We start from the raw sequence: 59,692 nt of genomic DNA, 5'->3' as shown, positions 1-59,692 counted from the left end.
TAGCCGTACTGCTCACTCTCATTCCTTTAGCTGGATCAGTGCTGACACTCTACCTATCACAAAGTGTCATAAATGATAGTTTACTGTAGATATCAGGTTTGACTGTTATACTATCATAAATGACCATTGTTATATTCCGCCAAAAATGAAACAATGCTTTTTGCTTTTTATTTACTTTATTTCATTACGTTTTTAATTTTGTACGTGATAAAAGCATACGTGTTTCTTACTTGTTTAAAATAAATAGTTTTATAAGAATTCGAGTTCAAAATGTTCAATTTAAATTCAGAAAATAACAAAACAACAGAAGAGCGCTTTCCTCATGCGGAAACACATTTAAAAATGAATCACCACTAACCACTATTATTTTTTGCTTATCAATTTTTTGAGTGCGCCCCATACATTCCGACAGCTTTTGGTATTTTTTAATATTATTTTGGATTTTTTTTTCTTTTAGCATGGAGCTTTGAAATGCTCTCTTTTTCATTTTTTAGACTTATTTTTTATATGGTTTTCGTCGTTTGAAAATGGCGGAATTTAAAAAATAACAAAACAACCGTGATAATCATTTGATTGTCATATGACAGTCAGTAGTGACAACATGATTAAATCGGATAATCTGTTCTCGCATACATAAAATTCCGTTGAGAATTATGTATCTGTCTCACATGCATTATGGTATCTGCTGTATGTTCCTTTGTTTTGTACCAGGTGTCCGAAGCCTTCCCAGTTTGAGTCCTTTTTCATGATTATAGGCTGTCGTTGGGAATATGCGGACATGCGTGAGCGAACAAAGGAACATACATAAATTTGAGTATAAATGTTTACGTCATCGCAGGATCAGCATTGTCAATTACAAGTGTGAGTGTATTAGTAAAACTATCAGCGTTTCTTGTAGGGTGAGTTGCATTTGATAGTTTAAAGCTGGAGTCATTGGTGCCGTATGTCGTATCGCTGTATCCGTATCCCTAACGTAATCAGCTGTTTATCGTTACGACGGTAAACCAAAACCCAATTGGTTGGCTACGATACGGTTACGACCTCTGCGGCACCAATAATCGATTGCATTGATTCTCATAAGGTTGGTCGAATCAGCTGTTAAAAGGTTACCGATACGGTTACCGATAAAGCACCAATGTCTCCAGCTTAAAGCTGGAGTCATTGGTGCCGTATGTCGTATCGCTGTATCCGTATCCCTAACGTAATCAGCTGTTTATCGTTACGACGGTAAACCAAAACCCAATTGGTTGGCTACGATACGGTTACGACTTTAGCGGCACCAATAATCGATTGCATTGATTCTCATAAGGTTTGTCGAATCAGCTGTTAAAAGGTTACTGATACGGTTACCGATAAAGCACCAATGTCTCCAGCTTAATAAAACTTTGTAGTATTTACAGATGAAATACCCTACAAGAATACTGACTATCATATGACTATCATCTGATTGTCAGCAATGTCAACCTAACGATCAGCGCCTCATACAAACTTTCTATCACGAACTTAAGGGGACTTGCGCAAATGTGATGTAAATATATCAACATTCAAGTTGATATTTTAAAAAATCTTTTATTTTGGTTTGAAATATAAAATTTATTTTTGTTTATTTTTGAGTTTAAATATTTTCCAACTAATTAGAATTTTCTTTTTTTGAAGTTATTCAAAATTTTAAGTTAACACGAAAACTCAATTAAAATTATTTTAAAAATTAAAGTAAAGAGTACAAAGTAGTTAACACTATATTTACTAATATATCAACATTCAAGTTGATATTTTAAAAAATCTTTTATTTTGGTTTGAAATATAAAATTTATTTTTGTTTATTTTTGAGTTTAAATATTTTCCAACTACTTAGAATTTTCTTTTTTTGAAGTTATTCAAAATTTTAAGTTAACACGAAAACTCAATTAAAATTATTTTAAAAATTAAAGTAAAGAGTACAAAGTAGTTAACACTATAGTAAACAACTGTGTACGTGCGAGTTTTTGTCTCCTTCTTATACACCAACATGGCCTACTGATGAAGTATATAGCCGTACTGCTCACTATCATTCCTTTTCTTGATATGATAGTTTACTGTAGATATCCGGTTTGACTGTTATACTATCATAAATGACCATTGTTATATTCCGCCAAAAATGAAACAATGCTTTTTGCTTTTTATTTACTTTATTTCATTACGTTTTTAATTTTGTACGTGATAAAAGCCTACGTGTGGTTTTTTTTTTTAAACAAATAGTTTTATAAGAATTCGAGTTTAGAATGTTCAATTTAAATTCAGAAAAAACAAAACAACAGAAGAGCGCTTTCCTCATGCGGAAACACATTTAAAAATGAATCACCACTAACCACTATTATTTTTCGCGTATCAATTTTTTGAGTGCGCCCCATACATTCCGACAGCTTTTGGTATTTTTTAATATTATTTTCGATTTTTTTTCTTTTAGCATGGATCTTTGAAATGCTCTCTTTTTCATTTTTTAAACTTATTTTTTATATGGTTTTCGTCGGTTGAAAATGGCGGAATTTAAAAAATAACAAAACAACCGTGATAATCATTTGATTGTTATATGACAGTAAGTAGTGACAACATGACTAAATCGGATAAACTGTTCTCGCATGCATAAAATTCCGTTGAGAATTATGTATCTGTCTCACATGCATAATGGTATCTGCTGTATGTTCTTTTGTTCTGTACCAGGTGTCCGAAGCTTTCCCATTTTGAGTCCTTTTCATGATTATAGGCTGTCGTTGGGAACATGCGGACATGCGTGAGCGAACAAAGGAACATACATAAATTTGACTATCAATGTTTACGTCATCGCAGGATCAGCATTGTCAATTACAAGTGTGAATGTATTAGTAAAAATATCAGCGTTTCTTGTAGGGTAGTTGCATATATTTCCGGGGAAATAAGAATACTAGAAGATTTGTAGCCTGCAACAATGCGGAAACATACGGAAAGCAAAATTTATTTAAATTAGAGTCAAAATATAAAGCGCCACACGTATAACATGGAAAATTTTCACTTCTAAAGCTGGAGACATTGGTGCTTTATCGGTAACCGTATCGGTAACCTTTTAACAGCTGATTCGACCAACCTTATGAGAATCAATGCAATCGATTATTGGTGCCGCTAAGGTCGTAACCGTATCGTAGCCAACCAATTGGGTTTTGGTTTACCGTCGTAACGATAAACAGCTGATTACGTTGGGCATACGGATACAGCGATACGACATACGGCACCAATGACTCCGGCTTAAGGTCGTGATTACGTTAGGGATACGGATACAGCGATACGTCATACGGCACCAATGACTCCGGCTTAAACTTTTAATAATAATGAGAATCAATAACTCTGAACCATGGTACATGAGATAGCACGTGCGTTACTTTTTTCACGACATCAATGTAAAAGTGATTAAGACGATAATTGGAGATCAAGTTATCGGTGACGATTAAAGGGTCCATTACTGATACTTAGCATAGACTTGACTTGGCTTGCGAACTGTCACTTAGAGTTCTGTTAAATTAACATTGCATGTTACTGATTACTCAAAACTTAACTTGACTTAGAAGTCTGTTGAATTTTGATTTTCTATGTAAGTTCTAAGTGACGTTTACATTTTGAGATGCCACTTGTTTGTTTCCATTTCATTTTGACATTTTGTCATACAAATTGACATTTATTTAAAAATAAATTTCAACGCTGATTATGATGCCAGATTTTATGCGCCAAGTGGAGTATAATCGTGGCTAAGTTGCCAAGTTTACGCCAAGTCAAGTCTATGCTAAGTATCAGTAATGGGGGCTTAAGTAATCGATTAGGTAACGAGTACCTGTCTTGTAGGGTAGTTGGTCAACTTGGTCGTGTCGTGTCGGGTCGTGTCGTACAACTGTCGCGAAGTGTGTATGGTTCCATAAGACGGCCCATACATGACACAAAAACCATGCGCAAATATAAGGCAAGGTGCACGCGAGGCTACGCGTCATATACGCGTACAAGATATTTCATATAGCTACAATTTCTCTACGCCTCAAGATCTGCACACGAAGCTACTTTCGAACGACGCTACAAAAAGCAAACAATTATTGAAAACAATAAAAAATTAAATTTCTTCAGCTATATCCGTTCCCGAAACCAAAGGAAAATAGGTATTAAACGTTGTTTGCATCCCCTTGCCTTTGTAAATTATGAAAGGCAATTTTAAACCACCGCGGACTAGAGAAAAGGGTGATTTCTAGTTTCCAACACTTTTTAACCTTTTAAACGCTTCAAAAATGTCTAACCAAGCTGTTGTGGTGTTAAATACTCTTTTTCGCTTTGGAAATATACCTTTCACGCACTTTTGTTAACTAAAGTAACAATTTTTAACTAATTACACAAATTTGCATACAAAATATGTAAACAAACATCTTGTTCTTCCTTTTTTCCAAGCGTACGTACGCTCAGCGACCAACATTGCTGTACGCTTAGCTACACGAAAATCATGCCTAGTCGCTTTCATGCAGCTGACGCCTCGTATGCAGCTATCCATTCAAATACATGTGTTCGGCATCAAAGCGTACAAATTTCGCCTGCAGCGTCTAAGACGCGTAGCCTCGTGTGCACCTTGCCTGAAACGACGAAATTTGTGCAAATGAAAATTTTGACATACACGGCTCAAAAACACTGCGCAATATTCATTTTTAAAGTAGCGCAACAAATGAAACATGAGTTTTAATTGTATAAAAAATCACTATTTATTTTCCACAGTGCTGGTAATTCACGGTATAAGTCGAAAAACTCACACCAGAAGCGTTTATTTTCCATTGTACTTATAAAATATATATTTTAATTGCAAGACCAGCTCAACTCATTGCAGCACTGCGCAATATTAATTTTTCAACTAGCGCAACAAATGAAACATGTGTTCTAATTGTATAAAAAATTATTTTGTATTATTAAATTTTTTGTGAATTCCTGTTACAAGCTAGAGATGGTCCTTACGCCTTCGATATTAACATTTTTAAGCAATAATTACTGTTATATTATCAGGAACCACAGGTAAACTGTGTAAGATTCACCACACACGAAGAAAAAAGCATGTGCAACATTTGCAGACATGCGTAAATATCAAAATCGTTTTGATTTTAGCGCAGTTCTCTGCGCAAATAGCGCAACAAGTGAACACACCGGTCAAATCCTTGTGCAAATTGGTAATTGGCACAAGGATACTTGAGCCGTGTAATTGGCGTATAAGAATACATGTAAAGAATATTTTGTCGGAACGTGCCGTGCTGGTGTCGGTACATGTCGCGTCGTATAATGTGCATGCTTTATTTTAACGTTGTTTTATTTTAACTTTCTAAACTTATGTAAAACATAACAATCAATATTGTGCGTATACTGTTGAGTTTTACTTTGCGTTATTTTAACTTTGAAAATTTATGTAAAAACTAAGCAAGCGTTGTGTCGTATATATATTGTATATATATATTTCGTCAGAAAAATTTCAGTACGGTTCAAATAAATATTCTCGTTTGCTAATATTAATACAGTCCGTTTGCTGGAAAGTCTTTAAAAATATTACAAAAATGTCTTTGATCTGTGCAAGTACGTGTACAATTTCAATTTAGTCGCCTTCAAATTTTTAGGTTATGGCCGGTGGTGTTGGAGATGTTTGCGGCTAATGTGATTTATTTTCATTTTATTTCGGCTTAAGTGCAGAATACATACATTTGTCAAATTAAGAAAAGTGGTGTTTATGGTGAGTTCAACCGTATAATTTTTTTTTGGTAATAGTCTAGTTACATAGGTCGACTGCTAATACGCTACCAAAAAGGTAATAGTCTAGTTGAGGAGTCTACTGCTAATACGCTACCAAAAATATCGAGAGGTGTCACACGACGCGTCTTGACATCCGTATTAATAATCCTAAGGTGGAAAATAAAAATTATAACTCGGTCAAAAGATATTAACGAAACACCGAAAAAAGACCCGCGGGTACCTCCGAAACCGGGGGTGGGATCCATAGTATTTTTGCGCAGAACACCTTTCTGCGTTGGTGGCCTTCGGCCGCGCTTATAAAAAATAATCCTGGGCTACGCCATGCCAAGTCCGGGTGTATGGTATAACCGTGTGTCTACCGCCACGCAGAAGGGTGTACTACGCAGAAGGACAGCGACCGTTATACCACACACCCGGTCTTGGCATGGCGTAGCCCAGGGTTATTTTTTATAAGCGCGGCCGAAGGCCGCCTATGCTGAAATGTGTTCTACGCAGAATTACTGTGCATGGCGCAGCCGGTGTTGGATCGGCTAACATAACAATAAACATAAGAGTTATAAGGTAAATATCAGCTTGTTCACGAATGCAAAAAAGAGCTTTTAAAATGTTTGGTAAATAAAGACTAGAAAAGTTAAAAATATATATACATCAGATGAAAGGTATTTTTATAAGTTATTTTCGATTTTTTAATTTTTAAAATCCATCCACTAGTTTCGGAGATATTTTGATTTGAAAAATTCATAATTTCGCCTTTTGACATGGAATTAGCCCCAAACCTTTCATTTGCACCAAAAAAGAAATATACCGTTGGAATCAGCATAAAAATCTATAAAGTCGATTTTTTTTTTTTTGACAAATGTATGTATTCTGCACTTGTTCCTTTATTTCTTTCGATTTTTAATAAGTTTGGACTTTTTTCAGTTACAAATGAAGTGCCAGATACACCAGTTATATCGCCACACTCTGGTGCCATATTTGAGAAGCGTATCATTGAGAAATATATACTCGAGAATGGTTGCGACCCAATCAATGGCAAAGAGCTAAAGGTCGAGGAGCTGATTGAAATAAAAACACCACCAATTGTAAAACCTAAGCCGCCTAGTGCCACCAGTATACCAGCCACATTAAAAACATTGCAAGATGAATGGGATGCATTAATGTTGCACTCGTTCACACAACGACAACAACTACAAACAGCACGGCAAGAACTCTCGCACGCTTTGTATCAACACGACGCAGCATGCCGTGTTATATCACGTTTAAATAAGGAAGTGGCTGCTGCACGTGAAGCTTTGGCTACTCTCAAACCACAAGCTGGTATTGGTGCTTCTACAGCTCCAACATCAATACCACAACCAGCTATTGCTGCAGAAGCTGCCGGCAGCGCAACGCATCCTATCGAGCTAGCAGGCATGAGTGGTGAAGTGATCCAAAAACTGCAAGATAAAGCAACTGTGTTGACACAAGAGCGTAAAAAACGTGGACGTACTGTACCAGAAGATTTGTGTACACAGGATCAAATAAGAACTTTTATAACGGTGGCATCGCATCCTGGCTTACATTCCGCATCTATACCGGGAATTTTGGCATTAGATATTAATAGCGCTGATAATAGCAAAATATTAACGGGTGGTAATGATAAAAATGCCACAGTATTCAATAAGGATACGGAACAAGTTGTGGCTATACTTAAGGGGCATACCAAAAAAATTACCAAAGTCATATATCATCCCGATGAGGATACTGTAATAACAGGTTCACCTGACATGTCTATACGCATTTGGCACGTGCCAACATCACAGACGCAGGTTAAGTTACGTTGTCATGATGGACCTGTTACGGGTTTATCATTACATCCTACTGGCGATTATATACTCTCGACATCATCGGACAAACACTGGGCTTTTTCAGATATACGTACTGGGCGTTTATTGACAAAAGTAAGTGATTTATAAGTATCGTTTCAATATAATTGTTCTATTATTTATTTTCTTACTTTGTATAGGTAATTGACACAGCCGAAGTTGGTTTAACAACTGCACAATTTCATCCTGATGGTTTGATTTTCGGCACCGGTACTGACGATTCACAAGTTAAAATTTGGGATTTGAAAGAACAAAGTAATGTGGCAAATTTCCCTGGACATACTGGCCCTATATCAGCTATAAGTTTTTCGGAGAACGGTTATTATTTAGCTACGGCTGCAGATGATGCCTGTGTGAAATTGTGGGATTTGCGCAAATTGAAAAATTTTAAAACAATACAATTGGAAGATGGATATGAAGTACGGGATTTATGCTTTGATCAGAGTGGTACATATTTAGCCATCGCAGGGACGGATGTGAGGTAAATACAAATTATTGTAATACAGAGGTCAATAAGATTTTTGAGGGCGGTATTCTTCTAACGAAAGCATTGGACCGCAGGTTTAAGGGGTTGCCAGAGCGACATTTTTCCACTTATATTCCTTAAACAGTTGAAAAAAAAAAAAATTGTCCAACGTAGTTTAGCTTAAAAAAATATGGGCTGAGAATGCATCTATAGAGTTGCAAACAATTTTTTATTGTTTCTTATTTCATTCATTTATCAAATACGGTCTTTCTACGCACACAAATCGTTGTATCTTTTTGTCGTTGCAATTCATGTTTTCTAAAGTGTGCAATCCAATTTTGTAAACGTGTTTGCTCAACTAAAGCACGACGTGATTTCTCCTTTGCTAATGCAATACGTCTACGTACACGTTTCTCTACTACCTTGCAAAGATCTGGCGGCATATCATCTAGTTCATTAAGTAGCCACTACATAATAGCAAATAATATTTAATTAACTTTGCAAATATTTCACAAATGAAGAAATGTACAAACCAACAAATGTCCTTGTATTTGTTCGACTTTCGCCAATGTACTCTCAGGCTCCTTTCTGCAAGAGCTCAAAACTGATTCACTGCGTGAACGAAAAGATTTAATGCTACGTCGTTCATTTGCTTCCAACTCATCTGTATCTGTTTGATGATTTTTATGTTCAGCTTCCATTATATACGTTTGTGCGACAGAACACTTTAAGCTCTTTAGTATGATTGGGGTGATTGCATTTAATTTCAAGGATAATTTACTGAAAAAATGCGATAAATCTGTCAAAGAGTCGAGAATAGTGAAAAATGATTTTAACTTGGGCTGAAACATATCTGACACTTCGCTAGAAAAGGCCCCTAACTCGATTTCCATTGATTTCACACGGCGAGCAGATATAGTGGGCCTTGTGCGCTAACTTTCGCATGATGCTTTAACTGCTCGTAACTCAAAAAGGAATAAAGATGTCAATCTCCGGTTTTAACAATTTTTGGAACAAGTTTTCATTTGTTATAAATCGTAATTAGAGGTCTTTTTTCGCGGCCTTTATCTTCAAGTCAAGCCATTCAGACCCACACAAAGGCGCAAGAAATGTTGCAGCATAATTTGCTTACTCTTCTTTCTGCTTGCCCTCATATTGCATTAATGCTTGTTGAGTGCGTAACTTTAAAGCTGCTAAACGTCCTTTCATAAATTTGGGATTTTCTAATAATGGTGGAATTTTACAGCGTGCCTGCGTCTTTTGCTGCAAAAATATTTATAGTATTTAGAGCATTTTACAAAGTTTTGAATACTTACGAATTTTTCAAATAGTATTGTTACAATATGATTCAATAGCGCTAAATTTGTATAGCGTTTGTAATAATTAGATATTTTAGTTCTTGTCAACTCAAAACCCTGCAAAAAAGCATATCAATCAGTCAGTAATATGGTATTATTACAAACCTTCAACCAAACATCGGGGTTCAAATGATTTCTCTTCGCTAAATATGGCCGTACAACTGCCGTCATGTAGTCTTTAACTATTTCGATTTGTTTCATGCCCACATCACTTGCATATTGTGGCGGTAGGTCTGCAATTTTGCTTGGTAGTATTAATCTGCCACCTTCAACACATATGCCCTCTTCGTCAACTTCATCAAAATAACCCTAAAAGTATGTTTATTAAAATTTCACGCATAAATACTAACTGAATTTTTACAATCAATTTAAGCAAATATAAAAAACGTTGATAAACATCATGCGCTTCAAGCAAGGCGCGCCGATGATCTTCAATCACACTTTTAAGTTCATCCGCTAATGTGCTTTTGCACAACTCTTCCCATTTTTCAACAGATGCTTTCATATCCTTGAATGCGTTGACCTCCACTGTTTGCAGAGATTTTTCTGTATACTAAAATTTTATTTTTAATTTTTTAGTTTTTAATCTTATTATTGCTTACTTCATAGAAAATGAGTATTTTTTGATACTCATAATCCTGTAATTTTTTTTCATGCTCTTTACTTAAATACATTTGCTGTGTATAGGAGATCATGAACTTCTTACGCGTTATTTCACGCAGAAGTAAAATGTCGCTGCAGTGGAAGTTGAAAGGTACGATTAATGATTAAAAATTTCAATTGTCTTTTTTTTGCATTGTCTTCACTCACGATTTCATACGAAATTTTCTTGACAAATGTTGTGTCCTTGCGTCGTTTACATAACTTGGATCGATTGTGGTCACTAGACAAAGCGCTCGTGGGTTCACCACGCCTCCGCTCTAAAAAATACAAAGCAGTATGTTAGTTGTTTATCCTTGTAATATTATAAATAAGATTTGAATATGTAGATGTTTGAATGTGGGGATGTTTATTCGTTTGTCGTTGTGCTTGCGATTTCGCACACAGGTATCCAACTGTATGGAAGGATTTAAAAGGGGTTACATTTAGTATTTGTCTAGTCCATTCAACGGTTGACAAATCTAGACGGCACGCCAACAGACTTGCACACAAGCATAAACCAAGCGCGCCACCAATGGCCTAGAAGGTCACATTAAATCGTTCTCGAGTTGTCGCGCTTGTACTTTAATGTGCTTGTTACCAGAACGTACCGGATCTATATCCATCAAAGGATCATCAATATCCATAACACCTCAAAACTTTCGGGGAGTGTTTTTATCGCTACAACAAAAGCAAATTACAAAGCAATTGGCCAGCCGCTTGTATGCTACGCTTTCCGATATGGTCGCTGATTCTAAAGGTTACTCACTGGAAGAAAATAAAGGCCTATCAAAACACCACTCTCGGAACTGCTACGGGCTGTCTTCTTATGTCCCCAGAACACCATCTACAAAGTGTGGCGAGGGTACTCCTCATTAGAGAGAGAAATGAAGTGATGAAAAAGCAGTTTCTGTTGAATACCTAGAAAAGTAAAAAATCAGTAAGAAGTCATCTCCGCAAGCATTATGAGGAAATACGGCACCTGAGAAATCAGCCATATATAGAACACAAAATGGTCCCCAGTGATATTCACAACTAGGCGTCGGACCTCTATGTCAGAAATTGCCCGTCGAACCGGGTTCTTAATGTTAAATACCCTGAACTCATAGAAGAGGAAAGCAATCTCTCTAGGCAGACACGCGTCACACTAGCTCAACTTCGATCTGGATACTGTAACAGGGTAATCTTTTACCCATCTAGAATCAACATGTCCTGCTTGCAATGTGTCCCCATATGACACCAACCATTTTTACAATTGTAATGTGGAATCAACGCCTCTAACACTCCTCTCTCTGGTCCACCCCTGTTTAAACTGCAAGTTTCCTTGAGCTCCCGTTAGAGCATATTGATGACAATTTGTGAGTGGTCACACCCATTGGATGGGAGAAGCACTGCTACAACATCAAGTCTGGAAGGAAGCATTGTCTCTATTTTGTTGGCAAAAGCGGACGGAGTTCGACACGCCTGGAAACGTGAGTGCTCTTTCCCAGCCATTTGGGGGTTTTTAAGGATGGAATCTATCATTTTGTATCGTTTCAGGATGGGTTCGGGAATATTTCAAAACTTTCCAGAGATGCTTATGGGACTATTTCCGGGTCATATCTTTATTTTCTTTGTGGGTGAAGGGTAGTGTGTTTATAAAACTTACCGCATCAAAATCGTTAATAGTAAGGTTAATCGGGGGAAAAGGTTCGGGATCACGCAAGTCCTCAGCAGTAAAAAAATCTATAAAAAAAATACTTATACTTGGTCTTAATTGAAATTTAATTTTACAAGTTGTGTACCTTCGTATTTTTTGTAAATTTTCTTTTTCGATTTCTTCATATTTGGGTTATGGTCAAATATTTATAACTTACGGCACGTAGCTAATAAATAGACTGGTATCCTGACAACCACAACTTATTAAAAAAAAACTTGTACAATGCGTTATAGATTTTCGGAGTTGTTATGGGGTTGGAATAACAAATACAATTTCATCATCCAGCGGGTTTTCACTCATCCGTCGACTAGTTTTATTTTTTATAAATAAATAAAAAATCCTCTAATTTATTCTTGGTTTTTTATAAGCTGCTCTGATCTATAAATTTATTATTATATATATATAATTATTCCTTTCCACTTATTCCAGGATCCATCTTTGCAAACAATGGCAAGATTTGAAGGTATTCAATGATCATACAGCGCTAGCTACGGGCGTACGATTTGGCAGACATGCACAATATCTTGCTTCGACAAGCATGGATCGTACACTAAAACTTTACTCTATTGAATAAATCGTATATAATTCCTATTAACCTAAACAAAGAACATTCGAATTACAAATCTATAAAGTTTGTCAACTAACTTTTATTATAATAAATACAGTAGCCTTTAAAATACGACTACAGCAATTTTCAAAACTTCATAAATTATCTATTGACCTAATATGTTCAGCAACCAGTTCATATGAAATACACGTTAAAATTTCATTGCAAATCAATTTACGTATAAAAGAAACATACATGCATTTAAAACGTTTTAGTTACTTTAATACTTAAATATATTATTTATTTCCTTAACATGTATTTTGGCTCTTTATTGCAATATCATACATTACGTTTTATGCATAAGTATGTGGTCACTTCTATGAAGCTGCAATTTGTTTTAGTGGACCTTCGAGGTAGTTAGCTAATGCCAAAGCTTTTTGTTTCAGTAAACCTAAACCAACAGTCTCCTTAGCATACAAACAAAGCAATATGCTGGCAACCTGCAAAAATGACATAAGCGTATGAAATTTTGCACCTGTAACATAAATTGGTAGTAGTTACCTGTGTAATAGCCACATGTCCGCATTCACAATCTAATAGCACAAATGTAAGACGATCTTCACGGAATGCATTACGCCCATGTTTTTCATAAGCCGCCCAAATACTGCTCGCAATTGCCGCTGTTACCCGTGCATCCTTATCTCCATAACCAGCGTAAGCGAGCAAGGCGCCTTCTTGGCTAAGCAAACTGAAAGCATATTGAATTTTGAAACATTCTTCACAGCTTGAGAGGATTGTTACAGTATCGCTATATTCCAAGGTCCTTGTAATCTGATTACTTAGGGAGTACCGGCAAGAATATTTTATCTCTACGTGAAACCGTTGTTTCCTTTTACTTTAGTTGACAGCCAGCTCACAAAATGTATAGTCAAATACCTCTAGATGCCCAAAAGTTTTCTTTCGTCTAGGAAAATTACTATGGCATTGCAGAAATTCGCTGAAGTCCTGTGGTTGTGCCTCAGGAGGCTCAGGGATTGGGTAATGGTGTTGAGTCATGAGCAGTTGGTTATCTTAGCACCGGCTCAATTGGCCTTTTTTGCGGCAGTTTTTTTTCTGGTCGTCTGTTGATCTGTTAATTATTTAAAATCACTATTTCGGAGGCCACCAAAAAAGCCTGCTAATGTTTTTTTGGCGTTGAAACAGCAACATACCAACATGCGGACAGAGTTTCTCATCGCAGTCTGATTCTGGCACAAACATACCAGCAGGCCGTCGTATCACCCCTCAACTGGCCTTTTGTGCAGCAGGTTTTTTTCTGGGCGCCTGTTGGTCTGCTCTACTCGAGTTAAGTTAGTAGTAGTCCTTTTTCGAGTATGTTTTTTTATGTTTTTAACACCAACAGACGAACAGGCGCACAGAATTTCTCATCGCAGTTGTTGTTGTTGTTGTTGTAGCATTGTTTCGCCCCACTTAATAGCCGCGACCGATCACAAATTGTCATCAATATCCTCTAACGGGAGTCCAAGGAAACTTGCTATTTCGACAGGGGTTAACCATAATGAAAGGGGTGTTAGAGGCGTTGGTTCCACATTACAATTAAAGAGATGGTTGGTGTCATGTGGGGACACATTGCAAGCTGGGCATACATTTTGTATGTCGGGGTTGATTCTGGATATGTAAGAGTTTAACCTGTTACAGTATCCAGAACGAAGTTGAATCTTTAATTAATTAATTAAATCTTTTGTGGCTCCTTGCTGTTCACGCCCAAGGGCGTCCCTTAGTCTACGCCTTAGCTCAGCAAGCCCCAACAAGTACCCGCTGCTGCTCGCGCCCCACGGCGCCAAGAACTCAAACAGCTGATACCATTCATAACTACTACCTTCGTAGTAGAATTGGTAGCAATGCTGAGCATCAGCCCCTGCCCCGTCTTCTCCCCCCTCTTTTCCGGCAGCAATCGTGCAGGTCAGGGAAACAGACTCTTAGTCCCTACCTCCGTTTGCACCGTCTGCCAGTACAGAATATATAGGTTTGCGACATCCGCCCAATGCAGCTCCTGCCTTGGGTGGTGCCACTTTCCCAGATGTTCTGGTCTCCGCGACGGCAACCTCCCGACGGGTTTCATCGCGCCATGTTGCCAGATCGCAAACCCAAATCATCCGGGTACCCAAGGACGCTTGCCCAAGGACGCCCAGTCCCAGGGCCACAACAGCAATTGCGTCCTGACCTTCCACAACCCAGGCGTAGTCACCCGTCACTTACCCCCAGGGTGGCGATGTCTCCCCTTATGCACTTCAGAATCCTGCAGTTAAACTGTAATGGACTAACTGGGATTTAAGGGGTTGTGTAGCGCAATATATAGCTTCTCCAACCCAATTGTCAACCTCACCTCCGAGCGGCGAATCCCGTTTCACTAACAGACGAAGCTCTGCCGACCCCAAGCTCCTCATGGAACTTGGGGGTGGGGAGGGAGGGATGGCCTGAATGTTCAATGTGGCCATATAAATCGTTCCCGAGATGGTCGGGCCAGCACCTTAATGGTGCTGTGTTACCGGAGCGTATCGGATCTGTATCCGACAAAGGACCATCTCATCGATAATACTCCCCAAAGCCTTCTGGGAGTAACCTAATCGCTACAACAACAACAACATTACGGAGATAGTCGATTTCATGAAGCGGCACAACATGCGCATTGCTGCGATTCAAGAGATTAAACTCACAGCAAGATCTGCATTGCAGACCTGCTCTGGGTATAACGTCCACAGGAAAGACCGCGAGAGCGAAAATGGAGGCGGTCTCGCGTTTATCATACACCACTCTGTGCAATATTATATATTTGATCCTGGCATCGACCGCAGGGACAATGTCTTAGAACGTCAAGGCCTATCTGTCCGGTCAGGCGATGCAAACCTAGAAATCATCAACATCTACATCGCTCCTGCCACCTGTTGCCCCAGTGGATACCGCCCTAATATCAGGGCCTTACTCACTGGCAACAATCGCATTATCTTAGGTGATTTCAATGGCTATCATGATCTATGGCATTTAAACTTGCGGGCGGACAGTAGGGGTGAGATGTTGGGGGATCAAATAGAAGAAACGACGTTCTGCACAATAAACGGAGACGCCCCCACACGGGGATTCAAGGGGTTGTGTAGCGCAATATATAGCTTCTCCAACCAAATTGTCAACCTCACCTTCGAGCGGCGAATCCCGTTTCACTAACAGACGAGGCTCTGGCGACCCCAAGCTCCTCATGGAACTTGGGGGTGGGGAGGGAGGGATGGCCTGAAGGTTTAATGTGGCCATATAAATCGTTCCCGAGATGGTCGGGCCAGCACCTTAATGGTGCTGTGTTACCGGATCGTATCGGATCTGTATCCGACAAAGGACCATCACATCGATAACACTCCTCAAAGCCTTCGGGGAGTAACCTAATCGCTACAACAACAACAACAACAACGCCCCCACACGTATGGTAGGAAGCTGTCACAGCTCGCCAGATATCTCAATCGTGAGCGCAGAACTCGTAAACTGCGTCAACTGGCAGCCGATGGTAACATTGGCATCCGACCACCTGCCCATACTTTATCCAATAGACACGCACATAAACACAAATTCAGCGCGTCACCAATCACAATCACCGCTAAAGAGGTTGAGGACGCCATTGGTCGTGCTAAACCATCCAAAGCAGAGAGCCCAGACGGCATAGCCATGCCGATGCTTAAAAGCCTAGGGAAAGAGGGTTTCAAATATTTAGCGCATGTCTTCAATCTGTCTCTTTCCACCTTTGTCATACCTGAGAAATGGAAAATGGCCAAGGTGGTCCCGCTACTAAAGCCTGGGAAACCAGCTAACATAGGCGAGTGGTATCGTCCGATATCTCTCCTATCGCCAGTGGCAAAGACGCTTGAAGCCATTTTGCTCCCTTATTTCCAAGCAAATTTGCAGCTAGCCCCTCATCAGCATGGCTTCAGAAAACTCCATAGCACTACCACCGCGCTAAATGCCATTAGCACCCAGATAAATTGCGGTTTAAATCAATACCCCCACCATAGAACAGTACTCGTAGCGCTAGACCTATCAAAAGCTTTCGATACGGTCAACCATGGCTCGTTACTGCAGGACCTGGAAGGGTCTACTCTTCCCCCATGTCTTAAAAGGTGGACCGCAAATTATCTGGGTGGTCGGCAGGCATCGGTGCAATTTAGAAACGAAGCATCAAAACCAAGGAGAATTAAACAAGGGGTGCCACAGGGTGGTGTCCTATCCCCACTTTTGTTTAATTTCTACATATCTAAGCTACCTTCACCACCGGAAGGAGTCACAATCGTTTCCTACGCCGATGACTGCACAATAATGGCCACAGGCCCAGGCCCAAAGATCAATGCGCTATGCAATAAAATAAACGGCTACCTCCCTGATCTCTCCAGTTTTTTCGCCTCGCGAAACCTGGCATTATCACAGACTAAATCTTCCGCGACCTTATTTACAACATGCACGCCTCAAATGTCGACCATTTTGAACATCCACGTCGATGGCACTACGCTACCGACTGTCCTACACCCCAAAATCTTGGGTGTGACGTTTGATCAGGGTCTACATTTTGGTGAGCACGCAGCGGCAATTGTTCCGAGAATTCAGAGCCGTAACAAAATCCTCAAATCCCTCGCTGGCAGTACTTGGGGAAAAGATAAAGAAACGCTCATGACTACATATAAAGCAATTAGCCAGTCGTGCTACGCGTCACCCATATGGTCGCCAAGCCTAAAAATCACCCACTGGAAGAAACTACAGGCCTGCCAATATACTGCTCTCAGAATCGCCACGGGTTGTCTTCTTATGTCCCCAGAACACCATCTGCATAATGAGGCGAGAATACTCCCCATCAGGGAGAGAAATGAGATGCTGACCAAACAGTTCCTGTTGAATACCCAGAAACCTGGGCATCCCAACAGACATCTGATTGATGAACCAGCACCGCCTAGGGGCTTAAGGAGTCATTTTCGGTAATTGGTGACGCGCTGAACTTATGTTTACGTGCGCGTCTGTTGGCCCTCCGTCTATTTTTGTCGACCGTAGAATGCATTATGTATTATCGCGCATTTTTTCGCATCCGACAGCACTTTGTCGCCAAAGGCGATGGAAACTTTGTCATTGTGCCTAGACGGATTCGATAGGGACTTTACAGTGGACCAAAGTTTACCTACACCGGCAGAGAGGTTACAACCTCTTAGGTGCTCCTCCCATTTCGCCCGCTTGTGTTCATCCACAAGCAATCTGATGCGCTGGTTTATATGCCTTATTTGGGGGTCGCCGGGATGTTGTTGTTGTAGCGATAAATTTGCTCCCCGAAGGCTTTGGGGAGTGTTATCGATGTGATGGTCCTTTGCCGGATACAGATCCGGTACGCTCCGGTACCACAGCACCATTAAGGTGCTGGCCCGACCATCTCGGAAACGATTTATGTGGCCACATTAAACCCTCAGGCCATCCCCTCCCTCTCCAACCCCAAGTTCCATAAGGAGCTTAGGGTCGCCAGAGCTTCGTCTGCTAGTGAAACAGGATTCGCCGCGGATAGGTGAGATTGACAATTGGAATTGGAGAAGCTATATATTGCGCTGGCAACCTGCAGGGTTGCGCTACACAGCCCCTTGAATCTGGTATTTTAGTCGCCTCTTACGACAGGCATACCTACCGCAGGTATATTCTGACCCCCTAACCCGCTGGGGTGGGTCGCGGGATCGAGCTGTCTTATAAGGTCACGTTCTCTCGCTAAACTTGCGACCTCTGCCGGGAAGTGGGGCCGAATTTCAGGAATTCTACCGGCGGGAATGAAACGAGCCGAGGTGGATTCAATGACCTTGCGGAAACTCGATCGATTGGGTTTTCCATCACGGCTTCTCTCTTGGGTCTCTTCGTACTTGGTAGGTAGAAAGCAAACCGTTGTGTTTAACAATTGTTTGTCTGAATTCATCAATGTATCTTCTGGAGTTCCACAGGGCAGTCACCTTGGTCCAGTGTTGTTTCTGCTCTTCATTAATGACCTCCCAAATGTTTTGAACGACGTCAAACTGGTTATGCCCATTCGCTCACCTGAAGATAGGGCACTTCTTCAATTGGATCTGAATAATCTGGTTGAGTGGTGTGACGTGAACGTCATGTCACTAAATTTACCGAAGTGCAAGTTTATGTGTTTTACGAGGAAATCTTTTAAAACCTATCAGTACATGATAGGCGATTATATCATTAAGCAAGTCACAAACTTTACTGATCTTGGCGTTATAATGGACCCTAAACTGGACTTCAAATTACATATCGAATCGTGTGTGAATAGGGCTAGAGGCACTTTGGCTTTCGTAAAAAGGTGGTCAAAGGAATTCAATGACCCCTATGTCACTAAAACTCTTTTTTTTTATCGTTAGTAAGACCTATATTGGAATATGCTTCCATTATCTGGAACCCGCGTTATCAGGTTCATAGCGACAAATTGGAATCGGTCCAGAAGCAGATTTTCTCTTTGCTTTAAATCATTTGCCCTGGGATCCATCAAGGAACATACCGCCCTATTGCAGCCGGTTAAAACTTTTACAGCTGCCTTCACTACAGAGCCGTAGGGAGATGCTTGGCGTTTGGTAAAACTATTAAGGGGGATGATAAACAGTCCATTTCTGCTTGGCGAGGTGATGTTTAATGTCCCTTTTAGGCCCTCTCGGTATTTCCAACCGCTATATTTAAATACATGTAGATCGAATTTTCAAATGCATGAACCTCTTCGTTGTCTGTGTCAAGATTTCAATAATCACTGCAATAGTATTGATACTTGCGACACACTTTACAGTATAAAAAAATATATACTCACTGCCTTGAACTCATAACTGTTTCAAAATCACATGTTAAACTAAATCGGTTACCTGCTCCAGTTACTTTGGGCGGGTGGCTTGGAATCACGTCCTTTCCAACTTCCCACACATCGCAGCCCTACTCATTGTGTGTTAAATATACATCAGCTGCTCGAAATCACGTCCATTCCGACAGCACTAATAATCAATAGTTACTTTGGGCGGGTGGCTTGGAATCACGTCCTTTCCAACCTCCCACACATAGCAGCCCTTCTATTGTGTGTTAAACATACATCAGCTGCTCGAAATCACGTCCATTCCGACAGCACTGATAATCAATTCCGTTGCTCGGCATCACAGTCCATCCCGACAACTGATTCAATAATATATGTATATACATATTTTATAATATAATTTTGCTCACTATGTATACTTGTTAATTTTACACTGTAATCCGCATTTATGTTCATTCATTAATTCATATTTAGTCTGATTGATTGTAAAATTTGTAGACTAACAAATAAATAAATAAATAAATAAATAAATAAAGCACGCTCCCATTGGCGGGCATCAGTTGGGATAGGGAGGGCAGCAAAACGGTTGTCTTTTTTAAAGTTAATGAAAGTGCGTTTTTCTGCGACGATGAAGTCGACGGGACGCTCAAGCGAAATAAGTATAGGCAGGTGGTCGGATGCCAATGTTACCACCGGCTGCCAGTTGACGCATTTAACGAGTTCTGCGCTCACGATTGAAATATCCGGCGAACTGTGACAGCTTCCTACCATACGTGTGGGGGCGTCTCCGTTTATAGTGCAGAACGTCGTTTCTTCTATTTGATCCGCTAACATCTCACCCCTACTGTGCACCCGCAAGTTTGAATGCCATAGATCGTGATGGGCATTAAAATCGCCTAAGATAATGCCATCGTTTCCAGTGAGTACGCCGCTGATATCAGGGCGGTATCCACTGGGTCAACAGGTGACAGGAGGGATGTAGATGTTGATGATTTCTAAATTTGCATCGCCCGACCGGACAGATAATCCTTGACGTTCTAAGACACTGTCCCTGCGGTCGATGTCGGGATCAAATATATGATATTTCACAGTGTGGTGTATGATAAACGCGAGGCCGCCTCCATTTCCGCTCTCGCGATCCTTTCTGTGGACATTATACCCAGAACAGGTCTGCAATGCAGATCTTGCTGTAAGTTTAGTCTCTTGGGTAATAGTCTAGTTGAGGGGTCGACTGCTAATACGCTACAAAAAATATCGAGAGAGGTGTCAAAAAACGCGTATTAATCTCGAGAACAATAATCCGATGGCGGAAGAGAAAAATTGTATCTCTGTCCGGAGATATTTGCAGTTGAAGTTGCCGATTTTCATGTGGTTGTTGTTGTGTTTGTACCCACAAAAAAAATTGTACATCACCGTGGCGGTAACCACGGTTATACCATACACCCGGACTTGGCATGGCGTAGCCCAGGGTTATTTTTTATAAGCGCGACCGAAGGCCGCCAACGCAGGAAGGTGTTCTGCCCAAAAATACTATGGATCCGACCCCCGTTCGGAGGTACCCGCGGGTCTTTTTTCGGATTTTCGTTAACATCTTTTGAACGCGTTAAAATCTTTATTTTCCGCCTTTGGATTATTAATACTGATGTCAAGACTCGTCGTTTGACAACTCTCTCGATATTTTTGGTAGCGTAATAGCAGTCGACCCCTCAACTAGACTATTACCAGTCTCTTGAATCGCAGCAATGCGGATTTTGTGCCGCTTCATGAAGTCGACTAGCTCCGTGATCTTCCCAGTTAATCCATTAAAGTTTAACTGCAGTCATCGCAGTCTCTGAGACTGGCACAAACACTGATATGTCGTCTTCGCAATTCACTTACAGCGTGTTCTCCACACCTCCCGTGTTTGCTTGCGCCAACACTTGAGTTAAGGCTTTCGGTTTCAGCATATTTTATTAGCTTTTCTATAAAAGATTATCAACTACTGGTAAATATATCCGCAGAACAAAAATAATTACACGAAGAGCTAATTGAAACAAATTGAGCGATAACAACACGTTCCACTGTCGATACACAGCAGGGTTGCATGCAATTAATTTGTCAATTGTCGTCTTCCAGTGAGTTTTACAGCTCCGGCTCACGCTCAATTCTCACGGAGGGGCTCCGGATCATTGAGATTTGAGAAGCAGATGTCGTGAAATTTTTGCACACGTGAAATGTGATAGGCAGATGTCGCCGCTGTTTTTCATTTAGGGGAATATTTTGAATAAGGTGCCACGATTTTCAAACTTTTGTTGATTTGTAGGGTAGATGGGGTCCTAAAAACCACAAAATTATCCGCAGCTCTAGGAAAGTCTTAGTTTATGAAATATAAGCTTTTTAATTTCCAAATTTAGTAAAATTTAAACTTAAGTCGTGCACTTAAAATTCGGGTCGCACATGTCGATAGCGGTATCAAAAGACGCGTATTTGCGTCAAGATTCAGAATCCGAAAGCAGAAACTATATTTCTTATCTCGTTTAAAAGTTATTCGCGGAAAACACGTCGGTACTATTGTCGCTTTTTTCGTTGTTGCAATTAAACAAACGAAAACAAATGAAGGTGGTGAATAGTGTTGCCAGCTCCGCAACAATATCTTTTTATCTTGGTAGAACATTATAAGGTGGTGGCACGTCGACATAAATGCAAACAAACATACACTATCAATGTATTTTGTTTTGTAATTCTCTGAATAATTTGAAATTAATGTATTTAATTGGAACAAGTGCAGAATACATACATTTGTCAAAAAAAAATAAAAAATCGTCCTTTATAGAGATTTTTATGCTGATTCCAACGGTAATTCTGCGTAGAACACCTTCCTGCATAGGCGGCCTTCGGCCGCGCTTATAAAAAATAACCCTGCGCTACGCCATGCCAAGTCCGGGTGTGTGGTATAGCCGTGGCTACCGTCACGGTGATGTCCTTCTGCGTAGTACACCCTTCTGCGCACCACCCCAAATAATATTAGACTACAAATTATTAAGTGTTTTACAAAAGAGTTTCCTAGAGCTGCGGATGATAATTTTGTGATTTTTAGGAACCCCTCTACCCCTACAAATCAACAAAAGTTTGAAAATCATGGCACCTTATATAAAATCCAACCCTTCATTTAACTCATACGGCGAAAGGCAAAGCAGCGAAATCTATTTTTGAAAAGGTAGGTTTATCAAAGGCAGCGTTGCCAAACTAAAAAGAAGTAATTAACAAATTATCTGGCTCATAAATTGAACCATTTATCTGGCTCTAATCGTTGTTGTTGCATTTAAATGCAAAATTATTTATCTGGCTCAGGATTTTGCCACCGGATGATGGCTAATGATAAATTCACAATGGTCCCTTCCAGCAAAGCAGGCGCGGATCTACGGAGACCAATAGGGGAAATTTCCCCTTCCCCCAAAAGGTCGAGAAATTTTATTTTTCAAATACTTTACAGAACAAAAATGAAATATCCAAAGAAAACAAATATTCAAATTTTCAATACTTAAACACCCTTATCGCGAAGTTCACGCGGAAAAGTTTTCGCCTTCACTTCTTTTGTTCGGGTGAACTTTTTCCGCCTATCGGCAATTTCGGGCGAACAAAAGTTCACTTCGAAACAGCTGATGCTCTATTGCGAACTGGCAGTGAACAAATAATTTACTTACAAGTGTGTAAATTTTGTAACCAAGCATATATTTCCTTTTTAGGGAACAACAAAAATATAAATAAAAATTAATAAAATAATGTTTAGTATTGCACTTAGATTGGTATTGATTGAGCGCGAGGCAAATATATATGTGAAAGCGATTCGGAGGCAATTAAGGGACAGTTCTAACCCTTTGGAGCTAAATGATTCACTGTAAGCTAAAAATTACTATTTTCAGCACTTTTGAATAACAAGTTAATTTTTTTCAATTTCTCGCCAATATTACAGGCTAAACAAGCTGGCATTCTAATATTTGCTAGTTATTCTTACCAACTCCTTGCCACCATTGAAGCAAAAATTTGGAGTTCCACCAATTGTAAAGTTGGGTAAATGTCTTCGTTTTTTTCGCATAGGGAAAAATCGTGGGAAAGGACCATGTAGTGGGTCTTAGGTAATCTTGTTTCAGTGAGGTGATCAATATTTTGGAACCGTTGCTCCACAATGGATAACTTGGCCGACTGATACGTTGTCATAAAAAATAGAATTTACACACTTAGCAATACAGGAATTTCACTTTTTTCCACTCAGCTTCCGATTGTGCATTATTTATTGATTTATTTCTAATAATAGAAGTACATAAAATTATAAGAGTATCAAATTTCAAAACAAAAAATTAATTACATTTTTTTCTCCTCTCGTTCGCCTGTAAAATATAAGTGAACAAATTTTGGTTTCCCCGCTGTTCATTTCGCCCGAACAAAGAGTTGCCGATAAGGTAAAATCTTTTTCGAACATGAAAAATTGTTTCGCCCCCTCTGCGATAGGGTGAACAAAAACTGTGAATATTTTCGGGTGAAAATAAAACTCGCGATAAGGGTGAAAGTATTTGAAAAATTAAAATTTTGTATGGAAAATTTTCAAGTCCAAGGTGTGGAAATGAAAATATCTAACATCAATACTGCGGGCCATTTGTTTCTCAACGGAATATTATAGAGAGTAAAATTTTGCGTATGTGGTTTTCCTTGTGCGCAAAAATGTGCTCCAGAACAATTTTTTGCACGGTTTTGGCAACAATTTTAAAAATAAAAATTTATTTCACAAAAATAAAAAATGTGCTCTTAAAGAGTTTTTAATTACAAGCAAATTGGTGTTTGAATTGTCGGTAAAAGTCTAGTTGAGGGATCGACTGCTAATACGCTACCAAAAATATGGAGAGGTGTCAAAAGGCGCGTATTGACCAACAACAATAATCAGAAGGCGGAAAAAAAAAAATTGAATCTCTGCCGGGAGATATTTGCAGTTGAAGTTGGCTATTTTCATGTGGTTGTTGTACCCTCAAAAAAATTGTAAACATAAGTGTTTTGCGCGGATATAGTTTTGGTCTCCAAACCGGTGTTGTAACCTACCCAGGGTAATTTTTATAAGCGCGGCCGAAGGCCGCCAATGCAGAAAGGTGTTCTGCGCAAAAATACTATGGATACCACCCCCGGTTTCGGAGGGACCCGTGGGTCATTTTTCGGTTTTTGTTTAATATCTTTTGAACGAGTTAAAATTTTTCTTTTCCGCCTTTTATTAATACTGAGGTCAATACGCGTCGTTTGACACCTCTCTCAATATTTTTGGTAGCGTATTACCAATCGACCCCTCAACTAGACTTTTACCGAACTATCAAAATCGGTTGAGCCTATCGGCTGCTATTCAACGTTAAAAGAAAAAGGACAAAGAAAATTCAAATGGCGAAAATTAAGGATACAGTATTTTTTCGAAAAATCGAAGACGAGCATTTGTTTGTATAATCGATAGCTATCGAATAATATCTTTGTTGCTCAAAAATAAATTATGACGTTTTTCGGTGATCACTTTCAGAAATTTTCACTCTGTCTTTAAACATAACATTTATTTACATTGTTATTATTACGATGTTTTATTAATATTATATACAGCCCAATTCTAAACGAAAATTCCGTGCGTTTTTTGCCTTCTCCCATTCCTCGTATTCTAAATAAAAATTACTTGTGAGTTTTTTCACTTCTCCCTTTCCTCCTATTCTGAACAATGTTCGAAAAATCGGTTATGGGAGAAAAGTAGGTATTATGAATGTGAGGGAGAGGGAGATTTCTCTGCCATTTTTTAGGAGTTTTTTCACTAGTTAAATTAAAGGGAATGCATCAAAATAGTAAAGGAAATTGGTTATTTTAAGAAAGAACACTTATTTGTGCAAATTTGTGCTAAAATATGTATTTACATTCTACCACAATATTATCACTGTTAATACAACAACAACAACAACAACAACAATATTCTTTATTTTAAGTCGAAAAGTATATCATAAGCAACGGAAGAGATCTTCGCATATTTGATGCAGCCATCCAGAAATTGGGCAAGGATTTTTTAAGAAGGCTTAAATAGATTTTGGCATATGGTGAAAGGGGAACTCAACTCGACTTGGCCGCCAGAAAAATTGCTTTGCAGAATGAATGCAGGCAAATCCGGCGGATTTGTGTTATCCCGCCGGTCTTCTTCTTATGCTCCTCTGTTGATGTTGCTGTGACACCAATTCATTACTCATTTCAGTGAATACCACATGAAATGCAATAATGTGCATTGTTTATACCTTATTTCTTAATTTCAAACAAATTGGCAACAATAATTAAACTTTAAAATTTTTTAAACAAAATAAGAAATGCGCAACGAAATTTCAATTCACAAAACGGCTCACTTCGAAAATTCGAAATTCCTATTCCCCAATTATTCTTCTCCATAGGGGAAAAGAATTGGAGGAATTTTTCCGCGGGAATAAATAAATCCGAGAGAACAAAATTCCGCGAGAATATTTAGAATTGGTCTGATAAGTATGAAATGTACACACCCAGTGATGACAAAAGTACCCAATAAAAAATACAAAAATTATTTAAAAACAAAATACATACATACTTTCGAAAACACTTTGAAATCGAAAGCTTACATTTTGGTATTATTAAGCGCTGTACGCAGATCAAAAGCAAACATTCAAGAAAACTTTAGCATTTTTCTTGAGGATGAAAATTGCAGTGCCCAAAATTTTGGCATTTCACGATGCATGGCAATTTATACATGAATACCGCTTTTATAAAAATAAAACAAAATTAATGAAACTCTTTGATACCATTTAAACCCCCACGGCCAAGCTCACGAGCCGCCACTGCAGCAAACACAGCTGTTGATCAATCGTTAAGCAATTACACCATTGTGAATACATTGTGAATTCACAATGAATTACACTCTGAACGCGCCGTCATTTTTCTTGAAAATTTTTGAATAATCATTTTGCCCGGCCGTTGGCTCAACTCGTCATTCATAAAACCAAAATTTCTATCTCTGAACACGAAACAATAAATCTTTCGTTCGCTGAAAGCGATAAGCTGATAGAGCGTTATTGAACCGAACTTTGAACTAGGTCGTTTTTGAAGTTTGCGGAGGTATGGTGTTTTTAAACCGACAGCCGAGTAATATATGTGACCCGGTCTATGAAAAGGTGGCTTATGACTCAAAAAAACAGCTGTTTCTCGCAATTTCTTTTTCGAGTCATAAGCCACCTTTTCAAAGACTGGGTCACATATATGCTTACTTCACAAAAATAAACCTGTATGTATGTATGTATTTAATAAAGCATATTATAAAAAAATTAATTCACAAGCATATTAGAAATTTTTGTTATATACCAAAAAAGTTTTAGTTTAGTTTGCAATGTTTGCTATTTGTAGCAATTTGGTTTGTGTATACTCTATTTCAATTTTCAACGATAAAAAAAACAAGCGAAAATTCACCATACGCAATACTCTCGCATGGTACGAGCGACTTAATCAGTATTTACATGAAATCATCATAATCCTCTGCATAATCGTTGCCATATTTTTGATACACATCGATATCCTAAAAATGGTGCAAAGTGTTAGAAAGTAACAGTATATTATAAATTAATTAATTTTTGTTACATCAGTTTCAGTACGTAATGTGACTTTAGGTTTCCCTTTGCTTCCTGGCTTTTTCGCGTTTTGTTTTTCCATTTTGAGCTTTTCTGTATGCAAACTTTCCACATTAATTTTCACTTTCTTGATGTCCGCCGCAGATACTGAAAAATTATATATTTATTATACATAAGTGTTTTGAATTAGTGAGTACACCTAGTTTCAGATATTTATAGATACATTCAAGGCGAATCCATACCAGGTGGTGGCTGAATTCGCCTTGGATACATTAGAGCGTATCGATAAAAAAAGTTTGCGCTACAGCCGCCAATATAGGGGTTTCGTTTATTTTATTTATTTATTATTTCTTAATTGTTGGCACTGTCGGAATGCAAATCGATTCCGATCAGAATATAGACTAGCCTATCAGATGGAAGCCTGGCACCAACCAATCTTAGGGAGTTTGAAAATGACCCGTTTTCAATCCTGCTGTCCTCCCAGCTTAAGATTATCAATTTTATATGATAGATTTGTTTGTTTGTAGGAAAGGTGGATCATGTTGTTGTTGTTGTTGTTGTAGCGATGAGGTTGCTCCCCGAAGGCTTTGGGGAGTGTTATCGATGTGATTTTCCTTTGCCGTATACAGATCCGGTACGCTCCGGTAACACAGCTCCATTAAGGTGCTAGCCCGACCATTTCAGGAACGATTTATATGGCCAGATTAAACCTTCAGGCCATCCCTCCCTCCCCACCCCGGAATTCGCCGCTCAAAGTTGAGGTTAACAATTGGGTTTGGAGAAGCTATATAATGCGCTGGCAACCTGAAAAGGATGCGCTACACAACCCCTTGAATCTGGGATTTTAGTCGCCTCTTACGACAGTCATACCTACCGCGGGTATATTCTAACCCCCTAACCCGCTGGGGGAAAGGTGGGTCATCATATTAGCTTTTACATGGCATAAACTATAATTAACTCGGAATGCAAGTCAGCGCAGTAAATCGGCTTAAAAGGTTGAATTCCAACTAAAAGATTGGTTATTAAGCTAAAACTTGCAATTTCTATGCAAGATATCTGAAAAACAATAAGCAAGAAAACCCTTTACGAAAACTGGAAAAAACTTTTTTCCAATATTGGGTTGTTGTTATATCAGTGCTTCGCGCCATCCTTTAGGTGCGACCGATCAAAAATTGTCATCAATATCCTCTAACGGGGGTCCAAGGAAACTTGCAGTATCAACAGGGGTGGACCATAATGAGAGGGGTGTTAGAGGCGTTGGTTCTACATTACAATTAAAGAGATGGTTGCTGTCATGTGGGGACACATTGCAAGCGGGGCATACATTTTATATGTCGGGGTTGATTCTGGATAGGTAAGAGTTTAACCTGTTACAGTATCCAGATCGAAGTTGAGCTAGAGTGACTCGCGTTTCCTGGAGAGTATGCGTTCCTCTTCCGCTAGTTTTGGATACTGTTCTTTGAGTACTGTATTCACTGGGCAATTCCTGGCATAAAGGTCCGACGCCTGTTTGTTGTGGGTACTTTATCGCTTTAAATCCTTTGGAATATCTGCCGCTTAAAATTTCTTGTATATAAGAAATAAGGAGATACGCCATGCTGACGCCTTTTTTTCAGTTTTTGACACATTACATACAAAAATATACTGAAAGGCGGCCACCGTGCTGTGATGGTAGCGTGCCCCGCCTACCACACCGTATGCCCTGGGTTCACACCCCGGGCAAAGCAACATTAAATTTTTAGAAACAAGGTTTTTCAATTAGATAAAAAAATTTTCTAAGCGAGGTCGCCCCTCGGCAGTGTTTGGCAAACGCTCCGATTGTATTTCTGCCTTGAAAAGCTCTCAGTGAAAACTCATCTGCCTTCCAGATGCCGTTCGGAGTCGGCATAAAACATGTAGGTGCCGTCCAGCCAATTTGTAGGGAAAAATCAAGAGGAGCACGACACAAATTGGAAGAGAAGCTCGGCTTAAAATCTCTTCGGAGGATATCGCGCCTTACATTTATTTTATTTATACTGAAAGGGTCCAATTTCGAACTTGAAAACGAATATCTTTGTTTTGGAGACTTTCGAAAAAAGGAGGAAACAAATTTTTTTGCTTATGGATCAAACCTAAAAAAATTGGTTTAGTCCAATGCTCAGTCGAATGCTGTGCAGTGTAATATACTCATATGTTGAAGAGGACTTGGCTTGATACGACCATTGTGCCAATATTAATTCAATTATCATTTTTTTAATACTTACAATTCACGCATATACTTCGTACTAGATCTTCGACGAATTGTGGAAAATGTGTTGACTCTTTGTATTGTGACAATTTCCAACTAAGTGTCGCACCAAACTCTTTGAATTCCTCTTTTGTTTGTGGATTGAACGCTTCTAAACCGCTACTTATATTTGATACACCAAATGTGTCAAGTGCACTTTTGAGGTCAGATTCTTCTTGTATTTTTTTCAAACGTAGTTTTTCGGCTAATTTTTCTTCAGGCGTTAACTTGGCTAAACGTTTTTCTTCCTCTTCTTCTGCTAAGCGCTATAAATATTGAAATAAAAATTCATTTAATTGCAAGATAAACATTTTTTTATTTTACTTTATTAAAGATTTTGTATTTCTATACGACAGCATGACTCACTTAATACACGTCTAAAAATATCGAGAGAGATGTCAAAAGACGCGTTTTAGTGCCAGGGTCGCGAATCCGAAAACGGAAAGCAAAAACTTTTAGTCGTTCAAAAAATATTTACGAAAAACCGGAAAATTAACCCGGGTCTCTCCGAAACCGGGAGTGTGATCCAGATATGTAGATAGATAAATAATTAATTGCGCATCGCACTGCGACCATTGGTCTATTGTGCCCTCAGTTCCTTCACAGCTCCTCATCCAAGCCGACATCTCTGATGAACCCTAGCAGTTCACCTGACTTGAGGGATTTGATGTGAGAATGCTCTGGCCATGGTGAGCCCATAAACTTAGCCCTACGTCTTGAGATTGCGTCACACTCCAGGAGTACATGGTCCGCCGTCTCCGCTGATCGATCACGCAACCAATATGTGTTGTTCGATAATATACCCATGTTAGTTAGTTATTTTATTTATTACAGTCTTTAGACTATGAGATCACATTTATACATTATTTTGCATAATTAATTTTGAGTTATAAAATGTATTTCTTTTTTACGTAATAGGTACTCCTTTACAATATTCGTATAATAGCCTCTTGAACTCTTTCATATTTTTACAATCTTTTAAGTCCCTAGGAAGTTCATTGTATTCTCTTAATCCCTCAAAATATATACTCTTTTTATCAAATTCGGATTTTACAATTGGCAAGTGGAAATTATTTTTGTTTCTTGTGTTATAGTTATGGACATCGTTGTTGTATTTTACACCATCATTTAGATAATTTGGTAGGTTTTCTAATTTCATGTTGTGTATGAATTTCAAAGTATAATATAACACAAGTTGTTTTACACTAAGCCAGTTCAAGCTGTTTAGTAGCTCTTGTATGGGAGTATCAAAACGCTTCTTTAAAATAAATCGCATCACCGTATTTTGTTTTTTCTGCAACGTATTATTGAATCAGCTATTGTAAATATAATCGTTGGGCAAAATGAGGTGCAACAATAGACTTATAAACCATTGTTTTATAGTATCGGCTTACGTGCTTGCACGTCCGTATCATAAAACCTATCTTCTGTGAAACTTTCCCCTCTACAAATTTAAGATGCTCATCAAACTTTAATCTTTCGTCTATTATAACTCCTAAGTATTTTATTTGGTTTATTCTTTCTAATGGGATATTTGCTATTTATAGGGTTACATTGTCAACTCCTGAGTGTATTTTACTCATAACCATCCATTTTTTTTTCTCAATATTAATTTTGAGCTTGTTTTGACATAGCCATTTATATACAGATTCTATATCCGCTTGTGCGTGTGACTGTTCAGTCTACAGTGTCCTGTAAGAATAGCTGTTAGGATTCTTAGGTTATCTTTCGAGAGGCCTATTAATGCCCTATATCGAGTTGTGTTGTAACCCCCTAACAGTAACTTAGATTGTCTCAGGCCTGGCATATTGCGCCAGTGTTCTTCCCTCTCTTCTACAAATAGATGCCACCTAATTTCCTGCGGGCCTACTGGCAGGAACTGCTCGGGACCAATGGGTCGTGTTGTTGTTGTTGTTGTTGTTGTAACGATAAGGTTGCTCCCCGAAGGCTTTGGGGAGTGTTATCGATGTGATGGTCCTTTGCCGGATACAAATCCAGTACGCTCCGGTACCATAGCACCATTAAGGTGCTAGCCCGACCATCTCGGGAACGATTTATGTGGCCACATTAAACCTTCAGGCCATTCCCTCCCTCCCACCCCCAAGTTCCATGAGGAGCTTGGGGTCGCCAGAGCCTCGTCTGTTAGTGAAACGGGATTCGCCGCGGATAGGTGAGGTTGACAATTGGGTTTGGAGAAGCTATATATTGCGCTGGCAACCTGAAGGGTTGTGCTACACAGCCCCTTGAATCTGGTATTTCAGTCGCCTCTTACGACAGGCATACCTACCGCGTGTATATTCTGATCCCCTGACCCGCTGGGGTAATTCGTGTCGTTGCTGCCTCTCTGGCCAGGCTGTCCGCCTGCTCATTTCCCTCAACTCCTCTGTGGCCAGGAACACAGGCCAACAGTAGTTCGTTGCGTGCTCCTAGTTGATTAGCTTTTCAACGCAGTCAAGGACCAGTGCTGATTTTATTTCAAACGCCGAGATCGCCTTGAGGGCGGCCTGACTGTCACTGAGTATGGCGATTGTTTCATTGGAGTATCCGCGCTGAAGGTTCAGGTCAGCGTACTGGCTTATGGCGAATATTTCCGCTTCCAGATCAAATCCCCTCTGGCGGCTTCGAGCCATCGGTATACCATACTATTCTGTGTAGCGGCTGAATGCTCTCAATTCTGCTTTCCTTCCATGTACCCTTGTCTCCCAATTCTACTTTATACTTTTTATCAAAAACTATCTGCCTGATGATATCATCCCTCCCTAGTTGAGAGATTGGGATGTTGTTGTTGTTGTTGTAGCAGTGAATTAATTTGTTGAGAGATTGGGATCTTCTCCTCTTCAATTCCTCCATGCTTCGGGACGATATGACCTTGCCTTTGCCCGAGCCCTCCTTTGCGATATTCAGGAGGGTTCGCTTGGCTGCTCTATCGATATATGCAGCGGGGTTAGATCGAGGATAGCTTCCAGCGCTGTTGTTGGGCATGCGCGCATAACACCCGTGATGCACACACATGCCAATCGCCGAAATTTTGACAGTGCAACATATCCGTCAGCAAATCCTTGGCATCTTATGCCACTTTTCGATAGCTTTTGCAGGAGTTCATCCACTACTAGGCTCCACAGGTGACAGTACACCTCCTTGGGGGCACCCCCTCGTGGTATTGACCTTAACTGCGCTGTTGCCTACATGTGCTTCAGCGATTTTTGTACGGAGTAGATTGTCAATCCATCTCTGGATCGGCATTTGAATTCCTCTTCTCTGCAGTGCTATATTTACGCTTTCGTGAGATGTGTTATCAAAGGCACCCTCGATATCAAGGAAAGCGCAAAGCACTGTTTCCTCTGCTTCGAATGGCCTCTGTATTTCAGATGTTAGTTGGTACAGAGCTGTGTCCGTGGACTACCCGCTCTATAGGCGTGCTGGCTATGATGTAGGGGCCAGCTCTTGAGGGCGTTCGATCTGATTTCTTGGTCTATTATCTATTCCATTGCATTCAAGACAAAGGAGGTTAGACTTATTGGTCTGAAGGGCTTTGCTTGTGAGTAGTCCTTTTTACCTACTTTTGGTATGAATTCCACTTTTGCTCTTCTCCACATCATGGGTATGTATCCCAGTGCCAGGCTACCTCTCATGATCCTGGCGAGATGTGGGATAATCTGTGTCCCTTGCTGCATTAGCGCCGGGTAGACCATCCACTCCCGGAGTCTTGTATTTCTCAAAGGATTCCACTGCCCATCTGTGTCTTGCCTCACAGAAGAGGGAGTTGGCTAATTGCCAGTCTGATGGGGTTGGTCTCACTCTGGGGAATACAGGTTCCGGTGCTTGTGGGTATAGGTACCTTCTGGGAACTTAATTGCTAGGTTAATCTCTCTCTGCTCTTTGGTTAGGGCCTTGTGCAGCCTTTCCGCTGCAGGTGTACTGGAAATTCCCTCGCATAAATTCCTAAAACTTTCCCTTTTTGCTGTCCTTATCTCTTTATTGTACTTTGTTAGATTTTGGGTGTATTCCTCCCAGTTGCCGGTTCTCCATGCGCGTTAAAATTTCCTGACTTTTCAACCTAGTAATGTCAGATCATGCGACCACCAAGGGGTTGTCTTCTTACCCTTAACCAAGAAGACTTGGCAACTGGAGATGTAGGCATCTATCATTATCTGATTTGCCCTATCCACTCTGCTCGATACAATTAGTGCTTCTGCCCTTATTCTTGAGGCTATCTACGTTAGCCTCTATAATTCTGCTGCCCAATCTGTTTTCCTGTGATTTCTCTTAGGGTTGGCTTGCCCCGCTACAGCACCCAGCTCGAATCTTATGATCCTGTGGCCCGAAAGGGATGGTTCTTCTGAGACCCTCCATTTCGAGATCATATTCTCAGTTAGGTTGTTGCCAAGCGTTATATCGAAGACTTCTGCCCTGGCTCTTGTAACAAACATCGGTTTACTCCCGACGTTGTATATATTCAAATCATTACTGGCTATATATTCTAGCAAACACTCACCGTTTGGTTGGTATCACTGCTGCCCCACTCCGTGTTGTGGGAGTTAGCATCGCTTCCAATAATTAGCGGAAGTTTGGCTATTCTGCAGTGCGAAACTAGTTTCTGCACATTATCTGGAGGGACCGTGTTGTCGTCCCCCGGGAAGTAGGCTGCGGCTAGCACAATGCTGGAGTCATTTCCATTCACCTAAACATAGACTTGTACCGCCACCAGATCTCGACTTAAAAACTCTGTAATGCAAATATAGTTAATATCTGCTTTAAGCATTACACATGCTCTAGATCTCTGCTGAGAGAGATCCCAAATTACTTTATTTTTACTCACATTTAGGTCCCTCACCTGTCCCTTGTAGGCCCAAGGTTTTTGAATGAGGGCGATGCCCAGATCATCCGAGGCGAACCTACTCGCCAGTACGGGCGAAGCTGTAATGGCGTGATGGAGGTTGATCTGGGCTACTTGAATGCTTGTGCCGGTCATTTTGACCCGGCCGGCCTCGTCGGATCGTCGTCATCCGACAGCCGGGTCCCACTTTCGTTCCGTCCGCCCAGTGCCAGCTCCTGGAGGTCAAAGCCCTCGATGAGTTCTTGCATGGTGGGGATTTCTACTTCATCCCTTGGCTGCGCGTTTGACTCGCTATTACTTGCTGCGGTGGGAAGTGTTGTGGCCTCAGGAGCTCTGATGGTGTCGGTGCTCGCGACCGACATGTCACCGTCCAACATCTCGTCTTTGTCGGCGCCCTCTGCCTCCGCCTTGTCTTCCTGCCGCTCACTATTCTCACTTGGATCAAGCCATACCTAAAGTGCAGCTTGAAACCATTCCTACGTGTGAGCTGGTAGGATTCTTCGTCTATGCCCACGGCGAGACGTAGGCCAGTTTCCTCCGCGCTACAATTGATAACGCGCCATCTCTGCGTCTTGAGGCCCTTGTTGTTGTTGTTGTAGCAATGCTCGCCCCACCTAATAGCCGCGACCGATCACAAATTGTCATCAATATCCTCTAACGGGAGTCCAAGGAAACTTGCCGTTCCAACAGGGGTGGACCATAAGGAAAGGGGTGTTAGAGGCGTTGGTTCCACATTACAATTAAAGAGATGGTTGGTGTCATGTGGGGACACATTGCAAGCAGGGCATACATTTTGTATGTCGGGGTTGATTCTGGATAGGTACGAGTTTAACCTGTTACAGTATCCAGAACGAAGTTGAGCAAAAGTGACACGCGTTTCCCTGGGGAGTATGCGTTCCTCTTCTGCGAGTTCTGGATATTTTTCTTCAAGTACTGGATTCACCGGGCAATTCCCGACATAAAGGTCCGACGCCCGTCTATGGAGTTCACCAAGGACCTGCTTGTGTTTTTCCGCTTCATACGGCTGGGCTCTCAGGTGCCGTATTTCCTCAAAATGCTTACGGAGATGACTCCTTAGGCCCCTAGGCGGTGCTGGTTCGTCAATCAGATGTCTGTTGGGATGCCCAGGTTTCTGGGTATTCAACAGAAACTGTTTGGTCAGCATCTCATTTCTCTCCCTGATGGGGAGTATTCTCGCCTCATTATGCAGATGGTGTTCTGGGGACATAAGAAGACAGCCCGTGGCGATTCTGAGAGCAGTATTTTGGCAGGCCTGTAGTTTCTTCCAGTGGGTAGTTTTTAGGCTTGGCGACCATATGGGTGACGCGTAGCACGTAATCGGCTGGCTAATTGCTTTGTATTTGGTCAAGAGCGTTTCTTTATCTTTTCCCCAGGTACTGCCAGCAAGGGATTTGAGGATTTTATTACGGCTCTGAATTCTTGGAACAATTGCGGTTGCGTGCGCACCAAAATGTAGATCCTGATCAAACGTCACACCCAAGATTTTGGGGTGTAGGACAGTCGGTAGCATAGTGCCATCGACGTGGATGTTCAATATGGTCGACATTTGGGGCGTCCATGTTGTAAATAAGGTCGCGGGAGATTTAGTCGGTGACAATGCCAGGTTTCGCGAGGCGAAAAAACTGGAGAGATCAGGGAGATAGCCGTTTATTTTATTGCATAGCTCATCGATCTTTGGGCCTGGGCCTGTGGCCATTATTGTGCAGTCATCGGCGTAGGAAACGATTGTGACTCCTTCCGGTGGTGAAGGTAGCTTAGATATGTAGAAATTAAACAAAAGCGGGGATAGGACACCACCCTGTGGCACCCCTTGTTTAAATCTCCTTTGTTTTGATGTTTCGTTTCTGAATTGCACCGATGCCTGCCGACCACCCAGATAATTTGCGGTCCACCTTTTAAGACATGGGGGAAGGGTGGACCCTTCCAGGTCTTGCATAGCTCATCGATCCATGGTTGACCGTATCAAAAGCTTTTGATAGGTCTAACGCTACGAGTACTGTTCTATGGTGGGGATATTGATTCAAACCGCAATTTATCTGGGTGCTAATGACATTTAGCGCGGAGGTAGTGCTATGGAGTTTTCTGAAGCCATGCTGATGAGGGGCTAGCTGCAAATGTGCTTGGAAATAAGGGAGCAAAATGGCTTCAAGCGTCTTTGCCACTGGCGATAGGAGAGATATCGGACGATATGACTCACCTACGTTAGCTGGTTTCCCAGGCTTTAGTAGCGGGACCACCTTGGCCATTTTCCATTTCTCGGGTATGACAAAGGTGGAAAGAGACAGGTTGAAGACATGCGCTAAATATTTGAAACCCTTTTTCCCTAGGTTTTTAAGCATCGGCATGGCTATGCCGTCTGGGCCCACTGCTTTGGATGGTTTAGCGCGACCAATGGCGTCCTCAACCTCTCTAGCGGTGATGGTAATTGGTGACGCGCTGAGTTTGTGTTTATGTGCATGTCTATTGGCTCTCCGTCTATCTTTGTCGACCGTAGGATGCATTATATATTGTCGGCAGAAAGCGCTCGCGCATTTTTTCGCATCCGACAGCACCTTATCGCCAAAGGCGATGGAAACTTTGTCTTTGTGCTTAGTCGGATTCGATAGGGACTTTACGGTGGACCAAAGTTTACCTACACCGGTAGAGAGGTTACAACCTCTTAGGTGCTCTTCCCATTTCGCCCGCTTGTGTTCGTCCACAAGCAATCTGATGCGTTGGTTTATATCCCTTATTTGGGGGTCGCCTGGATCAAGCTGTCTTATAAGGTCGCGTTCCCTCGCTAAGCTCGCGGCCTCCGCCGGGAAGTGGGGCCGGATTTCGGGAATTCTCCCGGCGGGAATGAAATGTGCCGAGGCGGATTCAATGACCTTACGGAAGGCACGCTCCCCTTGGCGGGCATCAGTCGGGATAGGGAGGGCAGCAAAGCTGCTGTCTGTTGCAGATTTATATTCTTCCCACTTTCCTTTTTTGAAGTTTATGAAAGTGCGTTCTTTGGTGACGATGAAGTCGGCGGTACGCTCGAACGAAATAAGTATGGGCAGGTGGTCGGATGCCAATGTTACCATCGGCTGCCAGTTGACGCAGTTTACGAGTTCTGCGCTCACGATTGAGATATCTGGCGAGCTATGACAGCTTCCTACCATACGTGTGGGGGCGTCTCCGTTTATTGTGCAGAACGTCGTTTCGTCTATTTGATCCGCCAACATCTCACCCCTACTGTCCGCCCGCAAGTTTGAATGCCATAGGTCGTGATGGGCATTGAAATCGCCTAAGATAATGCGATTGTTGCCAGTGAGTAAGGCCTCGATATTAGGGCGGTATCCACTGGGGCAACAGGTGGCAGGAGGGATGTAGATGTTGATGATTTCTAGATTTGCATCGCCTGACCGGACAGATAGGCCTTGACGTTCTAAGACATTGTCACTGCGGTCGATGCCAGGATCAAATATATGATATTGCACAGAGTGGTGTATAATAAACGCGAGGCCGCCTCCATTTCCGCTCTCGCGGTCTTTCCTGTGGACATTATAACCAGAGCAGGTCTGCAATGCAGATCTTGCTGTGAGTTTAGTCTCTTGAATCGCAGCAATGCGGATGTTGTGCCGCTTCATGAAATCGACTATCTCCGTAATCTTCCCAGTTAGTCCATTACAGTTGAACTGCAGAATTCTGAAGTGCATGAGGGGTGACGCCGCCACTCAGGGGTAAGTGAGGGGTGACTACGCCTAGGTTGTGGAAGGCCAGGACGCAATTGCTGTTGTGACCTTGGGACTGGGCGCCCTTGGGCAAGCATTGGGGTACCCGGATGATTTGGGTTTGCGACCTGGCAACATGGCGCGATGAAACCCGTCGGGGGGTTGCCGTCGCGGAGACCAGAACATCTAGGAAAGTGGCACCACCCAAGGCAGGAGCTGCATTGAGCGGATGTCGCAAACCTATATATTCTGTGCTGGCAGACGGTGCAAACGGAGGCAGGGACTAAGAGTCTGTTTCCCTGACCTGCACGATTGCTGCCAGAAAAGAGGGGGGGGGAGAAGAAGACGGGGGCAGGGGCTGATGCTCAGCATTGCTACCAGCTCTACTACGAAGGTAGTAGTTATGAGTGGTATCAGCTGTTTGAGTTGTTGGCGCCGTGGGGCGCGAGCAGCAGCGGGTACTTGTTGTGGCTTGCTGAGCAGCGAAGCTGCTGGAAGGTAGTGGGGATACGCTTAGGCGTAGACTACGGGACGCCCTTGGGCGTGAGCAGCAAGGAGCCACAAAAGATTTATAAAAGTTACGTGGACGTCGGGTTTTGGGATCAAGCCCAGAACAACCTGTCCGATGCAACCATCCCTTGCACGAGACACACTGAACAGAGTATGACCGTCCTAAAAAGATTCTTTTCTGGCAAATGCAGCAAAACCATTTCTCAGGACCGGGGTCAGGAGACGGACCGGATTGGGTTCGATACCTTCCCGGAGTAAGAGAATATGTAGCAGTCCTGTTGCAAGGAGCTGCTGGGAGGATGACAATTTGTGGGAGGGACGAAACAAATTAAATGGGGTCACACTGAAATGACAGTCCTTGGTCGGGAAAAATCCCGAGTCGCTCCGGTACATAGAACCGACTGCCTTGGGAAGCGCCCTCGTTTTGGTTTGCGAGGAGCCGGATCGCATATTCTTTAGGGCGTTCCGAACTTCTGGGGAGGAACATGGTCACATTGCGCGTTGGTGGTATGTCATCCCCACGCCTCGTGCACAATGTTGGCCCGGTCCACCCCTCAAGTGTTGGTATCACTTCTAAAAGCCACTTTGCAGTTTTCTCGTCCTCGCAGTCTACGAGCAGGAGCCCTGCTCGGAAGTACACCCCGCAAAAGACTAGGGTATGCCCACACCCCCTGAACACTCCATCCATTATTCGCTCTAGGAGGTTTGTCAGGTCCTCTTGACTTAGGGCACCCGCTGGGTAGTTCCCTGGCAGCACAGCTATTCGAATACCCCTGAGGGCTTCCGAATATCTCTGCTGCCTTGGTGCTGCCTCAGCGTAATTCCCAGTCGCCCTGGCCAAGTTCTCCCTGCCCAAAGGTGCAGTGTTCTGGGGAGCATAGGCCCGTGGGTGTGATCCATAGTATTTTTGCGCAGAATACCTTTCTGCGTTGGCGGTCTTCGGCAGCGTCTAAAAAAAAAATGGGGTGGGATCAAAATTAAAGCCGTTCAATATCCCTTTGTTAACAAAATGTTTTTCTGTGTACACCAACATTACAACAGCCACATGAAAAGTTACAATTTCTTTTGCAATTATCTCGTCACACAAGAAACAATTTTTATTTCCGTTTTCGGATTCGCGAATCTTAGTCCGTCCAAAAAGTGTCTTTTGACACTCATGCTATCGTATAGAATTACCAAAGATTCCAGCATGTTCGTAACAAAAGAGCATCATACTTTCGATCTCAGTGGTTTGACTTTCGACTTTCAAACCAAATGATTCTATGATTCTAAAGCGAAAGTTCTGGCTGAGCCCCTAATATCGAAACTAGGATATTTCATTATTCAATTTACCTCTTGTTCCGTCAACTTTGCTTTCAAAGCTTTGTTTGGTTTAGTTTTTGTTGGCACTGTTGCTTTTGACTCGGACTTCTCTTCATCCTTCTTTTCTTCTTCGTCTTCCCAACTTTCCTGTGGACAATAGGTATATAAATTTTTTCATTACTTGAAGTATATAATATAAACATTTTGACTCATATATGTTTATCTAATATATAAAATTCTTCTGTCACGGTTTTAGAGGCTGAACTCCTCCAAAACGGCTGAACCGATTCTCATGAAATTTTGTGAGCATATTGGGTAGGTCTGAGAATCGACCAACGTCTACCTTTTTTTTCGCTACGTGTCTAGGGTCTTGAGATCAAAACGTGGACCCGGGTACCCCTAGAATGTGTGTATACATTAATGGATATCAAATGAAAGCTGTTGATGAGTGCTATAGTACAGGATAATTTTCATAGAACTGGGAGGCTAGGGTCTCGAGATATAGCCCAAAACGTGGACCCGGGTACCCCTAGAATGTGCTTATACAATATGGATGTCAAATGAAAGCTGTTGATGAGTGCTATAGTACAGGATAATTTTCATATAACTGGGAGGATAGGGTTTCGAGATATAGCCCAAAACGTGGACCCGGGTATCCCTAGAATGTGCTTATACAATATGGATACCAAATGAAAGCTGTTGATGAGTGCTATAGTACAGGATAGTTTTCATACAACTGGGAGGATAGGGTCTCGAGATATAGCCCAAAACGTGGACCCGGGTACCCCTAGAATGTGCTTATACAATATGGATATCAAATGAAAGCTGTTGATGAGTGCTATAGTACAGGATAATTTTCATACAACTGGGAGGCTAGGGTCTCGAGATATAGCCCAAAACGTGGATCCGGGTACCCCTAGAATGTGCTTATACAATATGGATACCAAATGAAAGCTGTTGATGAGTGCTATAGTACAGGATAATTTTAATACAACTGGGAGGCTAGGGTCTCGAGATATAGCCCAAAACGCGGACCCGGATACACCTAGAATATGTTTTTACATTATGGGTATCAAATTGAAGCTGTTGATGTATGCTTTAGTACAGAGTAAGTTTTACACCGCTGGGTGACTACGGTATCGAGATATAGGCCAAAACATGGACCCGGATACACCTAGAATGTGTTTTTATATTATGGATATCAAATTGAAGTTGTTGATGTATGCTTTAGTACAGAGTAAGATTTACACCGCTGAGTGACTAGGGTCTCGAAATATAGGCCAAAACATGGACCCGGATACCGCTAGAATGTGTGTGTATTATGGATATCAAATGAAAGCTGTTGATGAGAGCTCTGAAGTTCATTGTGATAATCGATTTAGTCGCATCAACCTGGAAAAACTGATAAATATGCATGCGAAGCCGAAATAAAGACATGAATTAATAATACCCACATACTTATTTGCATACGTCCTATTCGATTTGCCTGAAATTTCGTATATAAATTTGCCTATATTAGTATTTACGATGCTTTTTTCCGGGAAGTATAATAGAGACGGACTGGGACTGGGATTAGGACTAGGACTGGGACTGAAACTCGGAATGGGACTGGGACAAAATACATACCACCCTCTGGGACTGGCAATAAGAGATGAAGAAGGAGAAAAACTTGAGAAGAGCAAAGAGAGAAGGATACTGAGAAAGAGATAGAATGAGACGAAGATGAAGATGAAGCGAAAAAGACGGAGGGAGGAGTGAATAAAGAGATTTGGAAAAAGTGTAGAGGGGTAGGGCAGTTAGACGGAAAAAGCTTATTAAAATGTACGCAGATAGGCCAAATTTAGGGCAGAACAACGTCTGCCGGGTCTGCTAGTATATATATAGAATTCTAAAATCAAATTCAGTTTGGTATCAAAATGTAGAAAAAGGTGTTCAGCTAATAAACTGGTTTTGTTTTTATCACAGACTTCAAAGCATAACAACTGACCACGTGGACGTTGAATATAAAATGCCAATGTAAGTAAGCGACGTGAAGCACATAATAAAGCAAATAGAAAGAGAAGGAATTGAATTTTACTTGAAATCGGTATAAAGACTGAACTAAAAAAAATTATTATAGAATTAATAATTAGAACTTCTAAATTTACACGCTAAACTCTTATCAATAAATTTATATCCCATCATGTAAATTTGCCAACTGCTCGACTGTGAATGTAACATACCTTTACATCGTCATCGTCGTCTTCGCCTTGCCATTTATTCACATCGCTTGCGATTTTAGGACGTATAACCACCTCTTCGTCAGCTGCTGACTCTACGATAAAAGCAATTAGTTATTACATTATTGATAGGTGAATATACGGCTATATCGTGAAATATGTAAATGATTTGCTTACATAATTATTTAAATTTTTCTTTTGTGCATTTATGAAAACCAACTCATGTTGCTGGCTAAATTTGTGCTGCAGTCAAAAGACATATATATCAAAGACTATATGCTGGCAATAGCTTTACATGTGGTGGCAGTGCCAATGACAAATTGCTTCAGCATATCATGGTCGGAAAGCCCTAGATAAATCGACACATTCCAGTAAAATATGCACTTACCCCAATTATCGGACATCCTTGCGGTTCAATCTTTTACTTATGTCGAATTTTAGCTATACCCGTTTTACAATTTATTTTCGTCCGTACGGAAATTGTAATTTTTTTCAATATTTTTCCCTGTTTGGTCGAGAATTAAAAGCAAAAATTTGACAAGTCAAAATTGTGACGAATGTGTGCATGTTTCGGCTAAAATACAATGACACCATAGACGTGCTGTCGTAAATAAAAGCGCTGTCAAAAATAAAAGCTCTTTAATAAGCTGGAGTCATTGGTGCCGTATGTCGTATCGCTGTATCCGTATCCCTAACGTAATCAGCTGTTTATCGTTACGACGGTTAACCAAAACCCAATTGGTTGGCTACGATACGGTTACGACTTTAGCGGCACCAATAATCGATTGCATTGATTCTCATAACGTTGGTCGAATCAGCTGTTAAAAGGTTACCGATACGGTTACCGATAAAGCACCAATGTCTCCAGCTATAGGTGTTTTTTTCGAACGTTATATTACAAATGTTTTAGCGGCTGAATTCTGTAATTCAATCTCATTCATGTCTCGGTAACATTTTACAAGACAGTGCACCACCTAGCGTTTCGAGGGGTTGATAAGCGCAATACACAGATGTATATTGGAACGATTTTCCGTCATCCCTTACTAAATTTGGTTTCAACCTGTTTTGGCGTTGTGCCATCATCAGTATCGATTTCGTTCTTTACAAAGCTTTATAGCATCAAAGCTTTCGCAACCCAATTGTCAACCTCACCTACGCCGGGGGAATTCTGTTAAAAATATGAATGTAGGTATCATACACACATTTAGTATGCGGGGCTAGGGGGTGGGGAGGGAGGGATAGCCTAGAAGGTTTAATGTGGTCATATAAATCGTTTCCGAGATGGTCAGGCTAGTACCTTAATGGTGCTTTGTTGCCGGAACGTACCGGATCTATATCCGGCAAAGGACCTTCAACATCGATAACACTTCCTAAATCCAACAACAACGTACACCAACTAATTTTTAGAATCCGAAAGAGAAAATTAAAAATTGTATTCAGCTCTCTTTTGTTAGTATTAAAATTCATTTTAAGCCTAAATACATAATAATAATAATAAAAATTTGGAACAAATGCAGTATACGGACAATGTTGATATAAAAAAAACGAAAAATTGAGATCGATAGGTATTAATAAAAGAAACATAACGGTATATTTTTTTTGTTGGGCAAACAACAACAACAAAAGTTATTAAAGGTCAAAGTTCATAATAAGCTTTTTTTTAATCTAAATTACTTCTAAAGTATTGAACCGATTTTCAAACTTTTGACGTCGTTGGACATGTATTTCCAATACCTTTCATTTGATGTATATCTTAAGTATATAACATTGAAGGTTCGAAACGAGCTCAAGGCCAGAACAATAAATAATATAAATTTTCTACTTACTATTCCAAAAACAAAATACAATTTTTCAAATTTAGAAAAATTTAAAAAATAACAATAATTATCATTAGAAAAAAATTATTGTTCTGGCCTTGAGCTCGATTTGAACCTTGAATGATTTATCAATAGGCCGATAAAAACAAAAACAATTGTTAATAAACCATGAGCACTTGGGAATGTCAAACAAAATAATTGACAATAAACAAAAATCCAGCATTATCAGTGATTTGCACCAGATGGCGCAACACTGAATAAATATAGTTGGTAAAAAGGAATAGAAGTAGCAAATTTGCCAGTCAAACAAACCACCGCTGTATAGCTAAATGGTTAGCGCAGCATGCCTAAAGCGTACTGATAATGAAGGCTTAGCACCCTTCGAAATGGATCTATCTGCGCAGCTATGGCAGGTTGTCTGAAAAATTTTCTACTGACTATTCCAAAAACAAAATACAATTTTTCAAATTTAGAAAAATTAAAAAAATAACAATAATTATCATTAGAAAAAAATTATTGTTCTGGCTTTGAGCTCGATTCGAACCTTGAATGATTTATCAATAGGCCGATAAAAACAAAAACAATTGTTAAGTATATAACTGCAAAGAATTTCCTGAAATAATATAATTTTTTAAAAAACATATCAAAATTTTTAAAAACTTAATTTTTTTAAATTTAATTGCTGTATTAAATATATGAAAATATAGTTTGGTAGATGGGAAATAATTTAAGCTTTCATTTAAAATTATATATAATATCCTTGGTCCCATCAATGCAATACCAACTGTCCTGTTCCTGGTATACCAAAACTTAATTTTGGACAAATTAACAGTAATTCTGCGCAGAGCATCGGGTATTTGTTTCCTTTATGTGCAGAACACCTTTCCGAGTTGGCGGCCTTCGGCCGCGCTTATTTAAGTAACCCTGGGCTACGCCATGCCAAGTCCGGGTGGTTGCCTGAACCGTGGCAACATGCCACGGTACGTACTCTTTTGCGCGTTTTTAGGTACAGCCTAATAAAATTACAACAACCATGTTTTGAAAATGGAGATAAGGCCATACTGGCTTTATTTCAATATACATACACATACATACATATGCATAAATAAATATGCTTAATTTACTTAGTAAATATAGCACTTTTAAACATCGAATTATTTAACTATTTTACGGGATAGGAATACAAACAGCATATCAAATGAAAGGTAATTTTACTACCTATACAATGAAAAAAAAATTTGAAAATCGGTTCGATACTTAAAGAGCAATTTAGATTTAAAAAAATGCTTCATATGAACTTTGACCCTTAATAACTCCTGTTATTGTCATTTTCCCACAAACAAAATTGTGTAGTTATACTTACCTTGAACATGTCTATCAATCATCATACTTCATTTTTTGATTTTGGAATTGTCCGTATACTGCACTTAAGCCGCCCAGGCCACCAACGCAGATATTCTGTGCAAAAAAATTGCTAATCGAGTCCCATATTTCGAACTCTCTTGGAGTCATTTTAAATATCTTTCGACAGAAATAAAATGTTTAATCGGATTCTAAAAATGGAAGTCGAAACGCGTCTTTTGATACCACCTTTGACAATTTTTATAAAAATTAGATGGTGCACCGTCTTGTCAAACGTTAAAGAAGTCAGTAAATTTGAAATTTTCCGTCCGTAGAGACAATTTATGGGACTTGAGATAATCGGTACTTATTAAGCGAAAGTCATAAAAAACTCATCATTTGAACAAAATTCACCAAAATTACCCATACATTGAGCAAATAATATAACACAGCCCTAATCCCAAGGTATTCAATGTGCCCTTACTACCCCGAGATTCAATAGAGGAACTGAAAAGGAACGACCTTGGTCTACCGCGACTTTCAAAAGGAACAAACAGACTTTCTTTTCATATTGGCTTTCTCCGTAAATAAATGTAGAACGAACGACGTGAAAAAAATTATATCCGCAAAAACTTACGTTTGTTGTTTAAAGTAAATTCGCAAACCGTGGCAAATTAATACATTTTGGGAAAAACAATACCTAAAAATAATAAAACGTAATGCGTGTAACAGATTTCAATTAAAATTCCTATTGCAAATTTAGCCTATTGACAGCTTTTGCGTATAAGCGTAAATGACGCAGTGGACCATTGTAAATTTTACCAAGTAGCGCAACTAACAGCTGATCGGTGAAAATTCGCACATTCACACGCACAGTTCTCGACTCAGTTTCAAAAAAAACTAGATTATTTAATTCTAATTTTAAAGTGAGATAATCCTTATAAACTTATGTATACAGAATATATATGGCGTTTTTGTTGTTATTAAAACAATAGTTTTATTTATATTAAAGCTTTTATAATTTTTTTTTTTAACTTTGAAAGAACTCCGAACACCATTCCTTCATTATATGACATTCGACTGCCTAGTCCACTGCCTTCCACTCTATTCGCAACATAACCTCTACTTAAGCTGCCAAACTATATAGTAAACAATGCAGTGGACGCTAATTGCCAACTGATTGTCAAGGCGACAGTGATGCCTGGTTCCATAAATTCTATATGGGTTAAGGGCGAATTAATGGTGACTTATAACCATAAAGCCATAACCAGATAGAACAGCTGATCGAACCTACCTTCAGGAAATCAATGTAATCAAGTTAGCGTTATGGTATGGCACCATTAAACGATTACATTGATTCCCATAAGGTTGGTCGAATCAGCTGTTATAAAGTTACCGATACGGTTACCGACAAAGCACCAATGTCTCCAGCTTAAAAAATTAAAAAGAGTTTAATTTAACTTTTGGAATCCATTAATAATAAGAGACTGTTGTAGGTTTAAACAATTAATATTGTTTTCTTTTTCAATATTGTTTTTTTTTTTTCAATACGGAACATACTCAAATTGTGAAAAGAGTGAGAAATAGAAGAATTACGTTTTCGGGCCTTAGCAAGTGACCAGCATTAACAACATTGGTTTAGCTTCACCACCAGCTGTGTGCGGTTGCCAGTTCTGTAGTAAAATAGTGAAATTCTTCGAAATTCAATGTGATTTTTTATTTTAACAAATATATTTTGATGCACATTAAACATTTTGAAAAACACTAAACTAATAATTGCGTAGTAGCAAAAGTCAAATACAAATTAAAAAAAGAGAAATACCAAACAAACCAAGTTTGGAAGTGTAATGACATTGAGAAGATTTGGAACGCAGGTTATATTAAAAGTATTGAATAATTTCCAGTTCGCTTGGCATTTAATAGGAGTCCTTGAAGTGTATATATTTTCGTTACTGCAAGATCTATTTCATCAAATACCGGCAATGGATGGCGACGGTGCTGAGCAGCATGATAACAACGAACAACTGCAACAGGCCGAGCCTATGGATGAAGATGCCGAAGTAATGGGCCTGGGCTATGACGATGACGTAGATGTGGAAAATGTGGAAGAGGAGGAGGATGCTAATGATTCGGATGATATGTCAAGTGATGATTCCGATTATATTGTAGACATGGATAGTGATGACGACTCATTAGAAAGCGATCAAGCTGCTGGTTATAGAGGAGATTATTCAACTAATTCTGAGAGTGACAGTGATATGGATAAAAAATATTCACGAAGCTATTGGGTTACGGATCCAAGGCAACGTGTGCGTCACATATCTGCATATACTTTCAAGCCACATCGTTTGTTGAAATGCAATTATAAAAAATTTTGTCCACCGAGAGATTACCCATTCGAGCGTAGCGGACATCGCGTAGCTGCAACAGAATCAAATCTTTATATGTTGGGCGGCTATAATCCAAGAAATAGTGGCGCGATAACACAAAGTCCCGGCATGCTATTTCAAGAATTATGGCGCTATAATTTTAGTACAAAACGTTGGGTACAATTGTACAATCCTACAGTGAGTCGTAGTATGCCAAGAGAACTAGCATCGAATGCGCTTATCATTAGCAATAATTTATTAATTGTAAGTACATATAACAATAGTTCAATAGCTTTAAACCTTTTTGTTACAGTGCGTGTTTAAATGGGGTTAAATGAGATGCTAACCAAACAGTCCCTGTTGAATACCCAGAAACCTGGGCATCCCAACAGACATCTGATTGATGAGCCAACACCGCCTAGGGGCTTAAAAGTCATCTCCGTAAGCATTATGAGGAAATACGGCACCTGAGAATTCAGCCGTATGAAGCAAAAAACACAAGCAGGTCCTCAGTGAACTCCACAAACAGGCGTCGGACCTTTGTGCCAGGAATTGCCCGGTGAATCCAGTACTCAAAGAACAGTTACCAAAACTTGCGGAAGAGGAACGCATATTCCCCAGTGAAACGCGAGTCACTCTAGCTCAACTTTGTTCTGGATACTGTAACAGGCTAAACTCTTACCTATCCAGAATCAACCCCGACATACAAAATGTATGCCCCGCTTGCAATGTGTCCCCACATGACACCAACCACCTCTTTAATTGTAATGTGGAACCAACGCTTCTAAAACCCCTCTCATTATGGTCCACCCCTGTTGAAACAGCAATTTTCCTTGGACTCCCGTTAGAGAATATTGATGACAATTTGTGATCGGTCGCACCTATTAGGTGGGTCGAAGCACTGCTACAACAACAACAGTGCGTGTTTAAACGCCAGTTAAAGTTGACTTGGCGGAGCGAGCACGACGTAAATTGGAAAAGAAGCTCGACCTAAAATCTCTTCGGAGTTTATCGTGCCTTACATTTATTTCTTTTTTTATATTAAAGTTTACTTGAACTTAACCCTACTACTTCGGCCGCTTGTAATCATAGACTGAGAGATGTATGCGATTAAAAAAAAATGTTACTATTTTTTTGACTAATATAAACCGAATAAATAAAAAAAATTCTTATATGCATGTAGTCATATGGTGGTACCGGTCATCCATTTGGTGAAGCTTGCACAAATCAATGCTATGTGTTTCAAACACAAGGCGAAAATCCACAAATTATGCGTATTGAGGCTACTGGAGATGCACCCACACCACAATATGGTCCAGGCATTGTTCTACATAATCATTACTTGTATGCAATCGGTGGGACGACAGGTTATGAATACTCATGTGATGTACATCGTTTGAATTTACGTACACGTGTATGGGAATGTGTATATATGTGTCGTCCTGATATACGTGATGATCCACAGGGACGTTATAGGCATGAAGTTGTTTATGATGGGAATCATATTTATGTATTGGGTGGTGGAACTCCGAATTTGGTTTATGACTTACAACATGTACCAGCATATAATATAAAGGCGAATCGTTGGGATTATATTGATACGTTACCCGATCGAAGCGTACAAACAAATGCGATAACATTACGGCAAAATTTAGGATATCCAAAACCACGAAAATGCTTTTCCTGCGTACAGCATACGAATACGAATGGTGAGGTTGAAGCGTTCATTACAGGTGGCTTGCAGGTTAGATAAAATATTAAATTAAATAAAAATAAAGAATTTCTCTGATTTTTCATATGTTGCATTTACAGAATGAGGAAATATATTTCTCAGATATATGGAAAATTAACTTTTCTACTAGACAATGGACACAAATAAAAACAGCAACTTTGCCAAAAGCATTATATTTTCATGCTGCAGCGCATAATCAAAATGGTTGCATGTATATATTTGGTGGCATTGAATATGATGGAAAGATGCGCCGTTGTAATGATTTGTATAAAATGTGGATGACCATACCGAAACTGAGCGAAATATGCTGGGAGGCTGTGTTACATTATAGGCCAAATTTGAAATTTCATGGTCACTCACAGTTATTAAAAATGGGCATACCTTTAAAATTTGCGCAACGATTGTGGCATTCATCGAGAACTAAATGATTGCGTATGAATTAAAGAGAAGTAGAGTGATAGTCTTTAACGAAAGTTTTGTTGCTTACCCCAGATCATTGACGACTTAGTATAAGAACGAATCGAAATTAAATAAATAATACCGTTAAGCGGAATAAGAAGGAAAATGTATTGAAAATTCAAATAATGTATGATATTATTATATGTTTATTGGAACAATTTTTGTCTACATACAAACGGGATGATTAACTATAACTATATATATAAACGCTTTAATACGTCAAAAAACCAAATAAAATAAAGCGAATCAGAAATATGTATATTAGTTGGTATGGTAATGTGCTATATACGAATGTTGCTGTAAGTTTGGTTGCTAAAAATGTATATTAGGTTAATTTCAATTTTTTTAATTAAGGCAAATAAAATATTTTTCGATTTAACCAACACTTAAAAAAAATTTAAGATAGCTATCATTTGATTTTTGCTAGCACAGTTATATAAATACATATCTGCATTCATATAACAGACATACTATAGATAAATTGATTAGTATAATTTATATACTATACTCATTACTATATTATATATTAATTGTTAAATTAAGTTATGTCTTTATCACTACAAAAGCAACAACCCGACGGTGCGTTCAGAAACATTTGATCTACAGTTGTGTTTGATGAAGCTCCCATTGTTTCATAAGCAAAAAAGTATTTTCCCCGTTCATCGAAGTTTGACTATAATTTCGAAAGCCAATATCTATGTTGGACACACCCGGTTAAAGTTAAAATAAAATAGGTTGTAACTAAATTTAGAAACCATTTTTTTGCGACTTATTTGCTTGCGCCATTTGAGTAAAATGTGGAAGTCCACACATAATACAATGATGAATTTTTTGATTCATGGCTAATATCCTACATACTTCCAAGGTATGAGACATTTGTGAACGCATAGATTAATCATTGTGGACTTATGGTTTATTAGCTCATGTTTCAATAATATAAGAAAAATTTGCTGCGCATTAACGACAACAGAGAAAGAAAAAGAAATCTACGGCATCCGTTTCTATGTATCGGAGTAATTTGGTATTTATCTGCCGATTTCCTGGTGGCTGTCCTTTGAGTGTAACCCTATTAAAAAAAAAAGAAGTGTGTTAGACCTAGTTAATATGTGTTAACCTGGTCTTGGAAACGGCCTTATTCAGAACGTTAGATCTTCTTAACATATAACGAGATGATCTTCATTTTCGTACTTAACTCCCAATTGTTAAGTAAATAACTAGATTTTCCATATAAATTTTTATCTTGGATAATCGGTAATTAGGAAAAAATTTCAGATATGTCTATTTTTTTTTAAGAATATACAGCACCTCTAGGGTGTAATCTAATGGGATGCACGTAATAAAAGAGAAAGGTGAAAAGTTGACAGATAATACAAATCCTAAGAATGGAAATATGTACACGCGTAGATTATCTATTGTAGATTATTGCATGCGTAAACGTGGTTTTACCGGTAACATCCCCTAATCTACAATAAACCCTAGTTGAACTATAGGCGTTCACATATGTCCCATCTCTAGGAACTAGATTACTAGCTATAAAATTTTCACGTTTCTCTTTTATTTCGTGCTTCTTTTTATAGGACGCTCCAATGAGCCATCCAGCTCTGAAGTGGAAGTCTCTAACTGTGAAAAACTGAAAACATTAGCTGTGTTTTTTTACATCTATAGACGTTTACCCTTAAACTTTATATGGACTGCTAAGCGTCAAACTTTATCTACTCTTCTGAAATTGCTGCGCATAAAATTAGTACTACTAAATTTTAATACGCATTATACCTAGATGTTACTGAAATATGTGTATGTTTCAACTCTACACTAATTCTATGTATCACCTCTTCAAATGGTGCGTGTCCACTATTCATCGCAACTGATTCAGCTATATGTTAGACATTATAGCCACCAGAGGTTTGTGTCTCCGATTTAGTGTGTCTGTGCTGTAGCTAGTTGTTTAACCACTGCCGCTAGATGGGTCTCCTAAGTGTTATCTAAGCGAAGATAAGCGTTTTTTTCCGACTAGCACTGTAAAATAATTTTTGCCAAATTGTTGTGCTGGGATGAATTGCCTAATAAATACAAATACAAATACAAACGTAAACGCTTGTAAAAAAACGCAGCTATTTTGGATTAGACGATAAATACAATAAGAGCCGTCACTCATTATTTTTTTGGCATTTACTCGATATATACTGAGGTAGCCGCTACTTTTTTTTTGGGCGAGATGTTTATAAATGTCTTCTATACATTTACGTGGGGTATTTGTGTTTATTTTTCGACTGTATTTAATTAATTTATTTAATTCTCTTTCCAAAAATTACAGTTGCACAAGGGGCCTACACGGCTTGGATAAATGCGAGACATTTAAAAATCCCTCTCAGAAAACATTCGGCATCAATTTTTTCAATTTCCAGCGAGATACTCGTCACAAAATAACGAGTGGCGGCTCTTATTGTATTTATCCTCTTTGGTACCATTGGAACACGAGGTGTGATCCATTTACCATCATCCGGTGGCAAAATCCTGAGCCAGATAAATAATTTTGCATGTTGTTAGGGTCTGCTGCTACGGTCCACTTGGGAGCGTGTTCGCGCGAGCACACCTAGTGATGGGGCGAAAGTTGCGATAAAAAGTATCGGAAAACAAGGAAAAAACAGACCGGCCATCACTAGAGGAAAAATTGGAAATGAGTTTCCGGAAAAAAGTGTGATTGGCTGCAGCTAAAATTGAGGCGGCCTGGCGATATATATATAAAAAAAAGGGATCGTGTAACATCGGTTGACACAACTTCAATAGCAAGGCGCCAACTGCTTTATTAACATTATCGCTACGTCAACTGCACATCCCCACTTATTTGTATTTGTATTTATTAGGCAATTCATCCCAGCACAACAATTTGGCAAAAATTATTTTACAGTGCTAGTCGGTAAAAGGCATAAAATAAGAACAATTTAAACTTGAAACTTAAAGCTAATGACTATGGCTAAGAAAAGGTTACAATAAATAATATATTTAATAAATAGTAAATAAATAAAATAAACAAATGATAGAGTACATTTGCTTAGAAGAAATCAGTATTTTAATTGTCTAGGTTATTATAGAAACTTGTTAATTCTTTATTGAAGAGCAGAGCATTGCTTATAAGCCTAAGTCTAGAAGGGAGCGAGTTCCAAAGACGTATGGAAGTAATGAAGAACTGGCGATCAGATATTAGCATACGATATTTAACGAATCGCCAAACACCCTAGCCGGCTGTGCACGTATTCAACGAGCATTGTGGAAGAACCAAAAGACTGCGACGAGGATTTGCAGGCCCAACTACTAGAAGAACAAACAAGTGGGAATAAACCTTATCACGGTGGTGTCGTGTTGACACAAGCGCAACGTATATAATATTGTAACGAATTTACTTGCAAATCCTCTTATTTGCAATCCTCTGCTAAGTTCGAATCACTAAACTGTTGAATAAATAACTCCAATTTGTAATAATGCAAAATGGCCTTTATTAAAGTACTTCACAATACACTCAACTGTGCAACGAATAGCTTGCTTAATAACCACACTGATTGATAGCTCAATGAAACTCTACTATTCAAAATAATACTGCTATTGCTCGCTAGATATCGTCTTAATCGCAACTGCTTGACAACTCAAATCAAACTGAATTTCTTCTTACTCGCCTGCACCGCTTTTATAGTTTATGCTGCATACTTCTAGGCTCTTCGATTTCCAGAAGTTACTAGTTGTTTCGGCTACAAAATCGCCAGCCACAACTACGTGCACAAATTATTGCCCTCTCTTGTGACCACTGAGATAAGATATATGCATGTGTTTGTGCATTGCCACTTCGCTGCTCGTATACGTACATATGTGTAGACGCAATTATTTATTCGTTTATGTAAACACATACAGATTGAATTATTGATGTGAATGTTTGTAGTTTACAGTCTCTCGCGCGCACATAGCCGTATAAGTAAATGCACCTGTGTGTGACATCTCTCTGGGCTGCCTTATATATGTGTATACTTGATTTGATTATTAACGTAAATACTGCTTGGCATGGCCTTAGCATCGCCTTAGTGATGGGATAACTTAGGGGTGGTAATATCCGTGACACTGCCCTCCACCTAAGTCTGATCGTCCCGATCAGACAAATATCTCGATCTAAACGTTGCCAGCCTTTCCAAATGGACCACTTTCATTTTGGTTCGTGGTTTACCGATGGTTTGTATGCGGTACACTACATCGTTGATCCGTTTTACAACTTTGTATGGGCCTTCCCAATTACACTGCAATTTCGGGGACAAACCTTTTTTACGTTGTGGGTTGTATAACAGCACCAAATCTCCTTCCTGAAAACCTTCTGAATTAATTGCTTTATCGTATCTGGCTTTCATCTTGTCACTCATAATCTTTGTTCGTTGCCTTATCAGATCATGTATTTCTCTTAGCTCTTCTTCCAAATCACTAGTGGATTTCCTGACATTTCTCTCCGCATTGGCATCTATCCCAAACTTCAAATCAGCTGGCAGTCTAAGGTCATTGCCAAAAATTACTTTTGCAGGGGTTTGGCCCGTTGTCTCATGCACTGCTGATCGGTAAGCCATCAAGAATAATGGTATGCGGGTATCCCATTCTTTATGGTACTTGTCTACTACTTTCCTTAAGTGCTCCTCCAATGTTCTATTGAATCGTTCTACCATACCATCGGATTGAGGATGCAATGCAGTTGTCCGTGTTTTTCGAATGCCCAATGACTTACACATTTCCTGGAACACAGCTGATTCGAAATTCCTGCCTTGGTCAGAATGCAACTCTATTGGTACACCATACCTTGCAACCCATTCGTTTTTAACCACTTCTGCTACTGTTTCTGCTTCATGGTTTGGGATTGGGTATACCTCTGGCCATTTACTGAAATAATCCATAACCACCAGTACGTATTTGTTTCCGCGGTTACTAGTAGGAAATGGACCTGCGACATCCATTGCGATCCTTTCAAATGGCGCACCTGAGTTATATTGCTTCATCTGGCCATGACTTCGTGTTCTGGGCCCTTTCGCTCTGCTGCAAACCTCGCAGTTCGCAATCCACTCAGTGACCGACTGACGGCAACCAACCCAATAGAATCTCTGTTTAATCTTCTCGAGCGTCTTCGTGATTCCAAGATGACCTCCGCTTGGACCATTATGCAGCTCGCTGAGCACGTCAGGAATCCTCTTTCTGGGAACAACTATCAGTTTATTCTTGTATTTACCATCCTCACTCTCCCATACTCGATGAAGGCAACCGGATATCAATTCTAAACTGTTCCACTGTGCCCAATATGACTTCGCAATGGGACTCTCTGCTGACATCTCTTCTCTGTTTGGTCTTTCATTTCGTTCGAGCCCTTGCATAACACGCGACAGATCTGCATCTTCTAGCTGGCACTTTCTTAGCTGTTCCTTGTCCCATTCATCTGTACATGTTATATTCATTAGCCGGACATCTATAATGTCTTCTTTAGCCTCGGCTTTTGAACAGTGCTTGCATTCCAAACTACATGGTCTTCGCGACATTGCATCAGCATTTCCATGGGTACTACCTTTTCGATGCTCAATGGAAAAGTCGTAGCTTTGTAGTCGCTCGATCCACCGTGCCAATTGTCCTTCCGGATTACGGAACTGCAGAAGCCATTTCAACGCTGCGTGATCTGTCCTGACACGGAATCGCTGGCCGTAGAGGTATTTGTGAAAATGTTTAATGCAGTCTACCAATGCCAACAGCTCTCTCCGCGTAACACAGTAGTTCCTCTCTGGTTTTCCAATCGAACGGCTGTAATATGCAACTACCTTCTCCTGTCCATCGACCAGTTGTGATAAAATGCCTCCTATAGCATATCCACTCGCATCTGTATCCAGAATAAATGTTGCTCCTGGAATCGGATATGCTAACATTGGGGCAGTGCACAAACGCTCCTTCAATGTTTGGAAAGCCACTTCTTGCTCCTTCTTCCATTCAAAAGCTTTGTTTTTTCTTGTAAGCTCATGGAGGCTATGGGCTACGCTGGAAAAATGTGGTACAAATCGGCGGTAATATGTGCACAGCCCAAGAAAACTTCTCAATTCATGTAGGTTCTGTGGTCTTGGCCAATCCTTTACAGCCTCTATTTTTTCGTTCGCAGTGCAGATGCCCTCTGTCGTTACCTTGTGACCCAAATAATTGACTTCCTTTTTAAACAGCGCACACTTTTTGGGACTTAACTTCAGACCAGCGCCAGCTATTCTCTGGAAAACTTCCTCCAAGTTCTTAAGATGTTCATCAAAACTCTTGCCCAATACGATGATGTCGTCCAGGTACACCAAGCATGTTTTCCAATGTAGTCCTTTCAGTACCTGGTCCATGAGTCTCTCAAAAGTAGCTGGTGCATTACAAAGTCCAAAAGGCATCACTGTAAATTGCCAAAGACCATCACCGACACTGAAGGCTGTTTTCTCTTTATCTTCCTCCTTCACCTCAACTTGCCAGTAACCGCTTTTCAAGTCCAGTGTGGAAAACCATTTCGTACCAGATAGCGAGTCCAGAGTGTCGTCAATTCTTGGCAACGGGTAGCTATCCTTTTTCGTAACGTCATTCAACTTCCGGTAGTCCACGCAAAACCTCATTTTTCCATCCTTCTTCTTCACAAGTACTACCGGTGAGCTCCATGGACTAGCTGATGGTTCGATGACGCCGCTGTCACTCATTTCTTGTATGATTTGACTCACAACTTCCCGCTTCGCTAGTGGAACACTACGTGGAGCTTGACGGATCGGCCTCGCATCTCCAGTGTCAATTTGATGTTTCACAACATTGGTGCGGCCTGGTTTGGAACCATCCTGGTCAAATATGTTCGCGTATTTTATGAGCAGTTGTTTTGCCTTACTCTGATAGGCTTCCTCTAGCCCATGCGTCCATGCCGTGATATCATTTGAAAGATCAGTATTACTAGATGAAACGTGTTCCTGGAGCTGTTCACAGTTAATAACTACTTCGGCCTCTTGGCATCTTCCCAAAATAGCTCCTTTGGTCAAATTGAATGGTGACTTGAACTCATTTAGTACTCTTACCGGAATACGTCCATCTTGTTTTGTCATAGCCAGGGTTTTTCCTACAAGTATGTTCAGTGCTGATTTATTTGCTGCTTCGACAACCCACAATTTGTTTGTCCCACAATCTCCATCAACCTTTGCCCAGATGACTGCTTCTGATTTTGGTGGTATTTGCTGACTCTCTTCCACCAGCACTCGTTTACTACTGTAGCCTCTCTCGTAGCCGAAATTAAGTGGCACATCCATGTTCTTATATCGCATCGTCTTGCTTTGCATATCGATTTTGATGCCTTGGTTGATTAAGAAGTCCACTCCAATTATGATTTCATCAACAATATCTGCCACTATAAAATTGTGTAGTACCGTGACGTTCCCAATTGCTACTTCATATTCTACTTCTCCAATTACCTGGGTGTCTTCTCCAGTGGCTGTACGCAATATTGCTCCATGCAATGGTCTTATCTTCTTGTTGACTAAATCCGCTCGAATGATGGAATGAGATGCACCCGTATCTACAGTCAGTAAACGTTCCTTTCCATCCACATTTCCTCCGACAGTAAGATTGCTCGACCTTCTTCCAATTTGTGAGATAGAGATTATGGGGCATTCAATTGAGGGAGTCAGCTGTCGCCCCTTGCTGCTGACTCGCTTTAGTTTAACGATTGATTTGTCTTGGAGATTTGCTCATCTCCTTCTGCTCTGCGTTTACGACCACCCACATTGTTGAAACTGTTAGGGTTGGTGTTGCAATAACGCGCAATATGCCCTGGCTTTCCACACTTAAAGCATTTGACTGCATCATTATTCTTCTGCTGCGTACCCTTCAATGCTTCCAAAATTGCGTCTACCCAGTCTGACTTTTCCACTTCCACGCGATGAGCTTTGTACGCTGGCTTACTCAAAAGTGAGGCTGTTTCCTGAGTCAGTGCATGCGATACCGTTTCAGCAAACGTTAGTTTTGGATTCGCATATGTAGCCCGCTTCGTTTCCACATCTCGTATGCCATTTATGAAACTCTGGATTTTTACCCTTTCAGTGTATTCCACGGGTGCGTCTGCATTTGCAAGATGAGCCAATCTTTCAATATCTGAAGCAAACTCCTGCAATGTCTCATTTGCTTTTTGGTAGCGGTTTTGCAACTCAATTTGGAATATCTGTTTCCTATGCTCGCTTCCGTAACGTCTCTCTAAAGCGCTCATCAATGTTTCGTAGTGGTTCCGCTCGTACTCTGGGATGGTCTGTAAGATTTCCGCGGCAGGCCCTTTCAGTGCCACGAACAGAGCTGCAACTTTATCTTCAGCATTCCATTGGTTCACTGCTGCGGTCTTCTCAAACTGTAGCTTAAAGACCTGAAAAGGAACAGAACCGTCAAAGGATGGTGTCTTTACCTTTGGATTACTCGCTGAAACAGCTGGGCGGTTTAGTTGTAACTGCTCCATACGACCTTTTAACGCTTCTATTTCGGCATCAATTTTGTCCTCGAGTTGTAAAATTTTTGCATCCTGTTCTTCCAGTTTCACAAAGAGCTGCGATGATACCTGTTCCGAAATTTGTGCCGACATTGCAGATATACGTGCCTCTTGCGCTTCCAGTTGAGACGCCAAATGTGTCCTCTGTTCTTCCAATTGTGATGTTATACGGGTTTCCTGCGATTCCAGTTGGGATACCATATACGTCTTCTGTTCGTCAAGTTGTGAAGAAATTTGTGTTTCCTGTGCTTCAATCTTCGATGTTATTCGTGTCTCTTGGGATTCCATCTGTGATGACATATACGTTTTCTGTTCTTCTAGTTGAGATGACATATACGTTTTCTGTTCTTCTAGTTGAGATGACATATACGTTTTCTGTTCTTCCATCTTGGATGTTAAACGTGTCTCCTGCGATTCCAGCTGAGATGCCACTGTCGATGTTTGAGCAGTTATTGCAGCCAATATCATGTTCAAGTCTGTGCTCGTAACTGTCTGCGATGTTTCGTTTTTCTCTTCAATTTTTGTTGTTGTTTCGTCCCCATCAGGATAAAAGACAAACTCATCCACATCAATTCCTTGCGATTCCATTACCTCTCGTAGCCGTGCTTGAAGTTCGATCTTATTCCCAGTTGTATTTAATCCCCGGTTTTCCAACTCCTTTTTCAGTTGCTGGATCTTCAATTCACTGAACTTTGCCATGTCCAAGTTGTATTCCCAATCTTCGGAATTTATTCAAAAATTCCTCTTCTGACACCAATTGTAACGAATTTACTTGCAAATCCTCTTATTTGCAATCCTCTGCTAAGTTCGAATCACTAAACTGTTGAATAAATAACTCCAATTTGTAATAATGCAAAATGGCCTTTATTAAATTACTTCACAATACACTCAACTGTGCAACGAATAGCTTGCTTAATAACCACACTGATTGATAGCTCAATGAAACTCTACTATTCAAAATAATACTGCTATTGCTCGCTAGATATCGTCTTAATCGCAACTGCTTGACAACTCAAATCAAACTGAATTTCTTCTTACTCGCCTGCACCGCTTTTATAGTTTATGCTGCATACTTCTAGGCTCTTCGATTTCCAGAAGTTACTAGTTGTTTCGGCTACAAAATCGCCAGCCACAACTACGTGCACAAATTATTGCCCTCTCTTGTGACCACTGAGATAAGATATATGCATGTGTTTGTGCATTGCCACTCCGCTGCTCGTATACGTACATATGTGTAGACGCAATTATTTATTGGTTTATGTAAACACATACAGATTGAATTATTGATGTGAATGTTTGTAGTTTACAGTCTCTCGCGCGCACATAGCCGTATAAGTAAATGCACCTGTGTGTGACATCTCTCTGGGCTGCCTTATATATGTGTATACTTGATTTGATTATTAACGTAAATACTGCTTGGCATGGCCTTAGCATCGCCTTAGTGATGGGATAACTTAGGGGTGGTAATATCCGTGACAATATCTAATGAAGTAGGTCGGCGTTTCACAGCCACACTTAGTGAGGAAAGTGTTAGTGATTCCGATACGGATTCGGACGGCACTGAGCTAAATGTTGATGAGAACCATTGCAATCCGAAGATAAACCCCTTTCTCTACGTTACAAAGTACCCTACCACCTTCGGAAAAGCGTCCGACCACCAATTCCGCCTCCAGAGCCAGCAGTACGCTGCCGCGTAATACAACTAACGTCAAAATGGCCAAGTCAGCCAGATCGTAAAGGCCAGCACGAAGCTTTATTGCCACCAGG

At 40.2% G+C, this 59,692-nt stretch overlaps 5 protein-coding genes across 9 annotated transcripts; 2 read left to right on the top strand and 3 right to left on the bottom strand.

Annotated features, from left to right (window-relative positions):
* Positions 1–5,401: 5,401 nt before the first annotated feature.
* Positions 5,402–12,657, top strand: Prp19 (pre-mRNA processing factor 19). 3 transcript variants are annotated; one of them, XM_067774665.1, is made up of 4 exons: positions 5,402–5,595; positions 6,691–7,709; positions 7,775–8,115; positions 12,226–12,657. In XM_067774665.1, exons 1-4 carry the CDS (start codon positions 5,577–5,579, stop codon positions 12,368–12,370), a joined length of 1,524 nt encoding a protein of 507 aa, XP_067630766.1. In that variant the 5' UTR covers positions 5,402–5,576; the 3' UTR covers positions 12,371–12,657. The 3 variants fall into 3 exon arrangements, with proteins under 3 accessions (XP_067630766.1, XP_067630767.1, XP_067630765.1); XM_067774666.1 differs by lacking the exon at positions 5,402–5,595 and adding an exon at positions 5,602–5,749; XM_067774664.1 differs by lacking the exon at positions 5,402–5,595 and adding an exon at positions 6,513–6,627.
* Positions 8,349–11,921, bottom strand: LOC137243578 (uncharacterized). The gene is made up of 10 exons (XM_067771404.1): positions 11,882–11,921; positions 11,746–11,822; positions 10,269–10,378; positions 10,061–10,193; positions 9,820–10,011; positions 9,564–9,767; positions 9,417–9,515; positions 9,233–9,363; positions 8,634–8,880; positions 8,349–8,567 (listed from the first exon to the last, which is right to left on the bottom strand). The coding sequence occupies exons 1-10, from the start codon at positions 11,919–11,921 to the stop codon at positions 8,349–8,351; spliced, it is 1,452 nt and encodes a 483-aa protein (XP_067627505.1).
* Positions 12,604–21,254, bottom strand: Lamtor2 (Late endosomal/lysosomal adaptor, MAPK and MTOR activator 2). Its single transcript, XM_067774668.1, has 3 exons — positions 21,075–21,254; positions 12,905–13,091; positions 12,604–12,843 (listed from the first exon to the last, which is right to left on the bottom strand). The coding sequence occupies exons 1-3, from the start codon at positions 21,140–21,142 to the stop codon at positions 12,721–12,723; spliced, it is 378 nt and encodes a 125-aa protein (XP_067630769.1). The 5' UTR covers positions 21,143–21,254; the 3' UTR covers positions 12,604–12,720.
* A 5,239-nt stretch (positions 21,255–26,493) lies between these two features.
* On the bottom strand, positions 26,494–42,228 carry eIF3j (eukaryotic translation initiation factor 3 subunit j). Its single transcript, XM_067774657.1, has 6 exons — positions 42,063–42,228; positions 41,678–41,769; positions 39,486–39,602; positions 29,068–29,356; positions 26,835–26,971; positions 26,494–26,772 (listed from the first exon to the last, which is right to left on the bottom strand). Exons 1-6 carry the CDS (start codon positions 42,076–42,078, stop codon positions 26,710–26,712), a joined length of 714 nt encoding a protein of 237 aa, XP_067630758.1. The 5' UTR covers positions 42,079–42,228; the 3' UTR covers positions 26,494–26,709.
* Positions 42,229–45,424: 3,196 nt separating this feature from the next.
* On the top strand, positions 45,425–49,498 carry slim (scruin like at the midline). 3 transcript variants are annotated; one of them, XM_067774656.1, is made up of 4 exons: positions 45,425–45,548; positions 46,617–47,465; positions 48,385–48,945; positions 49,014–49,498. In XM_067774656.1, the coding sequence occupies exons 2-4, from the start codon at positions 46,680–46,682 to the stop codon at positions 49,359–49,361; spliced, it is 1,695 nt and encodes a 564-aa protein (XP_067630757.1). In that variant the 5' UTR covers positions 45,425–45,548; positions 46,617–46,679; the 3' UTR covers positions 49,362–49,498. The 3 variants fall into 3 exon arrangements, with proteins under 3 accessions (XP_067630757.1, XP_067630756.1, XP_067630755.1); XM_067774655.1 differs by having other exon boundaries at positions 45,428–45,643; XM_067774654.1 differs by lacking the exon at positions 45,425–45,548 and having other exon boundaries at positions 46,464–47,465.
* Positions 49,499–59,692: the final 10,194 nt, after the last annotated feature.

This window comes from Eurosta solidaginis, chromosome 3 (assembly GCF_040869045.1).
Source record: "Eurosta solidaginis isolate ZX-2024a chromosome 3, ASM4086904v1, whole genome shotgun sequence".
NCBI lineage: Eukaryota > Metazoa > Arthropoda > Insecta > Diptera > Tephritidae > Eurosta > Eurosta solidaginis.
The sequence above is the reverse complement of the archived record's forward strand: the minus strand, read 5'-3'. Positions and strand labels throughout refer to the sequence as shown.

Excerpts from the sequence above, each read along its gene's own strand:
- eIF3j (XM_067774657.1), bottom strand. Across the intron at positions 39,603-41,677 it reads ACGACGATGACGATGTAAAG|GAAAGTTGGGAAGACGAAGA; the intron begins GTATGTTACATT and ends TATTGTCCACAG. Across the intron at positions 29,357-39,485 it reads CAAAGTTGACGGAACAAGAG|CGCTTAGCAGAAGAAGAGGA; the intron begins GTAAATTGAATA and ends CAATATTTATAG.
- Prp19 (XM_067774664.1), top strand. The coding sequence starts at position 6,528 with ATGGAATTAGCCCCAAACCTTTCATTTGCACCAAAAAAGAAATATACC. Across the intron at positions 6,628-6,690 it reads TTTTTTTTTTTTTGACAAAT|TTACAAATGAAGTGCCAGAT; the intron begins GTATGTATTCTG and ends GACTTTTTTCAG. Across the intron at positions 7,710-7,774 it reads CTGGGCGTTTATTGACAAAA|GTAATTGACACAGCCGAAGT; the intron begins GTAAGTGATTTA and ends TACTTTGTATAG.
- slim (XM_067774656.1), top strand. The coding sequence starts at position 46,680 with ATGACATTGAGAAGATTTGGAACGCAGGTTATATTAAAAGTATTGAAT. Across the intron at positions 47,466-48,384 it reads TTAGCAATAATTTATTAATT|TCATATGGTGGTACCGGTCA; the intron begins GTAAGTACATAT and ends ATATGCATGTAG. Across the intron at positions 48,946-49,013 it reads TCATTACAGGTGGCTTGCAG|AATGAGGAAATATATTTCTC; the intron begins GTTAGATAAAAT and ends TTGCATTTACAG.
- LOC137243578 (XM_067771404.1), bottom strand. The coding sequence starts at position 11,921 with ATGAAGAAATCGAAAAAGAAAATTTACAAAAAATACGAAG. Across the intron at positions 11,823-11,881 it reads AATTTACAAAAAATACGAAG|ATTTTTTTACTGCTGAGGAC; the intron begins GTACACAACTTG and ends TTTTTTTTATAG. Across the intron at positions 8,568-8,633 it reads AAATACAAGGACATTTGTTG|TGGCTACTTAATGAACTAGA; the intron begins GTTTGTACATTT and ends GCTATTATGTAG.
- Lamtor2 (XM_067774668.1), bottom strand. The coding sequence starts at position 21,142 with ATGCTGAAACCGAAAGCCTTAACTCAAGTGTTGGCGCAAGCAAACACG. Across the intron at positions 13,092-21,074 it reads GGAGGTGTGGAGAACACGCT|TTTGCTTAGCCAAGAAGGCG; the intron begins GTAAGTGAATTG and ends ATATGCTTTCAG. Across the intron at positions 12,844-12,904 it reads GACATGTGGCTATTACACAG|GTTGCCAGCATATTGCTTTG; the intron begins GTAACTACTACC and ends TCATTTTTGCAG.